Below are 71,100 nucleotides of genomic sequence, written 5' to 3'. Positions count from 1 at the left end.
CTCTGGCTGCTTGATAATAAAATAAAAAGATGTTTAGGAACAAGTAATTTCCACACTGCATTTATAGAAGAGACTACTGAGCTACTGACCAAAAATATGTTTAAGAGAAATATTAAAATGTAAAGGATATTTACTTTACATGCAGTATTAAAGATTCAAAAACCTTCAAAAGTCTTGTTACCACCAACTCCTTTTGGATCAGTATTGAGTTAATAAAGGAAATGAATCAGTGATTTTCTCTTATACCTGGACTGGCATTATCAGTGTTGATCCTTATTTGATATTCTACATTTATTCATAGATTAAAAATATACAATCAGAGATTTTAAATGCATGTGATGTGTATGGAATCACTCTTTTCAGCCTGACTGTTTGAAATAAATAAAAACCAACATAAACAAACCTTGCAGTGTTCTGAGGGACGAGCTGAGGGGGTGAGCTGGTCAGCCCAAATGTCATCTCAGTGTAGTCATTTTTCACCTCCTCCCCAAGGCCCTGAGACCCCTTCTCACTCTCCAGATGGTACACTCCATCCTCCTGTGAGCAGGGGCACATGGACAACTCTGGGAGAGCATCCAGATGCTCAACAGGAGTGTCAGCCTCCTTGAGTGAGTGTGAGCCAAGCTCCAGGTTTATGTAGTCTGTCAGAGAGGACCTCCCTGGACCCCCACTGCTGGAGGCCAAAGATGAAGACCGGCTCTCTGTAGAAACAATGGAGGGTGGGGAGAATGTGGTGCCATTGAAGTCTATATTAATGTATTCTCCAGGGCTCCGGGGCTCTCCGGGCAGGGGGTGCTCGTTCATGCTGGGCAGGGTCCTCAGGGTGTCCAGGGATAGCCTGTTCGGCCTGCCCAGCCTCCCTCTGTAGGACATGATATCCGCCCGGGTGTGCCTGACTGGAGAGGGCACAGAGGGGCTGAGTGGAGATGTCTGAGGAGTGTTGGGGTGCATCACTGAATAATAGTCTGACTCCCCCATCCTTTGCCTCAAACTTTGAGGGCTCATCAACACATACTGGCTGTTATCTTCATTGTTGGAGGTCTGGGGTTTAGCAGGTAATGTCAGGGAACCGCTCTGGTAAGAGGGCCTCACTAATGCAGGTTCAGCTATCAGGCCTATGTTGTAGTCAGGTGGGGTGTGGAGTGGAGGTGGGTTTCCAGGAGACATGTTCATATATTCACCATGCCTTTCTGGGCTCTCCATGGAGGATTTGGAGCCACACCACATTCTCATGTAGCCATTGTCTTCCAGGGAGCTGCTACAGGGAGAGTTGGTTTTGTAGGTGCTGCTGGCAGCACCCTGAGGATGCACCCTAGGGTTCACAATCTGCTTTGGTGCTGAGACACACATGGGGCTCATGGGCACATAGTTGTCTATCTTGCCAGACTGGGGAGCTACACCTGGCGTCATTGGCATGTAGCCATCATCGCCAAGATTACTGCTGGAGCTCCTGGATGAACCAATTTCTACGTCTCCATAGTCCTCTGGGTAGAAAACTTTGGGCGAGGCAGAGTGAGGATTCTGTCCATGGGCCATCCTCATGAGAGTGTGTTCATCAAGGGAAGCTGAAGACAGCGGTGCCACCACCCTCTGTTGACGTGGTGTGGTGAGGGAGTGCGTTCTCTTCCTGTAAGCCTTGTCAAACAGTACTTCACTGCCCAACCTGCTGCCACTGGCCCCCTCCATTATCATGTACCCACAAGGATCACTGTTGTCGCGGGATGGAGGTGTGCTGGACAAGGAGTCAGGGGTATCACTGCGTGTCAGGGTAAGGAATCTGGTTTCACCTGGGCTGGAGCTGTAATCATCACATAGCATGAAGCCAGTGTCACTAAGGGAGCCAGAGATGGAGGCACTGCAGCTGAAAGGGCCTCTTATTTTGTCAGGAGTGGAGATGCCAGCTCCCCCTCTGGGTGACATGCTGATGGGGCTGGAGGCAGCTGGAGGGGAGTTGGACACTGGCATTGAGCGGCTGTGATGCAGGTTGGAGGAGGACTCTAACATTCTGCAGGTGCGGCCACTGCTGAGGGTGTGAGACCTGCTGAGGTGATTACCAGAGTTGGGACTGGTGGGACTACCATTCACAGATATGGACATAGATACAGGGCGGGTCACACTTCCATCTCCCTCACTGGCCGTTCTTATCCGACAGGATGTTACCTTTCTCCCTGGAGAAGAGGCAGCCATGCTATCTGTTCTGGATCTCCTCACCAGACCCGTCTGACTTGGAGGAAGGTTGTTGAGGTTGCGTCTGGTGGGCACAGAGATGGGGTTAGTGCTGGCAGACTGGCTCTTGCTGCGTGGCCTAAACTCAGACAGCTCCTTCATGGCTTTCATAGCCTCCAAGATGGTCTCATGGATGTTCTGAGCCACAACTGAGTCCTCTACCTGCATCCAGAACTCCCCGGGCCCCGTGACCGCTGACCGGCCGACCTCGATGAAGAAGAAGTTGTCTGAGTGTCCACATCTCCGAATGTTCATGAGCTGTAAACTGACAGCAGCTGTTTCAGAGTTCAGTTTGATAAAGCTGATGTTCCGGCTGGACAAACACAGCCGGTACACTCCGATGAGGTTCTTGATCTGCCCCAAGCCTTTGGATTTCAAGTTGACCTGCCATACCTCCTTATAAGCAGCTGTGGCTGGAGAAATAAGTCCGTAGCTGGCCTCTTCAAAGCCCACTAGTGAGGAGGTGGAAGCGGGGCTGTCGTACACTTTCCCCTCAGCTATTAAATCAGTCAGGACCATGTACCAGCTCTCCTGCTCCTGCTCGTTGTCTGCAGCCACGGCGAAGTACTCGTCCTTGGTGTAGAGGGCGATGAGGTACTTGTGTTTAGCGTCGGCTCGTTTGTTTACGCACAGACAGGAGTCCAAAGTTATGACCCGTTTGGCGGCAGACTTGTTTCTCCATTTCTTCTCGCTTTCATAATACTCGAGCCGGGCAGCACAGCGCTCACTGGGCTCCCGCAGCACGAAAAAGCGCCGGTGTCCGTGTTTCTGCTTCCTCAGGTATCCGCACTTCTTCACGCCATTCGTCCCTTTAGATAACAGATGTCCTCCCGTCGCCGGAGGACTTGCCATTTCAATCAACGTCTCTTTAATTAAGTTCCAGATCAGTTAACTCCTCTATCTGTGAGAAACTCTGAGCGAAAAATAAAACAAAAACAAAACAAACAAACGCACAGACGTCAACTTTAAAGGTTACTAGTTTTGTCTAATCCATAGCAGACGACGATAGTTGTGCGCGCTGTCCGCCACGGTAGAAGACACAGCACAGTTGGATCAGACTGATCCGATCTTGGAGAAAAACAACATGTGACGCTGCTGCTCTAAAAACAGAATAAAACACAGAGTCATAGGGGGCGGGGCGTCGTCCAGGGGCTGTGCCGGTCCATCACGCGGCTACGGCGCTGCCCATTGGCTCGCTCAGCCAGTCTCTGCAGGCAGAGCCCGCCCCGGCGATTCCAGCAGCTCTGTCGTGGAGAAACAGAAATTATCAGAAGCCAAGTCGATAGCAAGAATTCCAGCATATCCCGCTGTTAAATAAAGAAGTACGCAAATACGAACGCTCACACGCACATGGGTGGTGTTGCATAGGCTAAATGTGATGCAATTACACCTCCATTCAATTATATTCGCTGTCTGTTGTTTTGTTTTTACATTTTGTTATGTGATTGACAGGCCAATTGAGCCCATTTGGATTAATGAGGATTTGAAGTGGGCAGCATAATGCTGGATTGTAACCATTCATTTATCAGGCAGCAGCACTGTAAACAAGCCTGACGTCCCACTTGTTATATAAGGAGTGTTGTGGCCTATTTTTAAACTCGTGGGTATTCCTCTCCAACTGGAACTTTGCGTTTCCAATTTCAATGTCTCACCATTTATTCTCCTCTCTGACGCCACAAAAGTAGCTAGATATGGTAATAATTGTTCTCTTTATCTCTTGGAAGTGTGTTTTTATTTTCTGTTTCCTGTGTGGGAACAATAAGCAGAGGTGACCTTTTCTTGTTTGTGATTGGATATTTTTTCATGCCTATGGTGCACATTTACAAAATGTTCCTGTTTGAATGAAAAACAAACATCACAGATACAGTAAGAGGGGGATGACTCAAGCCAATGTGTGCAATGACAAGCTGCAGAAATGCTGCCATCATCTGGGTGCTCAGGTTCACTCTCCACACAACTTCTCTCCCCAAATGATTGACGCAACAACAAAACGACAACAAAAGCATTCTTCCATCAATATAGATCTCATTCGGACACAAACAGAAGACACCATAAGGCAGTGATTGGTATGATAACAAGTGCTGGGAGCAACCGCATTAGGCTGTGAAGAGCTTGTCAGATGACAGGAGGAAGCTCCCAGGCATCTGTTCATCAGATCAGCTTGGTAATTATGTTAGTAATTCTCCCAGTGATCTTCATGATCATTAGTCATGTCCCTGCAGGGGCAGACCAGCAACCATACCCCCCACCCCTTACCCAAACACAATAATCTCCCAACAAGCAGATTACACCTCTGCCATTAAGGTGTCTGTGTGAATGGGATTGTACAGTTGACCGGTGGGGTTTCATCCTTATTAATGAGCAAATCTGCCCCTTTATACAAACACACAGATACTGCAGATTAAGGGTAATCCTTGCCCTCTCTAATCACTATTGTTCTTATTACTTTTGTTGATGTCCGGTGTGTTTGATCCCATTGACATTTGGTTGATGCCTATTTTTCTGTTTTTGCACAAGTGTTATTTCATCAGGGTGTTGTGTGTGTTTTCAGCACTGGCCACCACCTATAATCTAAGATATGAACAAAAAACATAAACACCCCTATCAGAATTTGGTAACGCACTGATATAAATACCCTGGGGCACAAACAAAGGAACAAAGAAATTATTGTTGACATTTAACTGGCAAAGATGTGGAATAACTTGGCAACAGTACTGAGAGAATCCTGTTGAATACTGTTTTGCTTATAGTCCATGTTTTGCAGGCAGCCCATGGGAGCTGAGGTACTGATATGTTCTCACAGGCTTTATTTCAACCTGTACCTGTGCAAGACTAAACCCAGGGATCACATATTAGTGCATTAACGTCCAGGTATGCTACAACTTTAAAAAGAAAAAGTCCACTACAACTCAATTACCCTAATCCTGCTTATACTATTCAGTCTTTTTTGATATTAGATTGAACATAAGTCAACACATCAAATAAACTGAGTTTATTCACTGCAAGCAGAGTTTGACAGCTGCAGAGTGGAACAGGAGTGAAGTAGGAGCTCCTCGAGCACAGCAGAATATTTTGAGATTCTTTCCACAGCTGGTTAATTTTCAACTAGACAAGGTTACACTGCCCCACAGTGTGAACAGGTCTGAGGACAGACACTTGTTCTCTTATTCCTAGAAAATCACTCCTCGTTTTGCCAGGTGATTGTCTGCAGCTTTGAGTGTCAGGTTTCTGGCTGAAAAAAGATTTACCAAAGAGAAAAGTCAGGGCCCACTCAATGGCTTTCTTCTGGATGTTTCAGTCCAAATGAGTAGATATTGTAGGTGTCCAAATTTTGTTTTTGGTTAAAGGACTTTTTCCAGGGGACCAAAATAAATGTATATGAAACAAATAGTCGTTAGTAGGCCCTTAAAGGACACCTGGATCTAGTTTGGGTGGTACATGTGAATGAAACTTCCCTCTTACTTCACTATATTTAAATATCTGTCTTCTTCTAGCTGAAAAAAATGCCTCCAATTGACATCATTTGAAGGAGCCTTCAAATGATGTCAAGATTATGTCATCTTGTCGCTCACAGTATAAAGGTTGTAACTGTCGTCAGCCTGCTTTCCAGAGCTTCTCCAGATGACATGATATGAACTCCTAATTATAAAAAACTCCTCCGGGTGATGTCATCTGGAGGAGTTTTTCAGCTAAAGGCAAAGATATATTTTATTCTAAATTAGTCAGAGGCAAGTTGAAAATTGGTTAAATAATAGTGGTAGAATTGAAATATTTATTAGTGGGAATAGAAGTAATGCTATAGTAAGTAACAGAAGTATTAATGGTAGTAGTTGTATTGTCAATAGCTGAATCGAAGTGGATTACGAAAGTAATACAAATTGTGAATGTAATATATCTAAAATGCAATTTCACTGCTACTCTGCCATGTTAGGCATGGCTAAATACTTTTTAACAAGACTGGTGGCTGGTCAGTTTATTAAAAGTAATGAAGGATACAAATTAATTTGAATTCAACTGCTTCCTCGTTTATGTCGGAAATTATCTGAATGAGTAAAATCCATCCATCCATCCATTATCTGTAAGTGTTTATTCAGTTCAGGGAAACTCACACATGCACGAAGAGAACATGCAGGAATGAGTGAACTGCCCAAAAAACTTTTTTTTTTTTTTTTTACAGTTTTTCTTAACTACTTAATTGCTTTACGACACTGGGACCCACTTGATCTTTGTATTCTCCACACCCCTTTATCTAGTGCACTTGCGAAAATTATGTTCCCAGAGGGTTTGTTCATTTTCACAGTATTTCTTTAGACAAACAGGAACAAAAGCTACAGAAAAACAACATCTTAACATGTAAGAGTGCAGTTGAATAGTGTTGAAAACAAAAGGTGGAGGAAATTCCCACTGGGATCCTCACTGGTGACCTTAACTGGTGGCACAGGCTCCCAGATCTTCTGAGGATTATGGGCTGGAGTATAAACTCCTCCGGGATTAGCTTCTAGGTTGCCAGATCCTGACACAACAAAGCTGCTTTTCGGTGTGTAAACATATACAGATAGGTGTACCGGAGGGTCACAGGAGAAGGGTCAGATTAGAGCCCAAGGTTGTTGTTTTTTTTTCTGTTAACTTTTACCATCTTATCAAGTCCTAATAGATGTCTTCACATAATTTGTTTGCAGTTCAGTTTACAGCGATTAAGATCAGTAGGTATATCCTCAAATTCTATACACTAAAACACGTTGTTTGGCATTTTTCCTTATACATCACTTAAATTGATCATTTTGAGGTTCAATGATTTTACAGCTCATAAACTAATGGATTAATCACAGCATCTCACTTTAACAAAAGATTTTCTTTTGTTATTTTAGCTTATATATTATTTTAGGGGTCAATTTTTTTTTTTATATTTGCCCTTTACTATAACGTTTACACACATTGTAGCTACATGTTTGAAATCACACCACAATCACTAAAGAACCTTAACTATTAATAATTACTAACATATCCAGGGGGCTGAGAGGTTACTGGAGTAGTTCTTAGCTAAAGCACCACTGACCTCTGATGGCTGATTGGTGAAATTGCAAGACCTGATAGCTCTGATCTTTATGTTTACATCTGTATGTTAAAGGAAAATAAAGTTATGATGATGAGATAGTAGAGTGCAGCTCTGCATTCTTTAAAAAGTTCTATCAAATAAATAAAAGAAATTGAAAGAAAGGAAATTTGAGGGTTGCCACCCAAATTTACCTACAAAATTGAAATAATAACGATGATAATAATGATGATGATACAGTGGGAAAAAAATCTGTTTTAATCACACATGGGCCTATGACAGTTTTCCCACCAAAGAGGTAGAAATGAGAAATGTGTTGACTATAAAGATGTGTATGATAGAAGCTGATTTATTAGTGAGTGATACGTTGATTAGATGATAATCAATACATATTCCAAATGATAATACATGATCAAATGATTAATACAAATTAAGGATTTTTAATAATGTGACCAATTTAGGAAGAAATTAGGAATAATAATATTAGTGCCAACCAGGGGTTAAACTGGCCTCCCCAAATGTTCTTAAACGTGTTGGCATTTTGCTTTTAAACTTAAATGTCATTATAACAAATCATAATATCAAACTTAGACGATTAACCATTACTGCATCTTTTTAAGTCAATGGGTTTGCATTGTTTTAACAGATAAATCCTGTTGCTGTTCAATTGACGATTTTTTTTTTCAAGGCAATCGGTTTGGTAAGGTTTATTGAGCAGAATTTACAGTGTACAAGCAGAAAAAGTATTTAATTAATGATGGAGGCCCACGTCCTTTAACCACAGTGAACTTTTATTAAATGTGTATCTGATACAAAGAAATAACAGTTGTATCTCGGATACACCTTATTTACGCATTATTTTAATTAGAGGCTTGGTCGGGTGTATAATTTATTAATGCAGCAATTTATTAATAACAGCAGAGACAGAGACAGATACAGCTGAAAGATGTTTCAAGACCTGCAATTAATGAGAATGACGAGCGCTCTCATCATTTTCTAACCCTGAAATACGCGTGAAAGAGGAATAAACCAGTTTATTCAGATAAAGAGGTGCAAATCGAGTTGTCAGCGTTGCTGCGTTGAAAGGATCGTTTTGTGAAGCAGCATTAAATTCAAACAGCAATGATGCTAAAACGGTAGTTTAATCAAACGCTTCCTAACGAATGATTGACTCGTGCTCAAAGGAGGAACTCGATCAAACTGAAATTAATGTAATTCTGGCACAATCAGGTGTCCTTAGCCGTTTTATGTTGGAACGGTTTCTCCTTCACTTCACCGAATCTCTGCAGCTGTGATTTCAGAAGGGCTGCACCAGAGCGCAGTACCATTACGCACAACTTTTCAACATGTTTTCCTTAATTAAATACTCTGCAGATGACATCAGGCAGATACTAAATAACCACACCTCAGTTTGAACTCGGTGCTGCCTTTAAAACCGCAGCGATAAGATGAGTGGGGCTCATTAAGCCCGTGCGCACTGATGCTTCTTTCCAAATGTTCCTTTTCTTCTTCAAGTGCCTCACGCTGTTGCATGATACGGTACAACTTTGGAGATTAGAAAAAGACCATGGATTGATGTAATCCTTACCCAGCTACCGACCAAACAATTATTTATTTGGGCCAACCTATTGTGTTCTCAAGCAACCTTAGGCCTGTTAAGACGGCTTCACTGGCCACTTTATTAGGTACACCTGTACAATTTAATGAAATCCAGCAGCACAGCTCTGCCATTAAGTTTCTTCTTTTACAAGTTTTTAAGTTGAAGCTATTAAAAAGGTGAAAATATGTTTTTATTATTGAGGTCAAAGCGGATAGTGGGGTTGTGGTGGAGTGCATTAAATTAATTAAGAGAGGTTTCTAATGCTGTTCAGGCGCTCTTCTGGAACCCGAAAACAAGTTTCCCATCTCAGGGTTATTCAACTCAGAGTCCAGGGTTAAGTTCAGAGTTTGTTAAACCTGATTTCAGGAATACCTCCCCGTGGAAGCCAATCTTATGGTAAATATAAAGCTTATTTTTCAGACTAGTCAGCACTTATGTAAAAAGATATTTGATCAAAGGCAGGAGATTGGACATTACTGTGATGGGAGGAGATCTGAGGGAAATATATTAATGTGAGATTGCGCACTGTTTTATTCTGTAGTCTGGAATCCGACTCGTTTATTGTTTGCTGGTTTTTTTAATGAAAAATGTGGGGAAGATTTTTTAAGTACTGTGCCCCAAACCTGACGACTCTTTACATCACGGCACTCCTTGTTTTAACAGTGGGCTCTGTGTGTGGACAAGATGCTGAACAGAGAAAATTAGTTTATGTGACTGTGGTGAGTAATATCAGTGTTAGCGTGACATTAATGCTGCAGTCAGACGCAAAATATAGTCAAATGTCAGGGGATTTTTCTTACCTTGTTATTTGTAAACGGGTTTTTATTTAAATTCTCTCTTTCTTCTCTTTCTTTTAGCAAATTTGTCATATTAAAAAATCACCTAGAAAGCGTTTTTAAGAGAAGCACATTTTCGTTTTTCAGCTCACTCGTAATTAACTGTGTTAAAAAATAAAATTAAGGCTGTTATGAAACCACTGAATAATTTCCTTACCCTTATTATTTAGTGCCTAACTCTTACCAAATTGCTGTGTTTGCATAGTTTAAATACCCTGATTTAAGGTAAAAAAAAAAAAAAAATCATTGTGTTCTTAAATCTCCTTTCTCCTCCAGTTGTTTCGCCATGGCGACAGGTCACCACTCAAACCCTATCCCAATGACACAAATAAGGAGGAGGACTGGCCACAGGGCTATGGACAGTTATCACGGGTATAATGGGTGTTACACAGTTTATCGCAATTAATTTTTCCGTGACTTTTTAGCTCACTTGTAAGTTTAAAAATGGTAATAAGTACAGTTATAATAACCTATGGAGGCCTGTGAAGTACATTATATCTACCACACACCATCTGTATACAATACTAACTATGCAAACTGTGCATTGTTGTAGACAAGGTAAACTGCATTCAATAATGTCACAATGTTTTTCCCTACTGATGTGTGTTCTTAGGAGGGAATGCAGCAGCACTATAAGCTGGGCCAGTTTCTGAGGAAGCGATATACGGGATTCCTGAACGAATCCTATAATAGACACGAGGTAGGAAACAGACTGTAAGATCACATGACCTCACTTTTGCACACAGATGATCATTCAACAATATTCAGAGAAGGTTCCTCTTGCTATGTCCCACTGGTGCTGGAATTCCTGCAATATGATAAGAGTTTGAGAAGTGTTTACTAGAAGGAGTCCCAAAGTTGAGGTCCCTGTGTATCTTTGATGTCGTGGACACAGACAGATTGACCAAACTAAAGACTGATATAAGCTCGTATTATATTTGGACTAATGTGTTTATTTACTGCTTGTTCCAAGGCTATGTGAAATAAATTTGAGCCCTCAGAGGAAACTCTTTTGTCCTCAGATCTTAGTTCTCAGCACAGACCGTGATCGCACCCTGATGAGTGGTCAGTCCAACCTGGCAGGTCTGAACATAGGTTATCTCCTTCTCTAACTTCTCTTCTTGGTACTCTTCCTCTTCACCTTAACTGTCTTTATTTTTGCTTTCCTCTAGGACTCTACCCCCCCAAGGATGAGCAGGTCTTTACACCAGACTTGAAGTGGCAGCCAATACCTGTACACACAGTGGCTCAAAATGAGGAAAGGGTATGTATGTATGTATTTATCTGTGCCCCTTGCTATAAAAGGATTCAGTGCATGTTGTCTGAACTTTGTCTCTTTATAGCTCCTCACTTTTCCTCAAAGAGACTGTCCTCGCTACCAACAGCTGATGAAGGAAACAGAACAAACAGACGAGTTTAAGAAAGTTGCTCTTAAATACAAGGTGCAGTTTTTTGTTTTATTACATTTCATGTATGGTGTCAGATCAGGGTACGAGTTGCCTCATCAAACCGTCAGTTTATTTTCCTAGTATTTCTAGAGGTCACAGGTAAATGGCTTTCGACTTGTCCCTTCAGGGGTCACCACAGCAGAACGTGTTCCACATATGATTTGGCATGAGTTTTTTTATGTTTGATACCCTTCCTGCCACAAGGCTCTCATTTTTATCCGGGCTCGGGACCAGATTTGAATAGGACCAGATTTGAATGGGATTTGAATAAATCTTAACCTGCTGCCTTCTGTATCCCAAACCAATACTCTACCACTGAGCCACCAGGCCCCCTCTCCCAGTATTTCTAGAGGTATTCGGGGGGGGTCATTTTCTAAATGAAATTGTATTTTCAGCACTCCCCACACAGGCACAAGTGGTTGCTCACTTTTGATCTCAACTTTGCAATATTTCATATCATAGACTTAGAAAAGTAAAAGAATAAATAGGGGCCAACTTTAGCTCAGTTGGTAAAGCAGTTGTTCACGAACCAATGGTTTGACTGTTGGTCCTCCTGACTCCAAGATGAAGTGTCCAGAACTGAACCCCAGGGTTTAGTGTCTGCTACTCACTTGTAAGTTGCTTTGAATAAAAGCATCTGCTACATGACTAATTGTACTTGTAAATATCAAATTTTGTGGAGTTTGAAAATTTTGAAAAAATTGCATTAGTCTATCCACTAGCTAAACCGGTCATCCTTTATTGCGACTCATGCACATTCACACCTATGGGCAACTTAGTGTCACCAGTTAACCTAACATGTGTTTGGACTGTGGGTTGAAACACGGAGAAGCCTGCAGTGATGCAGGTTTTTGTTTAACTTTATTGTGTTGTTCTCTTTAGGACGTCATAGAGCTGGTGAAGAATAAAACCAGGCTCAAAAATATAAATGTGGAAACAGTGTGGACTGTGTACGACACACTCTTCTGCGAGGTGAGAACACGCACAGGTGAAAACACACTTCACATCAGGTTAAAGCTAAAAATGATTATGATTTTATTACTGTGGTGCTTTTCATTTTAAACTAAGACTGTTCTGGAATTCACAAGCTTATAAACTTTAAACAGAAGTTGTAATGTGTTGAGCAGAAATGTTAGAGATGCTCACACAGTGAGAGAGTTCAGTGAAGAGGTGGAAGCAGACTGCTGACAAAGTGCCAACAAAAACAAAAGGGCAGTTTTGCAGCTTCATTACTGCCTAATTAAAGCTGTTTTGGACTTTCACATGGTTTTTACAGTTCACACTTTCGTTTGTGTTTATTCAGTCCCAACACAAGAAGCCAACTCCTGCCTGGGCGACTGTTGATGTAATGGAAAAGCTCAAAGAGCTCAACGACTTTGCATTACAGGTAACACCTGGTGGGGGGTTAAATATCTGTTTATTATAGTCAAAAGTGGTTTGGATAAAAGGTAATGATTTCATAGGAGATCTAATTTTCACAGGTAATGTTTGGGTTTTACAAACAGCAAGAAAAGAGTCGACTGCAGGGAGGTATGTGTGTGGCTCAGTAGTTTTAATGAAAAATATACAAAATATTTTATTGTTTCACTTCAGTTTCATTATAATATATACATACTGTAGTTCATTGGTGCTTTTGCTATTTTCTTTGGATTTGTTTACAATAAAACATACTGGCACCACACTGAAAAATTACCATCTGTCTTTCAGGTATTCTTCTGGGTGAAATAGTGAAGAATCTTTCCAAGATGGCTGTACCAAAGCCAAACCAGAAACTGAAACTGATGATGCTGTCAGCGGTGAGCTAGTTAAAATATTACCCCAATAAAAATACTTTTTTGAGTTACTGAGAAAATGATTTTGTTACCTTTGGACAGATTAAGGCTAGTTATTCCCACTGTTTTCAACTTGCAATATTTCACATCATAGACAGAACGTCATGGATAAACAGTACATCATACATAAAAATGTCCTGACTGGAGCTTCATATTTACCACACAGTTTTCTCTGTGTCCCTCCCACAGCATGACACCACAGTAGCTGCACTTCAGGCCAGCTTGAATGTGTTCAATGGAAGACAGCCACCATATGCCTCCTGTCAAATAATTGAGCTGTACAGGGAAGCAAATGGGTAACACACACACATACACACTCACACACACACACACACACACACACACACACACACACACACACACAGAACTTTTACTTTGAAATATAAACTTACATTACAGTCTTACAGTGTCACAATATGTTAACTGTAACATTTTGAAAGCATGGATGATATATCTGGCATCTTGTTCCTTTTTGCACTTCTAGATCTTATTCTGTGTCCTTGTTTTATCAAAAAGAATTTGAGCCGTAAGTAACCAGTAATTAAACTAATCCCAACCTTACCCTGAGTTTAAACCATGCCATAACTTTAAAATTACGTCTGGACCTGTGGCCAGTATTACGTCTCCATGGGAGCACACATGTTCCCATTAGTTAGTGTGTAAACAAAATTTAGGCACCACCAAAACATACACACACACACACACACACACACACACACACAGATTCATGTAATGTTGAGTTGTTAAAACAGGACTTTTACTTTGAAACAACACCAACAGGACAATTGTGCTAGACAATATATGATCGTGGACATGTTAAACATAACATAGTAAAAACATGGATGATAAATCTGACATCTTGTTCCTTTTTGCACTTTCAGATATTCCATGTCAATGTCTTACCAAAAGATCACCCTAAGGGACCCATACCCGCAGAAGTTACCAAACTGCTCCCTCAACTGCCCCCTAGATGAGTTTGTGGAAATTACAAAATCGTCTATTTCAACTGACTGGGACAAAGAGTGCCAACGTGTCCTTCCCAGGACCTGTAGGCCACTTCCTCAAAACTGTCTTGCTATCTGCTGGCATAAGTAGCTAATCAGCAGGTGGGGAAAACACAATTTGATCAACCAAGATTTTGGAAAAAAATAGTCAAAAAAGCCCCCCCTAATCTCCAACCAACCTAAAGCTTGATTTATATTCATTAGATCTCACAGCCCACGCTATAGGGCGGTGCAATTTATACTTGTGCATTGGAAATTACACCTCAATAGTGCATTCGGAAAGTTTTCAGTTTTTTCTTTTTTTAATCTACAATGGTAAATGGTCTGCACTTATATAGCGCTTTTCTACCTATTGGCACTCAAAGCGCTTTACACTGCTTCTTATTTACCCAATCACACACACACTCATACACCGATGGGGGAGCTGCTATGCAGCTGGCCAACACTCACCAGGAGCAACTAAGTTGGGGTTCAGTGTCTTGCTCAAGGACACTTCGACATGTGACCGGAGGAGCCGGGGATTGAACCAACAACTATGAGATTGGTGGACAACCTCTCTACCTTCCTGCGCCACAGTCGCCCTCGACAATCAGTACCCCATAATAAAAAAGTGAAAACTGGATTTTAGAACTACCTGTAAATGTATTGTGTTTTCTCCACACAATTGCTCTTTTGTTGATTGAGCATTGGTCTACTACAAGTGCCACATTTTAACCAAATAAGAGTACTAAGTAAATTATCTACATTTTACTTAAAGAAAAGAATTTTTAATTTTTTAATTGTCAATATAAATGCAAGGCAAACATTGTTTCCAAATTGTTGCCTCTTCAAGATGTCAGGTTCGAATTATTTCAAAATTAAAAACATATGGTCTCTATAAACCAAGTGTTGTTTACTGCACAACAAAATAAAGAAAAACATTTTTGTGTATCTAAAATATTTATCTCATCAAGATGTTGACAACATTTAAGTTCTGTACAGCTTGGATTTCTATGCATTTCAATCTACATTATAACCCATAACGACAAAGTGAAAACATTTGTAGAAAAATTACCATATGTAATAAAAATCCAAAACAGAAATATGTTATTTACAACAGTATTCAGAGTATTTAATGTGAAACTCCAATCTGTAGTCAGGTTCATCCTGTTTGGTTTAATATTTTTTGAATGTGTGCACAACTTGACTGGAGTCCATCTGAGGCCAAACTGTTAGAGACAGTCCCAGAAGCACACACCTGTTTACATAACCTTCAGTAATTTCCACTGCAATGAACTGAGTGTTCACAAGAGCATAGTGGCCTCAGTAAACTGAAAAATGCAAAAAAGTGTGAAACCACCAGGACTCTTTCTTTAGTATCTTTCAGGCTAAACTGAGTAATCGACTAAACTGGGGCGACTGTGGCACAGGAAAGTAGAGCGTTTGTCTTCTCAATCTCACAGTTGTTGGTTCAATCCCCGGCTCCTTTGTAATTTAAATAAGTCAGATTAAAAGCATTCTGGGGTCTGAAACAACATAATGATGCTTAAAATGTATATAACCAATTTTTATTAAATGTTTCTTAACCAATAAATACATTTGAAGTCAGCTAAAACTGTGAACGATTTATGTGTTCAAGCAAGTCAGACGATCTGTTGTCCACAGCAGTTTTATGCATGAAAGGTTTCTTCTTCAGTTCACTGAATCTCTGCAGCTCTGATTACAGAAGTGCTGTATACAATAATTCAACGTGCTCTCCTTCATTAAATCGTCTGCAAATGACAACAGGCTGCTAGTAAATAACCACAGGTCGGTTTTTAACCTCATTGATGCTCATTGATCACGTGCGCCCTGATGCGTCTTTCCAAATGTTCTTTTTTCAACTATTCAGATTTTCTTGTTCAACTGCCTCACGCTGTTGCATTGATACGTTACAAATTTAGAGATGAAAGTTTTTGGATTAATTAGAGCCTTACCCAGCCTCACACCAAACAATTATGTCCCCATGTCGAGAAAAAAGTGATGGGGGCTCATTCTTTCCTCCTACATTTTTAAGGTACTTGTACACAAAGTGATTAAAATCAGCTCCACCTTTACCTGGTCCAACACGTCTACACTTGAACGCATATAATTTTAATTCAGTAATATGATAATTCTGCATGAGTTTTTTTACTTTTGGTACTTTAAATATATTGAGGTCAGAAGACCAAAGTATTTCACTTGAGTAAAGTTTGAAATACAAAATAAAGTTCAGTTTAAAATATAGTACATTTTAAATTTTTCTTGGTGGAGTACTTTTGTTCTGAAAGTAAATTTCTGAGTATGGAAGCAGTACTTTTTACTTGTAACCTCAAGTGGAACTTTGATCTTTGGCTTGTTAAGACAACATCTTTATTAGGTAAACCTGTACAAACTAACACAATCCAACAGAGCAGCTCTGCCAAAAAGGTTTTAAATTCTGAATTTTTAAGTTGAAACTGTCAGAAAGGTGATAATAACTGTGTGTTTATTTTCGAGGTCATTTTGAGTGATGGAGTTGTGCTGGAGTGCATTAGAATAAAATTGGGTTCTAATGTTTTATTTATTTTTTTGTCCTTTCGGCTTATCCGGTGAGTTCAGGGTCGCCACAGCGGATCATTGTCCGCATCTTGATTTGGCACAGTTTTTACACCAATGCCCTTCCTCACGCAACCCTCCCCAATTTCCACCGGGCTCGGACCGGCACTGCACAGCTGCGGATGGGAAAGGGCTTCTTGCCCAAAGACACCTGGACATATAACCGGTTCTAATGTTTTTCACTAACATTTCTAGAATAAAAACTCAAAGTTTCCCATCTCAGGGTTATTCAACTCAGAGTCCAGGGTTATGTTCAGAGTTTGTTAAACCTGATTTCGGGAATACCTCCCTGTGTTTAGTTGTCTAGTTGGTAAACAGAAAGCTTATTTTTTAGACTAGTCAGCAGTTGTGTAAGAAGATATTTGATCAAAAGCAGGAGATTGGACATTAGTCTGATGGGAGGAGATCTGAGAGAAATATATTAATGTGAGATTGCGCACTGTTTTATTGTGTACTCCGGAATCCGACTCGTCTATTGTTTGCTGTTTTTTGCCAAATAAAGTAGCTTCACTCTTCATTTTTGAGTGTTTATGGCAAAAAAAAAAAATTTAAAATGTGGGGAAGATTTTTTAGGCATTGTGGCCCAAACCTGAGGACACTTTACATCACGGCGCTCCTTGTTTTAACAGTGGGCTCTGTGTGTGGACAAGCTGCTGCACAGAGAAAACTAGTTTATGTGACTGTGGTGAGTAATATCAGTGTTAGCGTGACATTAATGCTGCAGTCAGACGCAAAATATAGTCAAATGTCAGGGGATTTTTCTTACTTGTTTATTTGTAAACGGTTTTTTTAATATGCTTTTGGTCTTTTATCAATCGTTGGAGTAAATTTGTCATATTAAAAATCCAGCAAAAAAGATTTTTATAAGAAACATTTTTTTTTGGTTGATACCGCTCACTCATAATTCACTGTGTTATAAGACTGACGATCTCCAGACAAATCGTCTATTGTAAGAAATAAATCCCGAAATCATGAAATCATGGTAAAACCGGGCTATAAATTGGGGTCATTGAATGCAATCTAAACTTGACTCTGCGTGTTTCCAGAACTTAAAGTTTCGTTTCTCCTACCTCTACTTCTCTGTGCGCCAAGAGCGCAGGGCATTACGACCACCCACCGTGTTTACTTGGATCCAATCAGGATTTTACACTCATAGTTTCTCTTTCCTACTGCGCTTATTTGTTCCACTTGGATTACTGCGTATTAGGACTGAGTAAGGAGCACAGTTGTTGTCTAATGAAAGTTATCCATATGGCCAACAGAAAACACAGTAGGAAATACAATCATATAAGTGACTAGAATGATCAATAATCTTTAAAGTAGGACATTCATTTACACATATATTAAAAGGACCATAAAATCCTCGCTGATCCACAAAAAGGGACGGTGTATAGTGTGGCTACTAATATGGATTGAAACTGTAATTAAATCATTGGCGCAGGGGCGGGGCAAGAGAGGGTGGCGAAGGTGGTACTGTCCACCCCTAAAATATGATTGGTCACCTCAGGTGACACCCCCTGCCAGAATGACAAGCAGGTAGATACCTGCTGTAGAACTTTCAGCAGATGGGAGAACTGACCAAATCTGAAATAAATGACAATAGTTAAAAATAAATTAGAAGTATTACTATCTACATTTAAAGTGTATTCATATATTTTGTCCCATCACATCTTTTTGCAGAGGATTTGTTTTTTCACTTCTCCCCAACTGATTATTATTTTTAGTTTATGTCTGTTTGGACTTAAAAAAATTGTAGAATACATGTAATACATAGGTTAGGTATTTTGCATTTTTTTACACAGACACATTTTTATTAATATTAGGATTATTATATTTAAAAAGTTTTTTAAATTTTACTTTATAACTATTAAAATCATTTTCTAAGTGTGCCAACCCATTTTCAATGTGTGCCCCAGTCTGGCCACACCAAAGAAATGTGTAGATCTACTCTGCATTTGAGGTCTTCAAAACTCACATGTTAATGTTATTACTGGCATCTGGACACAACCAAGCTCAAGTCTAACAAGCCGTGTTAATTTTGAGCTTGTTTTTTTAAGTGTTTGGAATGAGCTGTAGCAGTAACGGTCTGAAACCCCAAACCTTCCTTTGCAATTGTGTGTTTCTTTTGTACCCTACTTCTGTTTGAAATGAATGCTCACCATGTAATGACTTTAACGTGACAACATTTTGTTTTTACCTTCCCTGTTTAGTTAGACTGTTTTAATCATTCTGTTCTGATGTGTTGTCAGACTCCTAAACCTTTTTGTTCTTTGTCTGAATGGCCAATGGCTGATAAATGGCTTAACAATGTTTGACAAGAGCTTCACTATGACCTGACCTGATGTTATAACCACCAATGATACTGAGACAACTAGGACAAAGGTTTTGCCTTAATTCTGTTGGTGAGGAGCTGCAAGGTTTGTGTTGCAACAGATAACAGATGTGTACTATTAGTGTCATTTGTAAAGTAATATAGGGTGACCTAAGAGCAGAGGTAGAAGCACTCCGGTGGGCTACATCTTGTGTAAAATGACCCTGGTCATGAGGAAGATGAAGAAGACTAAGGCAGAGCAGAGGACCAAGTGGTGGAAGTTGAAAAATGAAGAATGTGTAGCTTCCAGGGAGGAGGGTACTCAGTCTTTCATTGGGAAAAAGGAAAGTGGACAAGGACACTTGGTGGTGGAACGAGTAAGTTCAGGAGTGTAATCAGGTAAAGAGGTTTGCCAAGAAGAGAGTACAGGGAGATGCAGTGTATTGTGAAGGTAAAGGTGGCAAAGGCCAAACAAATAACATATGAGGACTTGTATGCTAGGTTGGAAAGTAAGGAGGGAGACGTGGATTTGTACAGGGTGGCAAGGCAGAGAGATAAAGATGGGAAAGATGTGCAGCAGCTTAGGGTGATTAAAGATAAGGATGGAAATGTATTAACAGGTGCAAGGGATGTGATGGGAAGATGGAAGGAGAACTTTGAAGAGTTGATGAATGAGGAAATGAAAGGTAGTAGAAAGAGGTGACTGGTGTGGAGCAGGAAGTAAAACACATGACTTTCACACAGGAGACTAGAGTTTGAGTCCAGTGTAAAACAGCTGTTGTTGTTACTGCTGCAACCAGTCACAGTAGGAAGGAAATACAGTACAGATTTTTAAGACAGAATGCGGCTTTTTCAGTAACTCTAACCATTTAATTTTGTGCTGAACCCCTAACATTACCCTGTGTTTGCAAAATTTAAGTTTCATGATTTAGATTGTTTAAGGTAAACAAAATAAAAAAACAGTTTGAAATTGGACGCTATTTTGGCTCCATTGTTTATAGTTACTATTTTTTTGCCTGGTCCGTAAAAGGGTGCAATTTCAACAAATGCCTGCATTCCTATGGCAGCGTACTTTTAACAAACATTTTGCTGTACTGGAGGGTATGTACGAACAACAACTGTGGATATTAAAGTTGGAGGTCTTGTGGGTTTTGTACCTTACATCTCTTGTATCTCCTCCAGTTGTTTCGCCATGGTGATAGGTCACCCGTCTTTGCCTATCCCACTGACCCGTATAAGGAGGAGGACTGGCCACAGGGCTTTGGACAGTTATCACAGGTATATTGGATGTTTAATTAGAGTAACTGCAGTTTTGTAGCATTTATGATTTCTGGCATACTTTTAATTTTTACCTGACTGTTTTGCTCACAGGTAGTTTGAAAATGGTAACAAGTACAGTATCAGTAACCTATGGAGACCTGTTCAGTCTCCATAGGTACAACACATCTTTTGTATACAATACTATCTATGCAAAGTGTGTATTGTTGTAGACAAGTCGTAAATGGTAAACTACATTCAGTGGGGTAATGTCACAAGGGTTTTACTTCTTATGTGTGTTCTTAGGAGGGAATGAGGCAGCATTATGAGCTGGGCCAGTTTCTGAGGAAGCGATATACGGGATTTCTGAACAAATTCTATGACAGAAACGAGGTAGGAAACCTAAGAAAGTGATATATTGTATTTCTGAATGAATCCTATAACAGACATGAGGTAATAGACGGACTGTCAGATCACATGACCTCACCTTTGCACACAGAAGGTCATATATCAATATTCAGAGAAGGAGCCTCTTGCTATGTCCCACTGGTGCTAGAATTCCTTGAATATTATGGAAGATTGAGACGTCCTTATTAGGCGGAGTCCCTAAGTCGGGGTCCCGGTGTATTTTTGATATTAAATATCCAGTGCTTAGACACAGACAGATTGACCATAGCAACTACTGACTTTAGTTCCTAGTACATTTGGACTAAAATTGTTTAATAGTGTTTGTTAAAGCTGTGTGAAATAAGCCCTCACAGGAAACTCTTTTGTCCTTAGGTCTTAGTTCTCAGTACGGACTACGATCGCACCCTGATGAGTGCTCAGTCAACGCTGGCAGGTCTGAACATATGTTACCTCCTAACTTCTGTTCTTGATACTCTTCCTCTTCATCTTAACTATCTTTATTTTCGCTTTCATCTAGGTCTCTACCCCCCCAGTGGTCGGCAGATCTTCATGAAGGGCTTGAAGTGGCAGCCAATACCTGTACATGCTGTACCAAAAAGTCAAGAGAAGGTATGTATGTATCTACCTGTGCCCCTTGCTATAAAAGGGTTCAGTGCACGGTGTCTGAACTTTCTGTCTCTTTTTAGCTCCTCTTATTTCCTTTAGGAAACTGTCCTCGCTACCAACAACTGATGAATGAAACACACCAAACACAGGAGTTTCTGACTTTTACCGCTACATACAAGGTGCGGTCTTAATTGCATTTCATGTATAGTGTCAAGATCAGGGTTGTAGATACCTTTGAGGTCACCAAGGTCGTTTCATCACTATATTTTCCCAGTATTTCTGGGGGTTACTGGGGATTATTCCAAAGGTGCTAAATAAACTGGTGTAAAGACAACTTTAAGTGATTCAGGTTTATGATTGACTTTATTTTGTTCTTCTCTTCAGAACCTTATGGATCTGGTGGAGAAAAAAGCCGGTTTCAATAAGACAGAGGTTAATTATGTGTGGGGCGTGCAGGACACACTATTCTGTCAGGTGAGTATGCATGTACCTCAGTACTTCAGTTTCCTCCCACAGTCCAAAGACATGTACATTAGGTTAGTTAGTGACTTTAAATTGCTAGTAGGTGTGAAGGTGAGTGTGTGTGTCTCTATTTCTTGGCCCTTAAATTGACAATTAATTTAATTTTAATTTCAACAGTTCATTTTCATTTCAAAACAACAGTGTTCTGGAGTGTAGCCACAGAATAATTAAGCAATGATGCAAGAGATTAAAGCTAGTTTTCGACTTTAACATGGCTTTTACAGTTCTAACTGTCATTTGTGTGTATTCAGTCCCTTCACAACATGTCACTTCCTGCCTGGGTGACTCCTGATGTGATGGATAAGCTCAACGCATTCAAAGACTTTGCATTAGAGGTAATATCTGTGGTTTGACATAGACGTTTTGCTTCTTCATGCAGGTTAAAATGTGGGTTAAGAGTGGTTTAAATAGAAGCCAATGATTTCATGGGATGTCTAATTTTCTTAGATCTTGTTTGGGGTCTACAAACAGCAAGAGAAGAGTCGGCTGCAGGGAGGTAAGTGTGTAGCTCAGTAAAATTAAAACCAAGACCAGCACTGAAGGAAGCATTTTATTAAATAAATTTACAAAATATTTAATAGGTTCACTTAAATTTTAAAATATGATAAATAGATGGTTCATTGTTGCTTTTGGCATATTCTTGTGAATGGTTGATAATAAAACTGTCTGATAAAATATGCAAAGTAACAGTTACAATCTGTCTTTCAGGTATCCTCCTGGGTGAAATAGTGAAAAACCTTTCCAAGATGGCTGTCCCCAAGCCTAACCAGAAACTGATGATGCTGTCATCTGTGAGCTAGTTTAAAACATTAACCCATTAAAAATTTTTAGTTACTGGAAGGCAGATTTTATTACTTTTGGACAGAGGCAGGATAGTTTTTGCCCCTGCTTTCAGCTCAGCTAAATATCCTGACTGTAGCTTCATATTTACCACACAGACATAAGACTGGCATTAATCTTTTCAGAAAATGTCTATTGCTTTAATGTGTGTCCATGTCCCTCCCACAGCATGACACCACAGTAGCTGCCATTCAGGCCAGTTTGAATGTGTTCAATGGACAACAGCCACCATATGCCTCCTGTCAAATATTTGAGCTGTACAGGGAAGCAGATGGGTAACTGACACACACAACCATAAACATACACAAACACACACACACACAAACACACATTCTTTTGTTACTTTGTGGGTATTTTCCATTAACTTACATTAATTTAGATAGTCTTACCCTAACCTCAAACCATGCAATAACTTTAAAATTCAGTCTGGACTTGTGGGGCCAGCATTACATCCCCATGCGAGCACAGATGTTCCCATACGTGAGTGTGTAAAACATTTTTAGACACCACCAAAACACACAGGGGCGATTGTGGTGCAAAGTAGAGTGGTCGTCCACCAATCTCGCAGTTGGTGGTTCAATCCCCAATCACATGCCGAAGTGTCTTTGAGCAAGACACTGAACCCCAACTTAGTTGCTCCCGTTGAGTTTTGGCCAGGCATAGCAGCTCCCCCATCAGTGTGGGAGTGTGTGTGTGATTGTGACTGCGAATGGGTGAATGAGTAGCAGTGTAAAGAGCTTTGAGTGCCAATAAGTAGAAAAGCACTATATAAGTGCAGACCGTTTACCATTTACACACACTCAGTACTTTACTGTAGACTCTCACTCAAGCACACTGTTGAGACACACAGAATTATGTAATGTTGAGTTGTTAAAACAGGACTTTAACTTTGAAACAACACCAACAGGACAATTGTGTTAGACAATATATGATCATGAACATGTTAGATTTAACATTTTGTAAACATGGATGATCCTTTTTGCACTTCCAGATCTTATTCCGTGTCCCTGTTTTACCGGAACGACAGTGCAGTGGAGCCGTACCCGCAGCAGTTACCAGGATGCTCCCTCAACTGCCCCCTAGATGAGTTTGTGAGAATTACAAAACCATTCATTTCAGATGACAGGGACAAAGAGTGCCAAGTGCCCTCAGAAGGCACAGATAGCAATGGGCCATTAACCCAGAAACCTGAATGTTACACCTCTCGTGTTCATGCTAATCTTGATCCTTCTTGTCGTGTTATCTGCTTGCAGAAGGAGAAAACCGGCAGCCGTCAAAAACGCCATTTGTCAAAACAATAAGTTAGAAAGAAATAGTCAAAAAGGCACAAACTCCTCCCTTTAGGGATCTACAAGCACTGCATCTTAGGATGCAGTGATGACAATGAACTGTAAGCTCCCAGCTTCAACCTGGTAATGATTTAATTTAGGATTTAAGAGAATGCCAGATTTTAAGAATTATTTTATTATCACTGTAAAGTAGCACAATTAGTGATAGGAGACGCTGCTGCAGGGACTAAGGAAACATAGCATCAAAAGTTGCTTTAATGAAACCTCCATGCTCCCACCTAGTCTGATATCCGACCACCCTAAAGCTTGATTTATACTTATTCATTGAATCTAAGAGTCCACGATGAAGGACCGATAGAACCAATCACACTTGTTGCTGTATGTGTAACTGTGGCACATGATTACATTTCTGGACCTACATGAGATTTATACCATATATTTGTTGCACAAGAATAAATCCAACTTCAAAACTCAAACTTGTTTTACAAATGTGAGCTTTATAACTTGAATGATGTGACAAATCTTTAAGTTGATGTGTTAATTTGTTTTGTGCACTTGCATCAGCCACAACATAATTACCGGTATTCTTAAAGAATAATTTCACTCATTTTCTAAATTACGCCTTTCAATGACAACAAGCTATAACCATAAATACACTGAAACACAATACAATTTCTCTATTTACCATATATATTTTTCAGCCAGGATTAGCTATTTGGTAGGTGCCATCACCTATTAAAATGATTAACCCTAGTGCTTTTTAAATGCGGCACCAGGCACTTCAACTCACCATCCATTTTTACAGCAGTCAACCATGTGTTCATTGCATCCAGGAGATCTCCACACTGTGTTGATACTTAAAAACAGGTTTCATTTAGAATATGAGCAAACTTATCCTTTAATAACAATATAGATGACAAGGGTCAGTATACCCACTATCTGTAGCTACACAGCCCCATACACTGCAACATGTGATACACTGTGTGTAGAGGTGGTAGAAGTACACAAACTCAATACTTAAAATAAGTAAAAGTGCAAGTACCACATCAAATACTTGACTCCAGTGACCCCAATTCCAAAAACATTATGGAAATGTTGTTCCAAAACAGAATACAATGATTTGCAAATCTGATTAACCCATATTTCCCATTTTCCAATTATTCACAATAGAACATAAACACCATATCAGATGTTGAAACAAAAGCTTTTTACAATTTCATGGAAAATATTAGCTCATTTTTAATTCAATGGCATCAACACATCTCAAAAAAGTTAGAAAAAGGGCAACAAAAACCTGGAAAATCAATTGTCTGAAAGGAAAAAACAAACAGAAGAGCATTAGACAATTAATTAAGTTAACTGGCAACAGGTCAGTAACATGGCTGCGTATAAAAGGAGCATTTCAGACAAATCTAAAGTTGAATGTGAAGATGGGTAGAGGTTCATCAATCTGCCTCTATAAATTAAGGAAAATGTGAGATAAATGCTCATCAACATAAAATTGCAAAGACTGAAGATCCCACCATCTACAATATATGATATAATCAAAGGATTCAAAGAATCCGGAGGAATGTCTGTGTGCAAGGATTAAGTCCAAAGGTCAAAACTGGATGCGTGTGATCTTCAGGTCCTCAGGATGCACTATATTAAAAACTTGCAAGATTCTCTACTGGACATCACTGCATGAGCTCAGGAACACTTCCTGAAACCACTGTCTGTGAACACTGTTTACCGTGCATTCTATAAATGTAACGTAAAGCTGTATTAGGTAAAGAAGAAGCCATATGTGAACATGATTCAGAAACACTGCTGTGTTCTCTGGGCCAAAGTTCATGTAAAGTGGTCTGAGGCAAAATGGAAAACTGTTCTGTAGTTAGATGAATCAAAAAACAAAATTCCTTTGGAAACCATGGACACCGTGTCCTGTGGACTAAAGAGGAGAGGGACCATCCAGCTCAGTTTAAACATTTGATATGTTATATGGGTTGATGAGGTTTGCAAATCATTGCATTTTGTTTTTATTTACATTTTACACTTCCCAACTTTTTGATGTTGTAGATTATCTAGATTTTATTTAAAGTACAGATGTAAAATTACTTCCAAAAGAACAAAAAGAAAAAAAGCAACCGCAAGGGAACACAAGCCAGTGTCTTCTTGTGCCAGTCCCAAGTCTGGATAAATGCAGAGCTTTGTGTCAGGAAGGGCATCTGATGTAAAACATGTGCCATTTTAAAAATGCAAATCATGACTTTTAAACCGAAAATGACTCCTCTACCGGATCGGTCGGGGCCCGGGTTAACAACGACCGCCACTGGTGCTGTTGACCTACAGGGTCCCGGTGGAAATTGGATTACTGTTGATCGAAGAAGGAGAAGAGGAAGATGTGTTCGTAGGCAGAGAGAGAAGAGGAAAGCTAAGAATGTAGGAATGACAGTAGGGACTTTGAATGTTGGGACTATGACAGCGAAGGCTAGAGAGCTAGAGAAGGAAGGTGGATATACTTTGTGTCCAGGAGACCAGGTGGAAAGGTAGCAAGGCTAGAAGCTTAGGAGCAGGGTTCAAGTTGTTCTACCATGGGTCACATAGGAAGAGAAATGGAGTAGGAGTTATACTGAAAGAGGAATTTGTGAGGAACATTCTAGAGGTGAAAAGAGTATCAGACAGGTTGATGAGTCTGAAGCTGGAAGTTGAAGGGGTGATGTTCAATGTTGTGAGTGGTTATTCCCCACAGGTAGGATGTGAGTTAGAAGAGAAGGAGAAATTCTGAAGTGAGTTAGATAAAGTGATTCAGAGCATCCCCAGAGGTGATGATTGGTGCAGATTTCAATGGACATGTTGGTGAAGGGAACAGAGGTGATGAGAATGTGATGGGCAGGTTTGCTCTTCAGGACAGGAACGCAGAAGACAGATGGTGGTAGACATTGCAAAGAGTATGGAAATGGCTTTAGGGAACACTTTCTTCCAGAAGAGGCAGGAACATACGGTAACGCATAAGAGCGGCGGTAGAAGAACTCTTGTGTAGACGTTATCTGAAAGGATCAGTGACTGTAAAGCATTGGTAGGGGAGAGTGTAGCCAGACAACACAGGATGGTGGTGTGTAAAATGAAGCTGGTGGTGAGGAAGATGAAGAGGACAAAGGCAGAGCAGAGGACGAAATGGTGGAAGTTGAAAAAGGAAGAATTTTGTGTAGTTTTCAGGGAGGAGCTGAGACAGGCTCTGGGTGGTCAGGAAGTGCTTTCAGATGACTGGACCACTACAGCTAATTTGATCAGGGAGACAGGTAGGAGGGTACTCGGTGTGTCATCTGGAAAGAGGAAAGCGGACAAGGAGACTTGGTGGTGGAACGAGGAAGTTCCCGTTTCCTGGCTAGGAAACATTGGTGGCTGGTACCCTAGGGAGCACAATAAGGGTGAGAGACCTGTGGCAGAGGAGGTGAGAGAGTTATGAGCATATTCTATCCAAGGCAGGAAAGAAATCCAGGTGGAGGGGTTAGAAGAGGTGACACCTGAGGGCGGTTTCCAGGCTCTGATTAGCATGCTCAGTTTGACCATTGGACTGGGCGTAGAATCCTGAGGACAAACTGACTGGTGCCCCCAGAGCGTTACAGAAAGCTTTCCAGACTTATTGATGATTACCAGAAACTAACAGGTGCAGCGTCTGTCTTATGTGTAATTTCTGTGACCACCAATCTGTCTAGGGTTCTGACTTTTAAGGGCTGATCCAGGGGAATAAGGGTGAGTGGCCTCTGTTTAGCTAATGAGGCTTAGAGCAAGTTATGTTCTGCACCAGAATCAACCAGGGCCTGTAGGGGGAGGGAGACTGACCGGTGAGAAAGAGTTGTGGTAACTAGCAGCCGGGTCTGGGGATTGTTGGGGGAAGTTGCTCTCCTCATCAGGACCCCCAGTTTCACTGACGAGCCCTTTTGGCCGTAAGGGGCACGGAGCAATAAAGTGTCTGGTGGAACCACAAAAGATGTACTCACCAGCTTGGAACCGGCGTTGTCGCTGGGTGGGGGACAGGTGTGCACGAGCCAGCTCCATAGGCTCCGCGGGAGGCTCAGGAGGTGCTGAAGAGCTGAACCCAGGCGAAACGGGGCTTTTGGGAAGAGGAGGGGGAGTGCGTAGGTCCGGGGGAGGGGGCGCTGGTTTCTGACCTCTCTCTCTCTCCGCCGCTCACAGATGCGGTTGTCCAGATGGATGGATAGATTAATTAGATTAATTAGCTCGTCCAGGGAATCGGGGGGATCCCTACATGCCAGCTCATCCTTCACTGTGTCGGACAGACTGTGGCAAAAAAACACCTGCAGAGCAGCGTTGTCCCTCCGTAGCGAGCACTCGGAACTCCACCGAGAGATCCGCCACCCTTCGAAACCCCTGGAGGAGAGAGAGAAGCCTGTGGGCTGCATTCTCCGCACACGCCGGGTGATCAAAAACATTCCTTATCATTAATGAATGTGTGGAAGGGAATCAGAGGGGAGTTACCTCATTTTGCCTCCGCTGAGCAGCCTGATAACAAAGGCGACCTTCGCTGCGTCTGAGGCATAGGTGTGGGGTTGCTGGGCGAAGACCACACTGACTGGAGGAGGAAGCCCCGACACTTGTCCAAGTCGCCAGAGCAGGCCTTGGGGGGAGGCACACACGATTCCCGGAACGCGGGAGCAGCAGGCAGCTGCGGCTGTGGAGGAGGCTCGGGGGAGGAAGCAGAGATGGTAACATTAGAGCACAGAGCACTAAGTGTTTCAGTCACCTGGGAGACAGAGGAGTGGGTCTGCATCAAGGATCAGCTCTGAGCCCCTTCTTGTTTGCTCTGGTGATGGACAAGCTGACAGATGAGGTTAGACAGGAATCTCCATGGACTATAATGTTTGCAGATGACATTGTGATCTGTAGTGAGAGCAGGGAGCAGGTGGAGGAAAATCTAGAGAGATGGAGGTCTGCTCTGAAAAACAGAGGAATGAAGGTTAGCTGCAGCAAGACATAATACATGTGTGTGAATGAGAGGGACCCAGGTGGAACAGTGAGGAACCAAGTATCTTTTACTGCAGAACAGAATAAAGGAAAAAAATAACTGCACATCTAAAATGGTTATCTCATACAGATGTTGACAGTGTTTAAGTTCTTTACATGGAGAGGTTTCTTCACATGGGATGGTTGAGAAGAAAACAGAAAAAACTGTTAACTGTTAAAAAACTGTTAAATTTAACTTGAAATTGATTAATTTCATTCACCTTTAATGACAAGGTAAAAAAGAATTGTAGAAAAATTTGGTTCATCCTGTTTGATTTAATATTTTTTGAATGTGTGCACAACTTGACTGGAGTCTGTCTGAGGCCAAACTACTATATTAGACACAGTTTACAGAAGCACACACCTGTTTATATAACGTTTAACAATTCCCACTGCACTGAACTGCGTTTTTGCAAAAGTGCAGTGGCCCCAAACCACCAGGACTCTTTCTTTAGTATTTGTGAGTCCAAACTGATTGAGGAGACACGAAGGAGGTCAGGGAGGTGACCGAGAATCCAACAGTTACTGCTGGAGGGAGTGGTTACAGACACAGCTCACTAGGATTTTGCCAAATATAAGAATATGTCAGAATATTTGAAAGCGAAGCCACCTATCATCAGTCACAAAGCTAAAAATGAAAAGGCAGTGGCTACTTCAACAACACAACGATTCGAACAACACAGCAAAGTCAATAAGGTGAACGTTTTACCATCTGCCTTCCCAGTCTACAGACTGAAATATTGAAAACCTGTGTACAGATTTGAAGATGGCTTTAAATAGCATACAACCATGTAATCTGGTAGTTGGACCAATTGTGACATGAAGAATGGGCTACAGGTTTGACTGCTACGACTAGAGATCCTTGACTATAAATAATTACTAACATATCCAGGTCTGTGAAAGTTTACTGGATGGTAGATTGTAACCAAAGCACCACTGACCTCTGGTGGATGAATAGAGAAACGGCATGTCCTAATAACTGATCTGTATATTTAGAATGATGTTAAAGCAAAATAAAGTTATGATGATGAGATAGGGGTGTCAAGAAGCTATGCATTTTGTTTTTAGAATTTTTTTATTATAAATAAGTAAAAGAAAAGAAACTGATAGTTTGAGGGCTGACACTTTAATTTACCTACAAAACCAAGAAATGATAATGATGATGATGACACAGTGGGAAAAATCTGTTACAGTCACAGATGGGCTTATGACAGTTTTCCCACCAAAATATATCTGTCTGATTCTGAAAACCCTGGACCCATGGATCGACCACGTTGTTTCAGTGGTGAGCTTGATTCAGATCTGTTGACAAACACGGACACGGATGACCTGTTCCGTCACTTCCTGGTTGCGTCAAGTCTTCCAACAACATGCAGGCTTTAAATTTCAAAATAAAACGCTTGCAAAAAAGGACGTTTGCCACCTTCCATTAATAAAAGGGGCGAACGTGGGTGAAAATCAGATACATTCCTTATAAACATTATCGAGTAGCTTATGCACATCTTGAACGCTTCAGGGCCTTAAAGTATTGCGGATGCTTTGCTAAAGTTTGAGGCTGCGTTTAATCTTTCAAATTCCCACTTGGTTTCCGCCATTTAGCGTTAACTGCGATTGACGATATCTTACATCCAGGAGATTGAAAAGAAACAGTCGGCTATCTGTAGTAAATTTAGGTTAGCGGCCCGGGAACACAGACGCCAACATGATGTCCACTGTGGTGCTGCTTTTTTTAACAGTGGCCTCTGTCTGTGGTCAAGTTGCTGCACAGAGAAAACTAGTTTATGTGACTGTGGTGAGTAACGCTAATGTCAGTATTTAGCTGCTGTAGCAGCTGTGTTGAGTTAGCATCTCTTCTGCTCTGACCTGGTGTGGACGGAACTAAATTAAAAATTTGAGTGGATTTGGGGTTTTACTTTTTTATATGTGAACACGTTTATGTATCGGAAAACACATTTGGTCGGCCATAAATCATTGGAGTCTTTTAGTTGATTCGGGATAATAAAAAGGCACCTAGAAAGATTTCTTTCTTTAAAGAAGGAGATTTGGGTTTAGGTAGTTTGGTAGATGTGTGTAGCTAATTCACTGGTTGCTAGTAGATAATTAATTTCGTTATAAAACTGACAAGCTATTAAAAGTAAACATTTTGAATTGAAAATGTGTACAAGGTAAGGCAGGTTTGATTTCATACATGACCAAAAATAGGAGGCCTGTGTTTACAAGTTTAGCCGGTACTAATGTAATAATTGGAGATCTTCTACAGTCATAGGTAAAGGTAATTCCTGGTTAGGGAAAGCACCTGTGCATTGCAAACCTAACCAGTGTGACTTGTCGGCTTGTTGTTTTTTTGGTTTTTTTAAGTGTTTGAAATGACCTGGAGCAGTAATTGTCAGACAAGACAACTGGTTTCACAGTACAGGCACCAAACCTGCCGTTGCCATTATCAGCCTTATTTCTAATATGTACAGTATGTGCTCTTTGACAGTTAAATAGGGTCATATGAAAACCTTTATTTAGCTTTGATGAGTGTAATCTAAGATAAGAAACAAATATTAAAGATGATCAATTTGCTGTATTCTTTTTACATTTATTTTTTGCCACATTTTAAATTAGTTTTTCACATTCTAGTGGATTTAATGGTCGTCTCTTCCTGTGAGGGTTTCTGTGCAAAGAAATTCTGACCAAATTAAAAATGTGAAATGGCAATAATGGGAGAGATGGAGCAATGATCACACAGTGTGACAAGTTGTGAAAACAAACATGCTTCAACACATGACAACGTTGAAATGCTGGTAAAGGAAAAGTAACATTCAGTTGTTTCCCATTAACTGTTGTGTAAAGCTAAGCTGATTCATTCTGTTTCCTTGTTTTAGCATAACTTGGGCGTGAGATTACAAATACTATTGTACACGAGTCTTGACATTAACAATCTTGCATGTTTTTAGTGTTAGCATATTTTACTTGAGGGTCAGGTCAGAAGGCCACTATAGATTTTCTCATTTAGGCTATTTTGTTGTTTCAGGCAATCTAATCTTAGCCATTCTTCTTAACTCATTATTTAAATCCATTGCCTGCTGGATAGCCATTAATGGACTGTGGAGCAGCTAAGACTAGGAGTTTTAAAGGGATAATCCACCCTTCAAGTACAATTTATACCATTAAATTCACTCATGCGTATATAAACTGGGTGAATACCAGAAAACGTGAAACTTAAATGTCACTTTAGTGGCTTGAAAAGTGGAAGTTGAAACTGTTGTACTACAATAGGAAACAAATGTGGTGGTATGTACAGTGCCATACTGAGTTGAGTAGATGCAGATATTAGTTGCAGTCTAAATCCAACATTAGGTTTTACATTAGTTTTCCATAATGAAGTAATTTATGTAAAGTTTTGTTGTTTAGGTATTTTTTATTATGTGTGTTTGCTTTGTGTGTTCCTTTTAATACCCTACTTTAGTTTTAAATCTCTTCTTAATCCTGACTTCATAAATACTTTACCATCCTTTTTGTTGTTTTAGTTCCTTTTGTACTTTCAGGAAATGCTTATACTGATGTTGTAATCATTCTGTTGTGTTGTTAAACTCTTAAATGCTATTTCTTTATCTAGATTTATCTGATGGCTGATAAAGGCATCACTATCTGAAAAGTTCTTCACTGTAATCTGCCCTGATTTCTTTAACCACCAATGACAAAGGATTTGACTTGATTGTGTTTTCAGAGGCGGTTTATAGTGTTTGCAGATGTTACACTTAAAAAAAAAAAAACAAGCATTTCCATTTGAGAAGTAATATCAAATACAGGTCTACTCTCAAACAGTTTTAAATAGGCAAAGTCCGAAGCAAAAACAAAGGTTGCATGATAAACTTAAAGATATATTGGCAGACAGCCGATACACTGTGAGCCTGTCTATGCCAATAAACCGCACAGCTGTACTATTCAGCTGACCTGTTGCAATGTTAGCATGAAAAATACTGATAGATACGTAGGCCATATATATACTTTTGCCACAGCAGTTTTCTTGTTACATTAGTGCAGCAAATACATTGTATTTTGTGTTACCTACTTTGCATCTCTATCTCCTCCAGTTGTTTCGCCATGGTGACAGATCACCGATTAAAGCCTATCCCACTGACCCATATCAGGAGAAGGACTGGCCACAGGGCTTTGGACAGTTATCACAGGTATATTGTATATTTCATTAGAGTAACTCCAGTTTCGTAGCATTTATGTATTATGGCATACTTTTGATTGTTCCCTGACTTTTTAGCTCACTTCCATTATAGTTTGAAAATGGTTAATAAGTACAGTTACGTAAAATATGGAGCCCTGTTCAGTCCATTATATTTACAACACACCACCTATATACAGTACTATCTATGCAAACTGTGCAATGTTTATCAATCAATCTTGTACAAATTTTATGTTCTGCATTGTTGTAGACAAGTCGTAAAGGTAAACTACATTCAATGGTATAATGTCACAATGTTTTTCCTGTGTATGTTTTTAGGAGGGAATGAGGCAGCACTATGAGCTTGGCCAGTTTCTGAGAAAGCGATATATTGGATTCCTGAATGAATCCTATAACAGACATGAGGTAGGAGACGTACTGTCAGATCACATGACTTCAGTTTTGCACAAAGATGATGATTTAACAATTTTCAGAAAAGGGGCTCTTGCTATGTCCCACTGATGCTGGAATTCCTGGAATATGGGGTCCCTAAGTCCCTGTGTATCTTTGATTTTAAATATCGAGTGTTCAGATACAGACAGTTTGACCAAACCAAAGACTGATATTGGCTACTAGTATATTACGACTAAATGCGTTTATTTCCTGTTTGTTCCGAGGCTGTGTGAAATAAATTTGAGCCCTCACAGAACACTGTTTGGTCCTCAGGTCTTAGTTCGCAGCACGGACTACGACCGCACCCTAATGAGCGCTGAGTCCAACCTGGCAGGTCTGAACATAGGTTATCTCCTTCTCTAACTTCTCTTCTTGGTACTCTTCCTCTTCACCTTAACTGTCTTTATTTTTGCTTTCATCTAGGACTCTACCCCCCCAAGGATCAGCAGGTCTTTACACCAGACTTGAAGTGGCAGCCAATACCTGTACACACAGTGCCTCAAAATGAGGAAAGGGTATGTATGTATGTATTTATCTGTGCCCCTTGCTATAAAAGGATTCAGTACACGTTGTCTGATCTTTCTCTCTTTTTAGCTCCTCTCTTTTCCTCTAGGAGACTGTCCTCGCTACCAACAGCTGATGAATGAAACAGAACAAACAGAGGAGTTTCTGAATGTTACTGCTACATACAAGGTGCAGTTTTTATTCTTTATTACATTGCATGTATGGTGTCAAGATCAAGCTTGTAGATACCTTTGCGGTCACCAAGGTCATATCTTCTGTATACTTTCCCAGTATTTCTGTAGGTATTGGGGGTTACAGTATTTCTCACATATAGAATATACTTGGGCTGGCCATCCCATGTGTATCTGGCCAGCCAACAATATCCACGATCATTTGACTACAGGACATCGTGTATATCGTGTCAATAAATCATTTTGTAGTTCGGAAATAGGAACTTTATAGTAGATAGCTGTTGGATAATAATGTATGCCACAGTCAATAGACTGTTAATATGGAAATAAACAAAAATAGCATGCAATAAGTAATTTTACTATAAGGGAATCCGTACATCCACTACCTAACTGGGGTACATCAGTCTGTCTGAGGGCTGACATACAGAGACAGAGACAACCATGCACGTGACTGTCTATATTGGAAATTTAGTGTCACCAGTTAACCTAACATGTCTTTGGACTGTGAAACACAGAAGCCTGAGGAGAAAAACATTAAGGCTTTTTCTAAGTTGGAAATAATTTATTGTTGATAAATAAAGTCAAACAGTCATCTTTTTCACAGTGTGTAGGATTGTTTAAGGATTTTGGATTTTTGAAATCCTATGGCCAGGAATTTTAGTCATTGATAAACAAGCAATAATTTTAATAACTAATACACACCAAATAAACAGGTGTATAGAAAGCAGTGAGTGATACAAGTGTTTGTATGACTGATTGTGTTCTTTTCATCAGGACACCATCGAGCTAGTGAGGAATAAAACCGGACTCAATAAGACAAATGTGGAATCGGTGTGGAGTGTATACGACACACTCTTTTGCGAGGTGAGAGCACACACAGGTTGAAACACACTTTACATCAGGTTAAAGCTAAAAGGTTTATGATTGTCACACTGTGTTGCTTTCCAAATCCACAAGCTGATCAACTGCGAACAGAAGTATCAGTGTGCTGACCAGAAATGACCAGATCACACTTGTTTCTTTTGGTCTCGTGATTCAGCCTGCCTCACCAGTTCAGTGAGGAAGTTTGCTTGGGGAAGCAAACTGTGCGACCAGCAGCAGTTTCAAATGTTTGTCTTATTGAGCTCTCAAAGGCCACAGCTTGCATTTTCATCACGAGTGTATGCTCATGGTAAACCTATTACTAAACACTGCTGGCTATGATTTGACATTTTTTTTAAAAATTCCCAATCAATGTCTGTAATACTATTGTAAACCAAACTCACTGAAAGTAGTTTAGAAAGTGTGAGCTAATGTTAAATCAGTGACAGCAGGGTCAGCGAGTACAGCCACAGAATAATTAAGCAACAACGTGGGAGATGCTCGCAGAGTGAGAGAGTTCAGTGAAGAGGTGGAAGCAGACTGCTGACAAAGTGCTAACAAGAACAAAAGGGCAGTGTGGCAGCTTCATTACTGCCTAATTAAAGCTGTTTTGGACTTTCACATGGTTTTTACAGTTCACACTTTCGTTTGTGTGTATTCAGTCCCGTCACAACAAGTCAGCTCCTGCCTGGGTGACTCCTGATGTAATGGAAAAGCTCCGAGCACTGAAGGACTTTGGATTTCAGGTAAAAGTAGCATCTGCAGTTTCACATGGGAGTTTCTCTTCCTCGTGCAGGTTTAACTGTGGGTTTATTATAAAGTTAAGTGGTTTGAACAGAATTTAATAATTTCATAACATTTCTAATATTCACAGGTCATGTTTGGGGTCTACAAACAGCTAGAGAAGAGTCGGCTGCAGGGAGGTAAGTGTGTAGCTCAGGAAAATTTAAAGCACAACTAGCATTACAGGGGATGTTTGATTTGTTGAAAATAAAACATATGGAATGGCACCAGACACATACAATTAAATGTAAAAACTATCAATTACTATCTGTCTTTCAGGTATCCTTCTAGATGAAATAGTGAAGAATATTTCCAAAATGGCTGTCCCAGAGTCAAACCAGAGACTGAAACTGATGATGCTGTCAGCGGTGAGCTAGTTTAAAATATTACCTCAGATTCTGTTATCTTTGGACAGAGTCAAGCTACTTGTTCCCCCTGCTTTTAGCTAAGCTAAACATGCCCTAATTGTAGCTTCATATTTACCAGATAGACCTAATAGTGGTGTCAGTCTTCTTGGAAAATGTCAGACCTATTCCTTTATGCATGTCCCTCCCACAGCATGACACCACAGTAGCTGCTCTTCAGGCCAGCTTGAATGTGTTCAATGGAAAACAGCCACCATATGCCTCCTGTCAAATAATTGAGCTGTACAGGGAAGCAAATGGGTAACACATACACACACACACACACACACACACAGTATACTTTACTGTACACTCTCACTCAAGCACACTGCACAGAGACATCATGTGATATTGAGTAAACTTTTAATTTAAAATATAAACAAAAAAATTCTTAACAAATATATAAGAGGCTCCAAGAAATCTCGGTAATCCAGCAAACTCATCTGTTTTACGCTGACATTCTCTAACACCACTATTGTGGGTAAAACTGCTGACATTGAACACGTTATCACACTTTGAAAACATGGATGATAAATCTGACATCTTGTGCCTCTTTGCACTTCCAGATCTTATTCTGTTTCCATGTTTTACCGGAACGACAGCACAGTGGAGCCGTACCCACAGTTGTTACAGGGCTGCTCCCTTGACTGCCCCTTAGACATGTTCGTGAGAATTACAAAAGAGTCTATTTCAGACCACAGGGACAAAGAGTGCCAATTGCCTTCCAAAGGGACTGATAGAGGTAAGATGTTACGACACAAACTCATTTAAAAATCTTATGATTACTAAAATTAAAGAAACATGATTGATTGCATTGTTTTCTCCTTCCTCGCTGTATCTCTCTTCAACTTTAGAAGTAATCATCAGTCTGGCTGTGTCAGGCTCTCTGCTCTTCCTCCTCGTCTCCATCCTCCTTGGAATTATGTGCTGGCAAAAAGAGCCAAGCAGCAGTCAGGGATATCGCCATGTGATCAACCAAGAAATTGGAGAGGAATCCTGACAAAAGCACAAACTCCTTGTTCGGAGATCTACAAGCGATCCATCCTGGGACAGCAGTGATGATGATGAACTCTAAACGTCCCAATTTCAAACTGTTGGATGGCTTCATCAACTCTGGTTCAGGAGCCATGGTTATTCTTCTTTTTTTTTCTTTTTTCTTTTTTTTTTTTAAAACAGGGAATTTCTGTCCAAAATGCCCTGTTTGTGTTGGATCAAAGGGAAGAGTTTAAGAAACATAAAGATTTAAGATTTTAGATTGACTGTAAACTGTCACAGATAGTGATGCTGCAGGGAATAAGGAATCACAGAATCACAAAATAATTTTGGTGTTTTTATGAACCACTTTGTTCCCACCTGGTCTTTTCTCTAATCCTGCCCATTAAGGCTGATTTCACAAAATACCACCTGTAATAATAACACAATAATTGTTGTTCAATCTGGGTGTGTAAAATGTGAGGTTTGGGACTTAAATGGCATGACTGACTTACTTACATTAATAAATGTTGCCCAAATAAGACTTGATTACAAAAGACCTACGATGGTCAATTATGAATCTCAATTAAGAAATATCTTAGAACTAGGCTGATTCCATTCATTCTTCAGGTGACCCAGTATTTTTTGGAGTAAGCAGATTTTTAATGGGGAAGATGACATTTGTGTTGCGTGTGTGTGTGTGTGCGTGTGCTGGGTCTTAATGACCAAAATGCCTTAAATACTTGTAATTATCAGTGGTCCTTTATTCCTTTTTGTTTGTATTTTTTTGGTAAACTCAAACATCCTTTAAAGTGAATATAAAATGTTTCTCATTGAGAGGTTGACAATGTTTGTTCTGTACACAGTTTTATTCCCATGGGATCATTGGGCACAAAATGGAAACTAATTTACTTTTTGCCCATTTTACTGTGTGCTAACTTGAAATTGATACATTTCTACATTATAACCCATAATGACAAAGTGAAAACATTTTTAGAAAAATTGCCATATGTCTTAATCAAAAATTAAAATGTGCTTTACAACAGAATTCAGAGTATTTGCTTTGATACTTCAATCTGCAGTCAGGTTCATCCCGTTTGCGTTAATATTTCTTGAATGTCGGCACAACTTGACTGGAGTCTATCTGAGGCCAAACTACCATAATGTACACATTTTACACAGGCACACACCTGTTTATATAATGTTCAACAATTTCCACTGTGCTAAAATGAGTGTTCACAAGAGCACGTTGGCACCAAACCACCAGGAATCTAGCATCTGTCAGGTCAAACTGAGTGACCAGACAAGAAGGGAGGTGACCGAGAATCAAACATTCTCAGTAGAGATGCGAGAACCTGCTGCTGCCTTGGACTAAGTTTTATGTCAAAGGCCAGAATACTTGTATCTTGATGGACAAAATTTTGTGTATGTAATGTAAATATTTTCTTGTGAGAACAGCAACACAACTTGGTCATGATTTGTCTGGCCAGATTAATGTGGGTGTTCATCATAAACCTGTTGACTAGTACATTCAACCTTGATGCCAACTGTGTGTATTGGTGGGAAAAGACATGACCAGGAAGACTCATGGTATCAAAAACAATAATAATATTAATTCCTGTGTGTAACATAGTTCTGATACAACTGGTTACACTTTGATATATTGTGCTCCACATCTGTTTCATTTGTGTTTGGTGGAAAACCCTTAGATAAATCATAGGGTAGTTGACTTTTGTCTTAGAAACAGTGCAGTAGGCCTTTATTTTAAACATGGTAGTGCTTTTCTTGCATACATCATTAGTGATCTGTTGCACAACAGGTTACATTCAATATGGCCTTGGATAAAACAATCCATAACATAAAACAGTTCATAAAACAGCTATCACTCCCTCTTCATAACAGAGCAAACAACACATCTACACAAATAATATCACTGTTGAAAGAAAATATGACACGGAGTTCTCTCTGATACAGAAGCATGCAGATGTTAACTATTTTCTGAAAGAGGTGAACAGCTGGACCCAAGAGTGAGTTTTGATCCAAGTGATGGAAAGCACAAGCAGATATGCTACAACTAAATGGCTTTACCACTCACTTCTTGCTGCACATAATAAACTCAGCTGCAATGCTTTTTCTTTTAAGCTTGGTTGCATGAAGTCAAAGTTTACATGGTCATTTACAGATTTTCAGTTTAATTACAGCTCAGGGCGTTTCATGATAGAATGAGATCGTGGGGAAAAAAACATCTGTTCAACAGCAATGATCAATGTAACATAGAAAATAATGTATAAAGACATAATAAAATTTAAAAATAAAACATCTAAGATCACACACACTCCAAATGTCACTTATCACACATGAGTCAGTAATCAATTCTCTTGGAAACACACAATTAAAAGACGAGAAAAAAAACACCATCCGACCAGTTCTTGTGCAAAAATATTTTTCCTTAAGGAATGAAACTATTCGATATGACAACACATGAGGGCACATTGATATTTCCTTTTTCAAAGGATACAAAGTAACATCTATAATGAAGACAGACGATTGTTGAAGAATATACACAAAATAAAAGTAGGAGATGAAATCCTACATTCAGGCCCCAGAGCCTTTTTTCCTCTACAGATAAACTCCTAAGTGCAAATTGTCGCCTCACAGCTCACAAGGTATCAGATTACAAGAAGATTTTTTTGGTTTAAAAAATGTCCCACAGAGACCATTCCCCCACAGTAACAAACATTAGAGCTTTCTTCTATTCCAAAAGTGAATTTAATGCAAGTTTCATATTGACAATGCTGCCACCATGTAAAAAACTATAACATCTATCAATTCAGCATTTCGTTGTAGTTGTTATGTGACAGAGTTTGGCCCCTTGGATACATAGTTTTCATTGTGTAATCATGGGTAATAAAGCATGGATTTGACTGCTGTTAGGCAACTTTGTGCATTTCCAATTGATTTTAACTTCCTGTTGCTGCCATTTCATTTACAAAAGTATTGAGAGGCTGTAAGCAGTTTAAATCGATGACAATTGAGTAAACAGAAGGTTAATTTACAAGCCAAACTATTAAATCAAAAGTTTAAGCATATGAATAGTGTTTGTTCAAATTTGAATTACTGTAACCTTAATTAACAACCAGTGTTTGAGGAAAAAAGCCAACAGGCAATGGCAAATTAGCAAGAGCTAATTCCTGTCGTATTCGTAACGTATTCAGACCAAAAAGTGAGATACACTGTGAAATGCCCTTTGTCAATGCATATTATTTGGATTTCATCATTTAAAAAAAACTTTTTGAGGATCAAGGATCAAACTAGTGGTGGCAGCATTCTTTACTGTTCTTTTCCAGACTAAATGCGAATAACTGTTTCACATGCATGCCCATTTAAAACAGTCACACATCCCATTAGTGTTGGCTTGAAAAATGTATTCTGGTTCAGCGTTAGTCCTTTTAGTTCCTCCCGAGTTCCTCCCTCTGCAGAAATAAACCTTCCATACAAACACAACTGGATAACATTTTCATGGATACGGAAATAGGATGATGAGAATGATGATTGTCTGGTCCCTGGTGAGTCCAGTCTCAAAAACAAGAAAAATGAACAGAAACAGTTTGGTCTTTACAATTGTGAATTAGCATATCACCTCTAGAATCCTTATTAATGGCATACACACTCAAAAAGCCGTTAGTCATGACAAGGTAGCTTCCAGGTTGCTGATTCCATCACATCTCTCCATTATTAATTGGCAAACCAGTTTTCATACACACCCTTGTCCTTAGCAATCTTTCAGATTATTTTTTTAAAGTAACTGTTTTGATGCCTTTGGGGAGCAACATGGGGACACAAATAAAGGCAATCACTAGTCTTTTTTAATCTGGGCAGTGTAGAATCAATTTTGTGGGGTGCAGAAATAGGTTTGTGACCCGCAGTAATAATTCTGTGATGTGGAATAGTAGTTACTGTGATGATGGTGGTAGTAGTTGTTCTGCGGGGTGGAGTAGTAGTTGTGGTGATGGTGGTTGTGACTCTGGATGTTTGCGTAGGCAAAGAGGAGGGGGGCCGTGGAAGATTGCATCTGCTGGGTGGATGCAACGCCGGCTGTCAAATTTCCATTGCATTGCATGGACCCATACCAACTAGATGTGCCCAGCTGGGGTGTGGTAGAGAGAAGACTGAGTGACGAGAACAATGGATAACGGACGCAGAGGATAAGGAGGAAAAAAAGAGATGAATTAGTCCATCGATTCCTCAGTTCAAAGCTTACAGCAGAAAATAAGGGTAAACTGATTTCCTCTTGATATTTTAACTGAAATACAGATATTGACTGACTGTGTGTGTGTACCTGGTCCGATCAGCCCTTGCAGGGACACTTCTGGAAAGGTCATCATCACTGTCATATCGTCGAGGGTTGTCAAAGAAATAAGCTCTGGAGCTGAAGCTGTGGCTGTTGATCATCCCTCCTGGAGCCTGAGACATGTAGAGAGTTTCAAGGTTCATTGTGGTTTACAACATTTGAGAACGAGTTAAATTACAACAGACTATTGAATGATATTTTACCAGATTTTGGTTGGGTCTCTGGACTCTGAAGAAAACCACCACTAAGCTGGTAGGCAGCAGCTCCCAGAAGAACAGAATGATGCCAAACACAACGTAGGCTTCACCGCTGATCTCCTGCACATCCGCCTGTCACGCACAAACACATCATATATCAATTCACAGAGACAAGCACAAAATAACAGACATCCTCTCACATTAAATGTATGCACACATTGGGAAAAAGAAGTAGTCTTATGCACATGACCACTTTAAGTAAGGAGTTTAAAATTATGGGAGGTGACTGATACCACTGTGTCTCTGTTCCAGCCAGATCTGGATGGAAGAATGGGCCAAAATACCAGCTACAGTGTGTGCAAACCTGGTGACAGGAAAGGTTTGACCTCTGTCATTGTCAACAAATGGTATATTACAAAGTATTGAGTTGAACTTTTGTTATTTACAAAATAATTATTTTACGCAGGAATTTATAAATAAATTCTTTAAAAATCCTACAATGTGATTTTTTTTCCCACATTCTGTCTCTCACAGTTGAAGTGTGCCTATGATGAAAATTACAGACCTCGGTCATCATTTTAAGCGCGAGAACTTGCACAATCGGTGACTGACTAAATACTTTTTTGCCCCATTACATACAGATTGGATATGTGTCAGTCTGTATCATGTTCAACACACACGAAACCCTTTTAAATTGACTGTCCATCTCAAAGCCTCAGCCCCGATGTAGGTCAGGATACAAACACACCCCCACACACATGGTTATTTATAGCCAAACAAAGCCCCTTACCCTACTGAGCACTGCTTCCCCAAATCTCCTAAGATGGTACACACACACACACACACACACACACACACACACACACACACACACACACACACACACACACACACACACACACACACACACACACACACACACACACACACACACACACACACACACACACACACACACACACACACACACACACACACATTATTGGTCCATTTACCTGATCAGAAACACTGTACCAGCCATAATTGAAGGGACTGATTTGGTCTTGTGGCGACAGGGCCACCACCACCAGGTTATAACAGGCTCTGGATGTGTACAGGAGAATCACCACAGCTCCTATGGCTGTAGCTTGGCAAACTGATGTCCCCTGGAAGAAGAGTTACTGTGGTACTTAATGCAGTATTGGCCACAAACACTATAGGCAAGAAAATGAGGTTTAAAGGACAAAAAACTAAGCATCTGTACATGTTTTGAAGTAAAGTTAGGAAGAGTAAAGAGAGAGTGAATAGTGTGTTTAACTAAAAATCTATAAATGTACAAAGTTTGAGTAAAGTTTAATAAATGTGAGGATAAGAGCTTCATACAAATGCCACATTTTATGGATTGTCACTGTTTTCTATACAATTTTGTGTCAACACAAAATAACACAACTAATAATTTGCTAATTTGTGTTTGTGTTTCTACCTTGGACTCAAGGTAAACATTGGCCGAGGACATCTTAGCAATCTTGAAGATGCAGACGGCCAGAGAGATGGCACATAGAACAAAGAGACTATCGTTGATTAGGACCCGAGCCAGAACTGCATGTCTGATACTCTCTTCACTGGAGACGTAAGACAATCAAGGATGGAAACCATTAAGCACCGTTTTGTGGGTGTTGATGTTCTATTTGTAGCATTTGTTGTTTACCTTGGTGATTCCGAACGCTCCAGAGCTCCCTGCACCAACAACGCACAGGTTAAATTCACCACCAAGAAAAATATACCGAGACACAGGAAGAACAAGCGCAGAGGAACCCTGGAGAGAGAAAGGGAGAGGAGAAGACAGTAAGAGGATGACCAAAAACATGTCTTTTTTCATTATCAACAACACATTTAGAATTTATTTTATCTGCTCAAGCTGCAAAACAACTGTGTATGGAGGGGGGCAAGAAAAAAATATAACTGTGGAGAGGAAGGAGGATGATGGTCTAAATCTACATCTGTCTAAAATCTAAATGTCTGAAATCTGGCAAAAACATGAAGAATATTACATTATTATAAGTAGATTTTTTTATTACAAGACAAAAAGTGATGCAAAATGGACAAACTCAATCTATATATTGACCAGCAAGGTTAAAACAAGATTAAGCCAAACTCACTTGTATTTGGTGAGCTCTGGGGAATACTTGGCTTTAGCCTTAAACATCACCTAAACAAAGAGAAGAATAATAGAATTACAGTCACTAGATGTGCAAATTTTCATACTAAATGCAACAATTTCAATATGTTATGTTTTATTTTACACTTGACTGTTGTCGCCTGATCTCCAGAAAATTATCAGCCATTGAAACCTTTTTTTTTACAGTTTGCTGTCCAGCCTGGAAACTTTTAATCCACTTATTTCTTCACCTTTCATGCTTCTACAGCTTCGACCTTTGCACAGCAGAAAAAAGAAGAGTATATGATAGAAAGAAAGGCAGCAAAGGGGGTGGGGGGGGCGGATTTCTGTTAGAAGAGTGTGAATTTAACACGGTCTGAGGAGATTCCTGTGTGTCAATGACATACAGACACATATTTACACAGCCTACATTCAAACAAAGGAAAACAAGTAGGAATCGACAAAATAAAATATCTGTTTTGGCTAATGCCGTAAATAAAACGCCTGACAAAGAAAGGTAAAAGAGTTTAAATTGCTTCCGGTAGTTTAAGGTCAATAACAACTATATGAAGTTAATTGCATATTTTGTTGGTTGTTTAAATAGCATTTTATTTGGCTGGTTACCAGCTGTGGATTTGACAGTGGCTTGTGGTAAATCTGAAGGTTGTGGAGTTAGTTATTATCTAACTGTTTGCATGTCCTCCCTGTACCTTCCCAGGTCCAACTGTAGATAAAAAAGCCAGGAGCTGATGTGTACTATACTCAGAGATAATTTGTGTTAGTGATACAGCAGCAATAGTCAGTAGTTAACTTAAATATTTTTGAAATTAAATGGCAAAGGCACAGAAATTGCAGACAGCTGCATGCAAGGACACACAGTGCTAAATCTTTACCTTTAGAATAGCATATCAGCATAAAGAAGAAAAAGTAGTTAAAAAAAAAAGTACTGATCACTATGGAAAAATATGCAACATTAAACAACTGATGTAACACAACTGTAACTCAAACTATATCCTGTGAATCTGCTGCTCTCGAGATGCAATTTAAGCTGGAGCCAGTATGAGACTTGGGGATCAACCTGCTCTGCTTCACCCATCTGTCCCCTGCATGTTCTGAGCATGCTCCATCAAGCTCTGCCAAGCACTTGAGATAAAATGACAATAAACGAGAATGTTTTAAAACTTCCTGACCGGGCAGAAATAACTAAATGATCGGTTATAAGTCTCATTCAATATGTATGTGGCTCCGGTAGAGTATGGTTTACCGGAGGCACAGACAGCACCTCTCAATGCTGAGATACAGTATGGTTTGGAAGATAATTTGATATAAAACACATTTTTTAAAGTTTCAAACTGTGTCTTTATGTTAAAAACATCTTTATTGTTTTGTTCTGAGTAGAGCAGAGAGGAGTCATTATTATTTATGTTGTATTTTTTTGTTACCTCTGTAGGAACAAAGTCAAAAACGAAAAAGTGGCCTTCATTGATTCGCCAAATGTATTATAGTTATTATATTATAGTTAATTATTATAGTATTATAGTTAAATTAGTTGTTTGGTCTAAGCAGCATTATCAAACTCAAACTTTACTAATTTATATATTTGGCATACAAATTATCACATAAATAGCAAACCTTGACTAATAGCGCCCTTAAATAAGTGTACAAGTGATGTAGTTTAAAACACTTCCAGTTGTGTCATTAACAATGATAAAAATTAATGAATTAATTTAAAATAAAAAATGTATAGATGCTGAGAATTGCACAACATGGTAAAGATTTGCTTTAAACACACATACATAAACAGCCTCACATACATAAACAGCCTGCTGTGTGAGAATGTAGGCCAGGAAGAGGTAATCTGTAACCTAGAAATGAAGCAATCAGCCAGCAGAACCCTGTCAGATTACACACTTTATGTACACAATCTGTGTCTACCAAAAAACATCTATGGAAAATGTAGCCAAATCAATGTATTTCATACAGTATTTTTTATAAGGAATAATTTGTTAGATTTAATGCTGTAGTTTTTATGGACAATTTCCAGTCTTTGCCTGTAGTAAAAAGGGGTTAAAATCTTAGTATCATGGGTCAGGACACAAGCCTGACGCATCAGCACACAAGTATCTCCACAGATGCATATGTGTAGCAGCAAATCATGTCACAGTTGCATATTATATCAGCTCCCATGTTCTTATTACATTCAGTGAGTTGCACATTAAACAGTGGTGTTTAGCATTGAAGAACTAATGCAGGAATGGTGTTGTGACACTGGCTAAACAAATTATTAATCATGCTGGACTATAACGTGCTAAAGCTCTGATGTTCTCTGTCTGTCTGTCTGCGGCCAGTCTGGTCTTCTCCTGACCTGCTCATTGCTGATTTTGACGCTCCCACTTTTGCATCTCTAAATCTCAATTGGTCGATGCTTCTTTAAAGTAATGTTAAGGTGATAAAATATTGATAATAGCAACTTTGATTTAAAATTTAAAGAAGGGGGTGTTTTATTTGAATTGGGATCATATTCAGGACCATAGTTTCTACTGTGGAAGAAAACGTGATATTACTCAGGTCTGACGAGGCCAGACTGAAAAACCACAAGCAGGAAAAGTGTGTTCACAGAGCTGGCCAGTCACATGGCAGTCCCAGCGTGGCTAGAAATACAAATTTTAAACCTATGATGACAGGTTTAGCAGCTGCAAAAGAACATAATTTTAATGGTAATGGTCAAAAGGGGAAAAGGCCGCTGTTGCCAAATACATGTGAAGTAAGTCTGTTTTGCTGCTTTGAAGCAAATTAACAAAATCATCAAAAAGGAAGCCATTTGTCATTCAAACTGAGAGTAGTGTGTACGTTTTAACTGGTCACAGATCAGCTGATGGGCTACAGAGTTTACTCAGCACTCATATGACATTATTGGTTTCATTACCTAATATCCACTCATCCAGTTGGACAAGGTTCCCTCGCTCAACTATCACCCTATTCATGATCCACAGAGTGTTTTCCTTTGAGGCAGTTAATGGAGTGGTGTTAGGTACTAACTAAGGCTCAACGTGGGGAAGTGTTTCTGAGGAAGAAACAAACACATGGAGCTGGGCAAGTGTTAAACAACTGTGACAGACCAACTGTGTCCACACACACACACACACACACACACACACACACACATACACACAGTCTGCGACAAGTCACTGACAGCTATCTTTGCTTTAGTCTTGTCCACTTAGGGAGAAAGAAACATCAGTGGAGCCTGGGACTTAATGCAACACAGGCTTTTAGTGGGTGATCTTAAAATGTCTCACCCCAGGACATGAACTGAGTCGATATGCAGAGCTTTTCAGATTAAAAGCTGCTTCAGTAAAGCCAATCTACTCTGCTATGGAAAATTTAGGCAAACAGTGACCACAATGAACATTTTTACAAACTGGAATAAGAGGAAACATTTATGCAAATAAATTTTTGCAGAGGACTGTTGGTTTAAGAAAATCTGCACAAGCAAAAACAGCAGTTTGAAGTTGCATCCAGAGAACTCTGACCATGATGATTCAGAACAGTGAGGCAGTTAGTTCAGCTTTGCATAAAGATAACAAAATGGGGCCTCTCTAAAGACTATTAAGTAACATTATATGTTGCTTGTTTTGTACAATATCATAGCTAGTAATATGTGGGACTTTTTTATTGGTTGGGTGCAGTATTTTTTCTTTAATGTTCAGCCCAAATTTAACTATACATTATTTTCATTGTCTATTAATCTGCTCTGCAATTATGTTCTCAATTAATCAATTAATTGTTTAGTGTCAGACTATGAAGGAAATCTATAAACACCATCAAGAACAATTTTAGGCATTTCTGCTCACAAATGTACAAATAATCAATTATCAGACTACTAGCTGGTTAATTTTTTGTCTGTTTGGACTAATAAATAGAACTTGTATCTGATCCGAGTGTGTCAAATGCTCATGGGAGCTGTAGTTTTTGAACAGCTTGTCTTTCATATGTGTTAAAAGGACAATTAATGTTGGTTAACTACAAATTTCAAAATGTCAAAATCAATGTAATAGTGATGGCACCAGGAATTGAGGAGCATGAATAATAGGAATCCTCAACATGGGTCAACACAAATCAAAAGCACTGAATAAAAACCCATCACCTTTTTCTGTCTCACACATTGGACTCACTAACCCCTTAGCCTTAACCATCACAACTAAATACCTAACCCAAACTCAAAATCTCAAAATACTTAAAGGGCAACTTCACCAATTTTCAACTTGCTCCCCATAGCTTTGGTTTAGTGTGTAACTATACAATAATTCTTTAAAATTTCTCTCTGACTTCCCTGTATTAAAAATATCTCTTTTCTTCTTGCTGAAAAATGCCTCCAGATGACATCACTTGGAGCAACCTTCAGTTCAGATTATGTTAATTTGTTGCTCACATTATGGAGTTTGTAATCATGGGCAACCTGCTTTTCCAGAGCTCCCCCAGATTATATTATCTGAACTCCTAATGATGTAAAACTCCTCCAGGTGATGTCGTCTGGAGGCATTTTTCAGACAGAATAAGAGAAATATTTTCAAATAGGGAAGTCAGAGAGAAGTGTAATAGCATTATTGTATATTTACACCCCAAACTAAAGCTATGGAGAGAGAGTTGAAAATGGGTGAAGTTGCCCTTTAAGTTAGTCCTTACAAAAACAGCCTCACAAGCACACACACACACACACAAACAAGGTTACAAGTCCTACCTGTGTGAAGTAAAGGTTGAGCAGGCAAAGTGTGAAAAACTGCAGGCAGACCGGGGAGCAGTAGAGCAGCCAGTAGGCCAGAGGCTGCAGCTGGTTGGCCTGCACCACATTTTTAAAGTAGAACGAGAAAAGGGTCGTCCTCAGTGCTGCCCACAGCAAGCACAGAAACAAAAACACGCTTTGGTAGCTGAAGCGCTTGTGTCCGTAGTGCAGAATGAGCCAGAGCTGCAGGTACACGAAAACAAACAGCAAAGAGTAGAGGACGGTGTAGATGGTAGTTAGACTGAGCTCCAGTGCTGGGGAGACTGCAGCTCCTGGGGACACCTTCAGTGAGGTAAACAAATGGGGATTAACCTCCTCTCCTGCCGAAAACATCTCCACTGGCGGTGAGCCCTAACACATGAGATGCTGTGGAGCCAAAAGCACTAAAAGTGGGTCAAACATGGACTAAATTCACCGTGGATGACAAAAAGACGATGAAATTCGAGTGAAAATTTGCGGTAAAAGCAGTTTATTCTGAAAAGAAGTGGCATAATGAGACTGTGCTTTGGTTTAAATCCGTTATTTGTTTTAAGAAAAAAATAGAATCTAGTTTTTAAAATCGCTCGGCTAAAAAAATAACAAGAAAGAGATGAGGAAAGCAAGAAAGAGGTCTCCCTGTGACTCTCTGCAAAGCTGCTCACTGCAAAAAACAACTTGAGGGGGGGGGACCTCCAGATCAGCTGTGATGCAGTTTAAAGCCTGCCCCCTAGTTCTCAATTACAACGGCAACTACCGCCTCTTAAGCTGCCATCTTGGCTCAACACTAGGCTAACCTGCATTGGGAGACAGCTGATTGTGGATCCACTGATTTCAGACAGTTTCCAAGCTAAATTTGACAAGAAAATACGTCCTCGCACCCACTTTCTTAGGGTTCCACTTTATTGGCTAATCCTGCCACCCAACCTCCACGGCGTCTTTACTTCATAGGTTAATGATGATGTCAGCTGTGAATTATCCCCACCCCCTGCAAGCTTGTGATTGGGCAATTGATCAAGTCCAAACTGTTATCTCATGGGATTGGCTAAAAGAACCACGTGGGCAGTTTATACAATACGAAAAGCATCACAGCTTGTAAAAAGTTGCCTCAAGTTAGTAAGAGACAACAACATTTGTGGAGAAGTGGAGTTGCCTTCACAATAAAAGTATAAAATATTTGCGTTCATGTAACAATGGTCTTTAAAATAAAAAATAAATAAATTAAGTAACCGTTTCTTTATCTTTATCAATTTTAGACGGACATTTATTTGTGTTCGACGTATTAGCTAGTGTGGAAAACTAGCGAGTAGTTTGCAGCAGTAGGTGGCAGCTAAACTGTCAATTGAGGTTTATTTTAAAACTATAACAGGAAGTGCTATTACAACGCAAGTACCTTGACAGTTCCTTAAAAAATGGAGCATCATTGTTTTGAAATATTTTTTTCTAATGTCATTGTGCAGCTTGGCGAAAAATAACATTGCAGATTAATTTTGTCTGTGGTCTACAACTCTCACAGTCGACATGCATATACTATAATTACTGCTTTAACGCTAACAAGCTTTGGACAAATGTCCCTAAATAGACAGTAGAAGAAAGCATAACGTTAGCTAATCAAGTAGCATCTCTTGTAGGAAATCCCAAAGCGCCATTTTTGAACTTTTTTCGGGATTTTACAGGCGCAAGACAAGGTTCTGCTTACAGTTAGTGTAATAATGTCTTAGTCTTCGTTTACCACGGTTGTAACTGTGGTTGCTAAAGTTTTTTGCCTCTTGGAAAAACTAAAAATTGAATTTTAAGTCTTCCTCGACTTTCTCAGGTAACGTTTTGTTGATAAGCATGTTTGTAGTTATTGTTTAGCGTTAATATTATTTGCTAACAGCTATTGTGTCCCTATCCTGTAATTTCTAACGTTAGAAGCCAACAAGAATGTCCCAGTGGTGGAATTGTAAAATAATGTGAATGTTAGAGCTACCACTTTGGATCCTTTGGGATGCATTTTTGAAATAGGCATAGAACTTCTTTAATAACCCTGACACTTTTAGAAACAACAGCGAGGATAATTACAATGTGGGCTTTGGAAATACAGCTTATGGGACACAGCTGCTATATCTGTAGAAATATAACTGTGTGACTAGTAAGCATGCAGATAAACCTATTTCAACACAGAAATTAAACAAATATTAGCCAACAGTTCCCATTCCTTTGTCATCCTGAATGTTTTAATTTTCATCATATTTGCCTACTTTATGAACAGAAAACATAGGCCTCATGTGGTTTGCTATTTATGTCTTTTGGCTGATAACACGTTCCCCCCACAGAGTACACAGCACTGTCTGCTCTCCATCATGTGGATGTGTATCACGGTTTTCCTGCTGTGGATGAGGTCAGGAGGATGCACAGAGAAGGCCAACACTTCAGACCTGATTGATTACACAGGGGCAGACTTCTATGAAAACTTACATTCTGGGAAGACAATGTTTATCTATTTTGAGTATAAAGGTAGGTTGTGTAAAGTGATGGATTCTTATGTCCTATGTATTCAGGTGACTGCATAGTTGCTTTTATTGAGTATATTTCCATAATAAAACTTGTGCAGATATGTAAGAGTGGAGTGGTTGCTTAAGTCTTTTACGGTGCAGTTTCAATTGTTACCAAATTGTTAAGTACTGACATTTAATGAAATGTAGAGTCTTAGCAGCAGTTGTTGCATGGATTTCTTGAGCTGAGAAAAGCAAATTTGAGTTTGAAGGTTTTGGGTTGTGGTTTGCATCTCTGAGTTTTGAATGGGTCAAGTTGAAGATTGTCTGCTTGTGATGTGAATGCTCTAGTAACCAGTTTTCGAGCGGAGATGTTGTGGGATGTGGGTTGTTTTTCCCACAGGAGAACAGACACTAGTTTGAAAGGGGATAATAATGATTGATTGGTACAAACTTTTATTCCCAGGATTAAAGCTTCTTATCTCACTTAAGAAGGATGCTGTAACAGTATTTGTCTCCTTCTCCAGTCTCTCCAACCATCTCTCTATTTTTGGTGGAGTTGGCGAAGTCTGCTGAAGTTCTGAAGGATTATGGGATACTTGTTGGCAAGGTAACTAGAGTCACTTCTGTGCTCCACTTGTGAAAGAATATTAATATTAAAGCTAAAATGTTGTTAAAATTTATTTGGACACATGTTTGGCACATCAGTACCTCATTATGTACTTTCTGTTTAGGTCAACTGCAATGAAGAGCACGTTCACACATATTGCACTGATGAAAGGCTACTGCATACAGTTTTTTTGTTCAGGTACGTTGTGTAGATGTGAGGTCATCAGTATTACAATGTAACAATAACTGTGGATGTGAAGTATATATTGCCATGGTGTCATTTATCTTCAGTCCTGTTTTTTTAACCTATATTTGTTTTACATTTTAGCAAATTGGCACTATTACCGGTGTGTCAAATAAGCTTGTCAGACCATCCAGTTTCATAATGGGAAAATCTCTAGTTTATACCAGCGACCTCTGATTTTGTTTAGACTTTGGTTATCAGATTAATGAAAAAGCCGGAGATACCTAAACAGAAGTTTGATAGAGTTTTCCTAATTATGAGCCATAGCTGATTCAACAGTAGAAATGCAACCGCAAGGGGGCACAAGCCAGTGTCTTCTTGTGCCAGTCCCAAGTCTGGATAAATGCAGAGGGTTGTGGCAGGAAGGGCATCCGACATAAAACACATGCCAAATCAAACATGCGAATCGTGACAAAGGCTTCCATACCGGATCGGTCGGGGCCCGGGTTAACAACGACCGCCACCGGTGATGTTGACCTACAGGGTACCGGTGGAAATTGGACTACTGTTGGTCGAAGACGAAGAAGAAGAGGAGGAAGGTGTGTTCGTAGGCAAAGAGAGAAGAGGAAAGCTAAGAATGTAGGACTGACAGTAGGGACTTTGAATGTTGGTACTATGACAGGGAAGGCTAGAGAGTTGATTGACATGATGCAGAGAAGGAAGGTGGATATACTGTGTGTCCAGGAGACCAGGTGGAACTGTAGCAAGGCTAGAAGCTTAGGAGCAGGGTTCAAGTTGTCCTACCATGGGTCAGATAGGAAGAGAAATGGAGTAGGAGTTATACTGAAAGAGGATTTTTTGAGGAATGTTCTAGAGGTGAAAAGAGTATCAGACAGGTTGATGAGTCTGAAGCTGGAAGTTGAAGGGGTGATGTTCACTGTTGTGAGTGGTTATGCCCCACAGGTAGGATGTGAGTTAGAAGAGAAGGAGAGATTCTGGAGTGAGTTAGATGAAGTGATGCAGAGCATCCCCAGAGGTGAGAGAGTGGTCATTGGTGGAGATTTCAATGGGCATGTAGTTGAAGGGAACAGAGGTGATGAGACTGTTATGGGCAGTTTTGGTGTTCAGGACAGGAATGCAGAAGGTCAGATGGTGGTTGACTTGGCAAAGAGGATTGAAATGGCTGTAGTAAACACTTTCTTTCAGAAGAGGCAGGAACATAGGGTGACGTACAAGAGCGGAGGTAGTAGCACTCAGGTGGACTACATCTTGTGTGGACGCTGTAATCTGAAATAGATCAGTGACTGTAGAGCATTGGTAGGGTAGAGTGTAACCAGACAACACAGGATGGTGGTGTGTAAAATGATGTTGGTGGTGAGGAAGATGAAGAGGACTAAGGCAGAGCAGAGGATGAAGTGGTGGAAGTTGAAAAAGGAAGAATGTTGTGTAGTTTTCAGGGAGGAGCTGAGACAGACTGGGTGGTTTGGAGGTGCTTCCAGATGACTGGACTACTACAGCTAATTTGATCAGGGAGACAGGTAGGAGGGTACTCGGTGTGTCATCTGGAAACAGGAAAGCGGACAAGGAGTCTTGGTGGTGGAATGAGGAAGTTCAGGAGTGTATACAGAGAAAGAGGTTAGCTAAGAAGAAGTGGGACACTGAGAGGACTGAAGAGAGTAGACAGGAGTACAGGGAGATACAGCGTAAGGTGAAGGTAGAGGTGGCAAAGGCCAAACAAAGAGCATATGAGGTCTTGTATGCTAGGTTGGACACTAAAGAGGGAGAGGTGGATTTGTACAGGTTGGCCAGACAAAGAGATAGAGATGGGAAGGATGTGCAGCAGGTTAGGGTGATTAAAGATAAGGATGGAAATGTATTGACAGGTGCCAGGAGTGTGATGGGAAGATGGAAGGAGAACTTTGAAGAGTTGATGAACGAGGAAAATGAAAGGGAACGAAGACTAGAAGAGGTGACTGGTGTGGAGCAGGAAGTATCAAAGATTAGTAAGAGTGAAGTGAGGAGGACGTTGAAGATGATGAAGAGTGGAAAGGCAGTTGGTCCTAATGACATACCTGTGGAGGTATGGAAGTGTCTAGGAGAGTTGGCAGTAGAGTTTCTGACAAGTTTGTTTAACAAGATCTTGGAGAGTGAGAGGATGCCAGAGGACTGGAGGAGAAGTGTACTGGTAACAATTTTTAAAAACAAGGGAGATGTGCAGAGCTGTGGCAGCTACAGAGGAATAAAGCTGATGATCCACACGATGAAGTTGTGGGAAAGAGTAGTTGAAGCTCGGCTAAGGGCAGAGGTGAACATTTGTGAGCAGCAATATGGTTTCATGCCTAGAAAGAGAACAACAGATACAGTATTTGCTTTGAGGATGCTGATGGAGAAGTACAGAGGGGGTCAGAGGGAGTTGCATTGTGTCTTCGTAGATTTAGAAAAAGCGTATGACAGGGTGCCGAGAGAGGAGCTGTGGTATTGTATGAGGACGTCTGGAGCGGCAGAGAAGTATGTTAGAGTGGTGCAGGACATGTATGAGAGCTGTAAGACAGTGGTGAGGTGTGCTGTAGGTGTGACAGAGGAGTTCAAAGTGGAGGTGGGTCTGCATCAAGGATCGGCTCTGAGCCCCTTCTTGTTTGCTCTGGTGATGGACAGACTGACAGATGAGGTTAGACAAGAATCTCCATGGACTATGATGTTTGCAGATGACATTGTAATTTGTAGTGAGAGCAGGGAGCAGGTGGAGGAAAATCTAGAGAGGTGGAGGTCTGCTCTGGAAAACAGAGGAATGAAGCTTAGCCGCAGCAAGACAGAATACATGTGTGTCAATGAGAGGGACCCAGGTGGAACGGTGAGGTTACAGGGAGCAGAGGTGAAGAAGGTGCAGGACTTTAAGTACTTAGGGTCAACGGTTCAGAGCAACGGTGAGTGTGGAAAAGAGGTGAAGAGGCGAGTGCAGGCAGGTTGGAACGGGTGGAGAAAAGTGTCAGGTGTGTTGTGTGATAAAAGAGTATCAGCAAAAATGAAAGGAAAGTTGTTCAAGACGGTGGTGAGACCAGCGATGTTGTTCGGCTTAGAGACAGTGGCACCGAAGAAAAGACAGGAGGCAGAGCTGGAGGTAGCAGAGCTTAAGATGTTGAGGTTCTCTTTGGGAGTGACGAGGATGGACAGGATCAGGAATGAGGACATCAGAGGGACAGCTCATGTTAGATGTTTAGGAGATAAAGTCAGAGAGGCCAGATTGAGGTGGTTTGGACATGTTTAGAGAAGACATTGTGAATATATCGGTAGAAGGATGCTGAGGTTTGAGTTGCCAGGCAGGAGGTCTAGAGGAAGACCAAAGAGGAGATTTATGGATGTAGTGAGAGAGGACATGAAGTTAGTTGGTGTGAGTGAAGAGGATGCAGAGGATAGAGTTAGATGGAGGCACATGATTCGCTGTGGAGACCCCTGAAAGGGAACAGCCGAAAGGAAAAGAAGAGAAGAAGCTGATTCAACAGTAGAAAATCATGCAGAATGATCAGTCTCACTTCAACGGCTTTTGGCTTGTCCCTTCAGAGGTCACCACAGCGAAACTTGTTCTGCACGTTGATTTGGCAGGAGTTCTTACACAGGATTCCCTTCCTGCAGCCACCCTTCCATTTTTTTTATCCAGGCCCGGGACTGGCGCCAAGCGGGCCCTTGGTGGTTGGGTGGACCACACCTGGTGGGGTGGAAATAAATCCCTTTAAACAAACAGCTTAACAAACACTGGTCTTTACCACCTTCGTGAATTAGGATTTTGCATACCCTTATTTTAGGTTGCATTAGTTTGATAAACTATTTAGAATATTGTGATGCCATTTCTTTGCCAAAACCCCCTAAATCTACTCATGTCTTTGTGTCAGGGGTGGTAAGGAGCTCTTGGGCTTGGATTTGGACACTGTGTTTGACGTCAACTCCATAGTATCTGAAGTCCTGTTGTGAGTAAGCAACACTCCCTGAGTTATAACCCAGCAAAGGTGTTTGATCTTTAATTTTTATAACTTATTTTTTGTCACCTCAGGCTGACTCCATGTGAATACTGACACCAGTGTAATTCTTTTTAATGTACTTGACAGTTGGGTAAAAAAAAAGAGCATTTGTCTCTTCCAGTGCCATTTTGCGTGACGAGGTCAAGTATGTCCACACGGACACTGACCTCTTGGCCATGGAAAAGGCAGCCAGAGGGAAGAAGGATATTGTTCTCGGTTATGTCCCCAGTCTGGGGACAGAAGGTATGATTAGGGGGGAGAGTGGATGTATAGTAAAGAGGCAGCAAATGATAAAAAAAACTCTTGTAACATGTCATAGTTGGAGAAAATGTCAGTAATTGAGATTATGGCTGATTTCTATCTTTTTTGGCTCAAGGATTTGATCGTATTGATGGAGACACAGGTTGTCTGTCTTACTCCCTGAACTGAACCATTTCTCCTGATTCTATTACTAAAGAGCACAGATCGATGATGGAGACAGCGTATGTGTATGGATCCAAATACCAGTTCATCCTCATAACAGGAGGACCAGTCCTTAAACAATTAGGGTAGGTTCTTTTCCTGTTTCTTTCTCTGATGTGAGTCATAAGCCCTAACTTCAGCACATATTTACTGCACCTATATGCTGCCCTTCCATTTTGTATAACTTTAAGGCCATGTGGGTCATTGTTGACCCTCCTTTAAACTGTCTCAAATATCTGTCTCAAATGTATCTTAAATGAGGTGAGGATATTTTGGTTAATCTGCAAGTCTGGGTGCTCTCCCTGCTTATCCTCCAATTCCTCATTAAACAGCCATGAACTAAATTGTGCATGAACATGACTTTTTGTTTACAACAAATGTTTTTGAATTTGAATAATGCCCCATGTGAAAAATCTGCAGAAGCACATTAATACTCTGGTTACAGCGTTTTATTATTTTTTTAGTTCAGTCCAACTAGGCAAAGGTATCTTAAAGAAGGACTAGCTGAAAACCAAGATGTTGGGGTTTGTGTATAAAAATGGAACAGATAAAACAAATTTCATATATTAACTGTTGCCATTTTTTCTTGCAGAGTGAATGAATCATCTTACTCATCTGGAGTGTGGTTCCTCCACTGCAGAGTTCACAGTGCGCTCATGACTCTGATGACCTCTGAGCGCTGCCCTTTGACCCCCATGAGGAAACCCCTGTCCACCCTCAGCCTCCACACCTTCTTGAAGCTCATGGAGGCTCCACTAGTGGTAAATAGGAAAACTGACTTGTCTAAATGAAGCTAAAATGAAGCAGTATCTACTTGATCCCTTATCAATGGTTTCATTTCTCTAATGTTTTTTTTTTCTTTTTTATCCTTTGGCTAATCCTGTAAGCCTGTGGTCACTACAACAGATTATGGTCAGCACATTGATTTGCCACGTTTTTACATCGGATTCACTTCCTAATACAACCCTCCCATATTTTACCTTGAGACCAACGGTCACATATGAGCTGTCTTGCACAACCTCAGTGGCTGGGGTTAGGCAATTTGGTGGTTCAGGGGCAGTTGGCACGCTAACTGCCAACCTTACAGTTGGTAGCAACTACTCTACCATTTGAGCCACTGCTGCCCCCATTGGTTGCATATGTCTGTAATAATTATTATTTTAGCTTGTTCATACTTTATTATAATAATCTTAACAGTCTTTACAGTATTGTCATTAGAAAAAAATCCAAAAAACAAAAGGTTATACAACCAGTTTATTTGTAAATTAATTGTTTGTGACTCTAAACTTTCAGTCTGAGGTATATGATGACCCATCCATGGTCCAACCTCCCCAATTCCCCTACCAGCAGACCCCCCAGGTCTTCTTGTTTTCTCATCCCGCAACTGAGCACCTGGACCTGGACACGGCCACAACTCTTGCCTGGAGGCTCCGTGGCCTGGCACTGCTGCTGCTCGTGCACAGGTGTGTTAGAGGTACAGATATCTGTGTGTATGAGCATGGAGCTGGAGACATTCTAATTTGCATAATGTTTCTCTGCAGTTTTGAGTTTGTTTTTGTTTGAAGAATCATTAGCGCAAACACATACTGTACATTTACAGTAAATCCACCTCGTGTTTTATATTGTGATAGCTTTCAGTAGTTTATTTCTGCAGGTGCTTTACCTGTCGTGTCTGTTTTTGTGTTATCAGGCAGAGTCCTACGGTGAAAACCCCCAATGAATATAATGTTGCATACAGGCTGCCTGAGAAGGTATGATGCTCCCAAACTATGAAATCAAACTAAATTCATGCTGCTTTTATCCATGTGTGCTTTACTTCTATGTGTACTGTTTGTGTACTCAAAGAGTTTAGAGGTGAAATATTTGACCTTGAACAACCTTGATGAGGTGTTGGAGCTTTTTACAAATCACCAGAAAGAGGAGGAGGTGGACGACAAAGGGGAGGACTATGAAGATGGATTAGAAGATGAGGAGGACGATTCTCTTTTCGGTAAAGTGAGGATAAAATTGATTGAATAACAGTAAAACAGATTAATCTGTATGTATTTATGTTTCAATTTCTGTCTCCAGGCAAGCTGGATGATGAAATTGCAGCATCCGTTTATGAAAATCGAGGCAACACAATTGACTTGGACTCAATTATCCAACTAACCTCTGATAACTTCCACACTGCAATATCACAAAGCAGACTGACAGTGGTGCTCTTTTATCTCAAATGTAAGACATTCGCCCTACTGGGTAACTTGATAGTATCGTCTGTATTGGAAATGTACTTTTTGTTTATTTTTTAACTCATTTCACTTTAGGTATAAAGTGTCCATGTCCTTCTAAAAATGGAGGTAAATTATTAATTAAAGCTAATATTTTTGTGAGGGATTCATTGTAGCTTCTGCTTTCACCAACAGGGGATGCTGTTTCCATGGCTTTTCTCAGCTCCTTTATTGAAGTTGCACAGAGGCTTGAAGGTAAACAAAACAACACAGCATGAACTGTATTGTTATGGGATTGTTAGGGAGTATAAGTCTCACTGAATCAAAAATATGTATGAGTGAGTATGAATTTTGACACAAATTTTCCTTGTAATAAAGTTTTTATGGAACTCTTTGCTCATATTTAAGATGGTAAAACATGTGATTGGAAAAACTTACATTAAAAAACTTACACTTACATTAATGTTTTACTGATGAATAAATCTCTCAAGACTCCGAGATTGGTGACGTCCAGATGGGTGCGGTTGACTGTGGAGAGTGGACCGACTTCTGTGCCGCTCAGGCAGGCACAACTCTCCCAATCCCATTTCAGCCAGTCACAGTCTTCCCCACTGTCTTGGTGCTCTGCCCTGGGGAGTCCACCCAGCACTACAGAGGCATGCTGGGTAGCGAGGCACTGCATCGCTTCATCGTGCTGTGAGAAGTTTTCTTAGAATTCACAAAGACATGAGTGCATTTAATCAGGAGTTAAATGCCCAGTCCTGTGAGCGGGAGATAACCCTGATGATGTCATAGTGTTTTCAGCTGCATTATTTCTGATTGGCCCTGGACACTACAAAGAGAAAGCTACAAAAACTAGGTTGTTTATTAGATAGGGAGGGTCTAATGAAACAAGATATCAAGTTGAATCATAGAAACTGAAGAATTCTAGGATTTTAGAGGTCGATCATCACCATAAATGCAAAAAAAAAAAAAACCGAAGTCTGAAAGATCTACATATAATAAAGAAAATCAAGCACAAACAAGCTAAACTTTTACAACTTAGAAATTTGGCTTGGGCACCAGTACAACTGCACCAAAAACTTAAAACTCTTTGTGAGAATAGAAAAAAAAAGGTAAACATAAACACATAAAGTGGATCAAGTGACAGTCAGAGGACATTTCTATTGAATTCATCTGCCTAACCTCATCGTAACCCCAGAGAAACCATTATATATTTTTCTGTAGCTACGTAAACCATTGCAAGTCCTGTGTCTATAATCCTGGAGAAGCAATCAAGCAAATATTTTCCCCATCATTATAGATAGACTTGGATCCATGCTTTTATTTCATCATGTTGTAATTGAGGAGGATCAGACCAGAATGAGACCAGCCAGGCCAAGATGCTGTAACCATACTTTTGGACTAGTCATATTAGCTTTTAATGTCCATCAACTCCAAAAACCTAAGACTGACAGAGGCTTTTTAGGCTATGGAAAGAACCACCATTGTAGTGTTTTCACTACTTCACTGTAGTGTTTTCATTTATTTTAAATTTATGCTTAGTTTGAATTTAAGTCTTGTTGACTCACTAATACTTATTTATCACTCAGTATGTACTTAAAGTAAAGCTTATCAGCCTTCTATAGTGTATAAGATGACTGTATGGGCTGTATGATTATGATGTTTTAATGCTTGTTTTTTATCTAACCAGATGTCTATATGTTTCTTTGGTGTTCTTTACCAGGTGCCTCTCAGCTTCTCCTGTGCTACTTTTCACCCAGGAGGAAGTGACATCTTTTCTTCAGGACATGTCTCACCCTAAGTTAGCAGGCTATAAGCCTGACAGAGTACTGGGCCTGTTTGAAACACAATCGGACCCAGGTAGGGGGCTGTCATTGTGTGTGTGTTGGCACAGATGCCATACCAAGATCAGAACTAACAATGTATTAATTTGTGTGTGTTAGCTTTCTATAGTTTTGTTACCAGTCCATGATATACAGCCCTAAGCCCAGTTTGTGCCTTCTGATGATGTAAATGGCTCCCAAGCATGTGGTTTAATTTATATAAAACCATCCGTAATTTCCCAAAACAACTGTGAATTCAAGGATTCAAAGAACTTCATTGATCCCATAGGGAAATTGTGTTGCCTTATTACAGCTGCTCTCTGCAGGAAAAGTAGAAAAGAAAAGGATAAGCACCTCAACCAAATCATGGAGAAACCACACAAACAAACAAACACAAACTTTTAAGATTCTAAATAATAGTATTTAGATTCTGTCCCACTTTTTTACAGAAGTAAAAGGGAATATTTTAGGAGCATTGAAGTATTGGAGTATAAACAAAATGTGCCAAACATAAAGTGTTCAGAATAGTTTCAGCAGTGCAATGCTGAGGTTTTATTGCTTCCCTTTCTCACTAGGATTGTCAGTGTTTACTAAAGCAGCAAAGTCACTCAAAGGAGAAGTGCTGACTGGACTGCTGACAGATGAACTGGCAGAAGAATGGTAACGGCTCTAAATTCAGTCTACTCATTCTTTTTAAAGGTACTCTGATTGACTTTAAAGCTGGAATTTTCTCAGGTTTCTCCCAAGTGTTTTTAGCTGGAAATGACAGAACATAATGTTTCCAAAAATATGGGGGGGAGGAAGACACCAGATATAGGAAAGACACCTGCTTACACAAGGTTAAGTTACTAGAAAGTCTTTAACTAAGTTATGAACCTAATGTCCTACATACATTTTTAAATGGATACTTTCACCCCTATTTTTGATATTTATGACATTTACATTTAACATGCTTGATAAGTATATGTATACTGTGTCATGGTTGTTAGTTTTTATGTTTGTGTGTGCTTGTCAAGGGCTGCAGACCGCACAGTTGACCTCCCTGTAGTGTTGGTGTTTCCGTCTTGGAGGACACACACTCATCCCACCACACTGCCTGTGTCCTCTTCTCCTGAAGAGCTACTAACACACATTAACACTGCTCTGCACCGTTTAGTGGTAAACCCAACTGTGTGTGCATTTGTCATGCTGTGTTGTACATTTGTTTATGCCTGAAGGAACTGTTTGTCGGATTAAGTGTAATGACTAAATGAACACTGTCCGACTCATTATGTCACAGATAAAAAGCACCATAGTGTAGATGGAGTTTTCTCGATATATCCAGCATTTAAATTTGTATGTCAAAAAGTTGAGCTCATCATTTAAGTGTTATACTGCTTTGCTTGGGAAAATTTGTCTCACAGTTTCTGGTGCAATGAAGGTGAAAAGTTAAAGGGCAAAAGCCTCAGTTAGAGGTTGGATTCTTACAATAGTAATATAATAACCCAAAAGCATCTTTGATTTAGCTTCAGAAAGAGAGTGAGTTGGAAACTAGGTGGAAACATTTTGCTGCCTTAGATTAATAATTGCAGTTATCATTAGCACCTGGCATGATGCCACCACAGGTAAATGTAGCAGCTGAAGAAAATTTCAAAAAAATACCTCCCAGGTATTTACCGTAGCAAAACTGGAACTTGTTCTAATCTTGTAAAGGCCAACAGCAAATATTCTACAAACCTTCTGTTCTATTTTGGTTGTTGTTTGAATAAAACTCCATACTTATTTTGTTCCTTATAACTGATTCCTGCTGTGTTTAATTGTACACTAACCATTTTATATTTAAAATCAAAGAAATAATGTCAACGTCTTTTTCTCCCACTTGTATCTCCAGCCTGAGCTGACGGTGGAAAACCTACCGTCCTTTCTCTCTCTAAGTAAACCTCTACTGCTCCTCTTTGTGGGAGAGGAGGAGGATGAGATTGGCCAGAGGCAGAACCAGGCACTAGTGGAGGAGATGAGACAAGTTGTAGAGATGGGAGGGTTTAACATGGAGCAATACCTGGCCTGCTGGATCCACCTGTATGTACAGACCAAACACCACTCTTGATTATCTGCTTATATTGTTTCTTTTTTTATATTCTCCCGATATTTAGAAATAGTTTTTAACTTCACAATTTAATACTAAATATATTTTGTTGCTCTGTGTTCCAGGGGGCGTACTCCAGCTGGCATGTCTGTCTTGGGGTCATACCTGGGCTCTATGCCTCCACTTCCTGCTCTGGTTCTCACACATTTGCCTTCTGGTGATGAAATCTATCAGTACCCTCCCAACACCCCTATAGTGACCACATCTGTCCTGCAGTGGCTGCAGAAAATTGAGGATGGGGATGAGCCACCAGCAGGTATGGAGGAAGTGGTGCTAGATTATGCTAAATGCTAAATTAAATTATGCTGAATTAGGAAATGTCGAGTGTAATTATGAAAATTAAAGAATGAATTTTATAGAAAACTTTGAATATTGTAAGACAATGCACTAGACTATAGGACATTTCAAACTGAAAAATAAAACAATGTGTCATATAAGTACTGTTGACTTTCACTGCTGTCACAACAGCATATAACAAATATTATTTCATCCAACTATTTCTTTTTAATACAAAAGACATTGGGCAAATGGCTGGATCAAGATGTGAATGACAATATATTAAACATTTTTTCAAATGCAGCACTAAGATCTAATAGAACAAGTATAGAAACTAGTCCATTATCTGATGCCATGAGAAGATCGTTGGTGACTTTTACTAGTGCTGTTTCTGTACTATGATGAACTCTAAATCCTGACTGAAAGTCTTCATACAAATTATTCCTGTAAAGGTGGTCACATATTTGTTTGCAACTACTTTTTCAATTATTTTAGAAATAAAGGGGAGATTAGATATTGGTCTGTAATTGGCTAAAACACCTGGGTCAAGACAGGGCTTTTTAAATAGTGGTTTAATTACAGCTATCTCATAGGCCTGTGGTACATAGTCTGTTTCTAAAGATAGATTAATGGTTTTTATTACGAACGTATCTATTAAGGGTAAAGCTTCCTAGAGCAGTTTAGTTGGAATAGGGTCTAGCAGACAGGTTGTTGGTTTAGATGAGGTAATAATTGAAGTTAGCTCAGAGAGATCTTGGGGTAAAAAGCAGTCTAAGAGGGATTTGGGCCTCTCTGATGATTCTAGCATGAAGATCTATCTGTAATATTTGGGGGGAGGATCTGGTGAATTATTTCTATAATAGCTACAGTTTTATTCATACAGAAGGTCATGAAGTCATTGCTGCTCAGAGTAAAGGGAAACTAGGCTCAGTGCTAAACAGAAACCGGGGGTTGTTCTTGTTTACTTCTAATGCTAATGTCTAAGTGCTTTAGGGTTAAATATGTACAGTACTGTTTTAAAAGTTTTATCTATTACCACATTTGTGTTCTACAGAAACGTCTGGGGGTCACAAATCATCAAAGCATTTCCTTTATTTTTTTCTTTATTTTAGGTTTTAAAATAATATCTTCCCTATTTGATTACCCCTTTTTAATTTTACTTGTTTGTACTGTTTAAAGTAGAAAAATAGATAAATGCTTGTGATGGACATGGTTTTATTAACTTGGACAAGACAAAATATGCATTGATGAGGCAAGATTTGTGTCCCCTTGATATAAATGAAAAATAGTAGTCAAGTAGGGCATGTGTCACTTCCTGAATTAGAAGGCTTTGAATAAAGGTCACTGCATGTTTTTTTGCTCCTGCAAACACTTGTCATTGTGAGTATTGTACCTCTTGTGTGCCTTAGTTTGCTTTATCTGTTTTTTACTTCTGCTTTTGCTGTTTATTGAAAATTGGTTCATTAGTGTGTGGTCACTTTCCATTCTGAATCCTTTTAAACGCTAATTTCTTTTTCTCTTTTTCTGTTGTGCTGATGATTATTAAATGCAACTGCCAACCATTCACCAGAAGGTCAGAAAACTCCTAAGTACTTCTCCTAACTCCTCAGAAAAGCTTCGCTACAAAAATCTTCTTACTTTCTTCCCTGTCTTTAAATTATGTAATTTATATCATTCAATGATTCATAGGTAATGACATGTATTTAGTATTTTTATGTGTATTTATTTATAGTGTTTTTAGTATAGGCAGATTTCATTGACAATTTAAAGGAGTATTGTACATATGAAAAAAGTTATATTTAGAATTTTCACACGTTAAACACATGTAAGATTTCAGCTTTGTAAAACTTATAATTTCAGTTCTGCTTAGTGTCTAAATTCTAACTACTAAATACTAATGTAAAATGTACAAGTATCAAAAATAAAAGCATGTTACCTCTGCAGAAAGCATTTGGCCCTTAAAACAGCTACACATGTAATGACGGTTAGGATAACATCAGCCTTTCAACCACAACTCTCTGGAGCCGTTAACCCTGAACCTTTGAACTCTCTAGTTTCTTTAGGTGAGCGTCAAGATAAGAGGCTGATATCGCTATGACTTTTCTCAGTCTATTTGAACAGAAGGGATTGTCATCTGTTATTGTCATCCATCACATTCCTTTAATTTTCTGGAGACACCACAAGGACCTGCAAACCTTTGTGAGATGGAAAGTGGCTTCAAGCCTCCAGTTTTTTTTCCAGAGAGTATATTTCCATGACAGTTTTTTTTCTTTTCATTTAGTAACAGTAGCCTGTAAGATTCTTTTTATTTTTATTTTGTCCACTTGCTTGATATGTTTCCAGTCATAGGGATTTCTACAAAGTACTAAATTACAGGTCTTAAAAATTAAAATTATGATTTTATTTAAATTTTTCTTTAAATTTGCAGTAATTTCTAAAAGCATTTTTTATAATTATGTGTGTTTGAGTCTGGCCTCTAACACAATAGCATCTGCAAGAACTGAACTTACTGTATATTGTGTTGGTCTTTTTCTGTAGGGATGTTGGGCAAAGACAGCTGGCCTCCTGCTGTTGACTTCTATGACTTCCTTGAAATCATAGACCTGCAGGAACTGGGTTCTGCAAAGCAACAAACTCCTGCAGAAGAAGAAATGAATGAGGAGGATGCGATTGTGGAGGATGGTGTGGTGGTTGAAGAAACATCAGAATCTTCGTCTAGCTCTCCTCCTCCTCCTGACACTAATCTAAATACTCACTCTGAACTGTAACACAATGATGATAGGAGGGAAAATGTTATGAAACTACTGATTAAACCTGATAATGTATTGATCTTCAGATTTTATACACCTTCAGTAAGTGGGTATGTGTTCTCTCAGAAGTGTTTACAGATAACATGAGATGGTTCGTGCAAATAGGCACTAAAGTAACATCACCAAAAGCACATAAGTTGTAGATGCAACTATGTTCACAAATACTCTACTCTCCTACAGTGTTTTATTTGAGCATAGTACTTCATTCATCTGCTTCACTACATTTTGGAGATAAATGTTCTTGCATTTAACTTTTAAATACAGTATTTTACACGTAAAGGATATTAACACCATCACTCACACTTTAAGTGATTTGAAAACAACTTGCTAGCTTGTACTTCTTGCAGTTTCTTATGCTCACAACCATGGCCAGTGGCTACTCCTAGTTGAACTTCTTCTGCATGATTTCTTCTGCATTATGCAAGTGGGACTATTTCAGCCTCTGTGTCCTAGAAGTCTATTTTTTTCCTCAGTAAAGTCAAAGGCCTCTTGTGGAAGTATGCCTTGCCAACATTTCAGTCTGTGAAATGATCACAACTGCTCTTATGCAGCAGGAACCTTATAAACGATAGCATTCTCAAGTTTTAACTGTTGCCATCTGTCTACACTCTTTTGAAATCACGGGTCTTGTGGAAATTACTGTGACTTTAGGTGAAGGGTATCCATGGATATCCTGAAAATGTTTTGGAGATGATTGTAATGTTATTTTTCCCATCATTCCTGTCAAATAATGGCAGTATCATGGGATGCCTGTGTAAGCTTTCCCAGCAGTTGAAATGTGGAACAAAGGCTGCCGAGTTGGAATTGTTTGTTGTTATTAGGACTTAAGATGTGGTTTGTGGGACCTCGTTTGAATTGTTAAATGGGAACATCCATCCTTTGCAATGTTCCGAAGGGACTTTGATACTGGATTGGGCTGTTTTTCTTTTAGTCCAATTACTGGCATTGTCTGTGTTGTAATTGAATTGACAGACAGTGCTTTTCACCTAAGGACTGCCAGTTTTAAGACGGTGGTTTTTTTTTTTTTTTTTATATTGTATGAATGTGGGTTAATACAGGAGCAGAAATTCATAAATTGTTAAGATACATACACATACTGGAAGTAAATTACAGTTACTGTATATTCCTATCTAGTCCATATTTACAATTCTAAGCATAATGCTAAATACACTTAAATATGATTAGTTTGTATGATTAGTTGAGATTAAAACTGCTAAGCTATAAAGGCCAAAAATCTTTTAAAAACAATTAGATTTATATTTACACCATGTATATTATATTTTTTCCAGCAGCAGCAGAAAATTGCATCCGTACTTTTTTTATCCAAGAAGACAATACTGACAGTTGTCAGGAAAGCTAATAGCAAATGGTTGTAGGTTGATTTAAAATGGCCATTAGCGACTTCTCTTGATTACTGTGTTAAATTATTTACAACAACCTTCTACCCTTCCTTGAAATCTCTGGTGAATCTTTGGCTTTGGTTTGTTATAAATGGTCTTGGACACATTCTACCAAAATATTAATAGAAATCCATGTTTACGCTCTCACTTTCCTGGTCAGCATCCCCTAAGGTGCTTTAAACTGGTGAATATATGCAACCTTTTGACCTCTGCATGCTTTCATCAAGAATAGTCTTTGACCACAGTCTTACTGATTGCCACCATTTGTTGTTGCCAATTTACCAATCAAAATCCAATGAGCAATGGCTTTTGGCTTGTCCTTTCAGAGGTCACCACAGTGGAATATGTTCTGCACGTTGATTTGGCATGAGTCTTTATCATACGATGTCTTGGTCATTATGAATTGGCATAAGTCAGACTACCAAACTAGTTACGAAATAAGAGTTCAGAAGGATGTTAATCATGAAAACAGAGGAAACAGTAGTTAAATGTTATTTTTGCATACTGTATGTTAACAGCAACGTAAAACATAACAAGAAATGTGTTAAGTAAAAATGTCAACATGGTATTTAACCAATGAATTTTCACTAGTTTACTAATTCTTACCATCAAAGATATTTAATTGTACTAATATTGAACTGTATAATTGGCCATCTTTTACCAAGAAAAACATTCTGTTCCTTTTTCAGCCTTTTTCTTTTCTGGCTGTTGGTCTTGCATGAAATCCACAAATATGGTGTTGACTTTTTCTACACCACAAACCTTTTTTTTTTTTTTTTCCATGTCCCTGCCAGGCCCCCTTAAAGTAAAACAGGTCTTCTTAGAAGATGCATTAGGAAAGAAATGACCTTATGACATGCCACATTGTGAAGTTTTCAGTCAAAGACATAAACTAGTCTATTAATGAATTAATGATTCTAATTACACATGATTCAAATATGTTTTCAAACAGTACTTTAACTCTAAAGCTTGAATTGTTTTCAGCTCTTTTATAGGATGATGATGCAGTTATTGTTAAATGTCTATTCAGATTAATTATTTTATTCACATACCGTATAGGCTTTTTATACATAGTGATATATTATTATATCTTATCACATTAGAAGAAACTACCACAAAAATTTGTGCAGACTATAAAGAAAATTTGTTGTCAGCTAATTTAAGTCATGCTCGACACATTCATGAGAAACTCCAGTGTGTTTTCTTCTAGCAAGAATTATTTTTTGCATTACTGTGGAGCTGTAGTCATTTCAGCTTGTATGAGAGTAGTTTTATGGATATTTGACTGAAAATATTGCAAAGCCTGTGGAGAGCATCTCATATCTTAATGATTTATGAAATGTGACCCACATGATCTCAGCTGAAACCTGCTGAAACATTTCCTATAGGATGATGTGATTGTTTTAGTTAAAGGTGTGAAATTCTTGGAGCTTTAGAGACTTATTGAATTGGATGAGGACGACACTTCCCCAAAAACCTTTATTTGGCAGAAATAATATTAGAAACCTCAGGAAGAGCAACAGAAGATGTTTTTATGATATTATCTGTATTGTTTTCTTATTCATTTATTTATTTTTTGTCTGTGAAGGCTTTAGACTATGATTCCTATTAAAGTGTAGATTGTCATTTGTTTTGTTTTGTCTTAACTGGTAAATGTTTTGTCATGTTTGAATTTTGTTTAAAAGTTTGGGAGGGTCCATGTGGTTACTTGGGCTCTCCATTCAAAATGGCTTTGTGTTTTTCTTCCGCTTTTTTCGTCCAAATTAATAAACTAAACTAAAAATATTATATTTAATGTATGACAGCACAGACTAAATCACTAAAGAGTACCAAAGAGTTTGTCTTTTGAGAGATTAAAAAAGAAAACAGGAAATTTCATGGAAATGTTGCACAGGGAGACTTGATAACTGATGAGTTTTTTTTTGTTTTTTTTGTCCTTTCGGCTTATCCCATAAGTTCAGGGTCGCCACAGAGGATCATTGTCCACATGTTGATTTGGCAGTTTTTAGGCCGGATGCCCTTCCTGACGCAACCCTCCCCAATTTCTACCGGGCTTGGACCGATGACTGATGAGTAATGAGCTTTAAATATTAGAAAATACTCTTGGGAAAGGCAAGTATGTTAAAAAACATATTAATTTATATTATAATGTTTGGATTGATAAGAATTTTTGTTAAATGTTTTCTGAAAACAATTTTCTAGAACTTTTTTAGAAATTGGTACTTGTGTTAGCATCAGCATGAAAGCAGCCCTAAAATAGTAAATCATTTCTGAATTGCGATAGATTTCTCTTTCATGAAGTCAGTGTTGAGTTTACTATGTGCTGTTCAGTTCCAATCAGTGTCAAAGGTGTTATGAGCAAAGTAGAAAACACGGTTAAAAGCCAAGGTAAAGCAATTCTCCATGTTCCTACATTGTTGATGGCTGGATTTCATTATAGAAAAGCTGTTTGGGTTTTTCCAGAGTAGCTGTTAATTAGAAAAGGATTAAAACCTGAGATGCTGCATCAGATATCTTATGTAAAACGGTAAAATGGATTTGATATGACATTTTGGGCTTAAAGGCTTTTCAGATCTCAACTCGTGTGTCAACTATGTAATGAATGGCAGTGCCAGTGTTGGCTCGAGAAAGTAAAATAACTGCTGTCGCTTTGCTTTTGCGCGTCTGGCAGATATTTGTGGCAAACTGCCTCCAGCCAGAGGAGCTGAGAGAAGAAAAACACACGAGATAATGGTGTTTGGTCATGGCGCTACAGTTACCCAGAGAACTGTGGCAATGATCTGTGTAGCTTCAGAGAGTTGATTAATGATGACAAATTAAACCTGAACGAGCCAATTTCACAATCTTCCCCGGATGGCAACAGGAGGTAAGGTTTCATTATCCATAAAACTACTAAGGTGCTTATACAACTACTAAGGTGTAAAATCTTACAGCAAAGTTCCCTTCGGTGATATCTCAACTACTTGTACGAGTAGTTTGATGTTTCTAACACAAACACCAGTTTTCAAAATATTAGTAAGGTTATTAATGTTTTTTTGTAATTACTCACATTCATCAGTAACCAAAAGATTTTACCTTATTTCTAAACATTATGTATATGTTTTATACTCCATCATCATTGTCATAAAAAATGTCCATGTCATGTACCAAACATCATGCCGAGTAAAAGCAGATTAGGGCAGTTTTTTTAACCAACCACTCTTGGTTCCTCAAAGTAGTTTCACATTGCATAACACCAACTACAATGGCCGGTTTCTATGATGCAGCATTTATCCGTGAGTTAGAATCAAACCCAAGAACGAGTCACAACATATGCAGACATGTGGGGAAGGAATCTGGCTTGATCACTAGGCTCGCATATATGCAGTCAGAGAGGCTTGGTGGCATAATAACAGGATTTGACGATGGTAGGTAGGCAGCAACCTGACAGAGCCACGAGGATTCACTCTGTCTGAAAATACTATTATTTAAAAGTCAGTGTGTCAGTGTATAACATATACAAATGATCAGAGCCATTCAGTAGCCAAGTTACAGAAATATGGAGTTGTTTTGGGAGTTAGGAAGTGACTGTGTGTGCTGTCAGTTTCCATTCTGAATGAGGGAGAGAGATCAGAGCAAAAATGCATACATATGTGTTACTTTTATTGTTAGAATAATGAGCATGGATTTGTATTTTAGGGGCAGAAAACTCTTGGAATGACTAAAAGAGGACTTAAAGTGGTCATGTGGGATAATAAGGCTACATCAGAGCTGTGTGGTCAACTGTATATAATACTCTGGACCCTGTGATTACAATGTTTTCGACTTGTGGTGGGAAGCAAGAGTGTTAAAATGCCTTGGTATATATCAAAATATAGTAAATTTTTGATGTTTTAGGCTATAAACCAAAAATGTGCAGGAACTGAGAGGAATTAAAGCACTATATGTTTTATTATGCTTCATAAAAAAAAAAATCTTTAAACTACATTAAATCTTTTACTTTCTTTAGTCTAATAACTGCTGACGCCATAGGCTGTACTGTACTGTGTGTTGTGTACTGGCAGTAGTGAAAAATAGAACTTACCTTATAAAAACAAAAATATTTTTAAGAAATATGC

At 39.4% G+C, this 71,100-nt stretch overlaps 5 protein-coding genes and 1 pseudogene across 11 annotated transcripts in view; 3 read left to right on the top strand and 3 right to left on the bottom strand.

Moving 5' to 3' along the window:
- LOC137108817 (insulin receptor substrate 2-like) overlaps positions 1-3,326 on the bottom strand; it is a 12,166-nt gene extending 8,840 nt beyond the window's left edge. The window contains exons 1-2 of one of the 2 annotated variants that reach the window (XM_067493880.1): positions 404-3,326; positions 1-9 (exon numbers count right to left, since the gene is read on the bottom strand). The exon at positions 1-9 is cut by the window's left edge and continues 491 nt beyond it. In XM_067493880.1, coding sequence (XP_067349981.1) covers positions 1-9; positions 404-3,078 — 2,684 coding nt within the window. In that variant the 5' untranslated portion in view covers positions 3,079-3,326. The remainder of the gene's footprint in view (positions 10-403) is intronic. The other variant, XM_067493882.1, reaches the window with a different exon arrangement.
- A 6,101-nt stretch (positions 3,327-9,427) lies between these two features.
- Positions 9,428-24,303, top strand: LOC137108859 (uncharacterized; annotated as a pseudogene).
- A 38-nt stretch (positions 24,304-24,341) lies between these two features.
- LOC137108818 (uncharacterized) lies at positions 24,342-28,538 on the bottom strand. Its single transcript, XM_067493883.1, has 2 exons — positions 28,310-28,538; positions 24,342-28,201 (listed from the first exon to the last, which is right to left on the bottom strand). The coding sequence occupies exons 1-2, from the start codon at positions 28,312-28,314 to the stop codon at positions 27,592-27,594; spliced, it is 615 nt and encodes a 204-aa protein (XP_067349984.1). The 5' UTR covers positions 28,315-28,538; the 3' UTR covers positions 24,342-27,591.
- Positions 28,539-30,421: 1,883 nt separating this feature from the next.
- LOC137108816 (lysosomal acid phosphatase-like) lies at positions 30,422-38,215 on the top strand. Its single transcript, XM_067493879.1, has 13 exons — positions 30,422-30,626; positions 32,917-33,012; positions 33,339-33,425; positions 33,726-33,786; positions 33,876-33,967; positions 34,047-34,145; positions 34,922-35,011; positions 35,671-35,754; positions 35,883-35,931; positions 36,071-36,159; positions 36,350-36,456; positions 36,762-36,937; positions 37,050-38,215. Exons 1-13 carry the CDS (start codon positions 30,537-30,539, stop codon positions 37,193-37,195), a joined length of 1,266 nt encoding a protein of 421 aa, XP_067349980.1. The 5' UTR covers positions 30,422-30,536; the 3' UTR covers positions 37,196-38,215.
- A 253-nt stretch (positions 38,216-38,468) lies between these two features.
- On the bottom strand, positions 38,469-49,520 carry gpr137c (G protein-coupled receptor 137c). 2 transcript variants are annotated; one of them, XM_067493877.1, is made up of 8 exons: positions 48,594-49,504; positions 43,854-43,903; positions 43,403-43,510; positions 43,178-43,316; positions 42,711-42,860; positions 41,722-41,847; positions 41,507-41,631; positions 38,469-41,336 (listed from the first exon to the last, which is right to left on the bottom strand). In XM_067493877.1, the coding sequence occupies exons 1-8, from the start codon at positions 48,966-48,968 to the stop codon at positions 41,054-41,056; spliced, it is 1,356 nt and encodes a 451-aa protein (XP_067349978.1). In that variant the 5' UTR covers positions 48,969-49,504; the 3' UTR covers positions 38,469-41,053. The 2 variants fall into 2 exon arrangements, with proteins under 2 accessions (XP_067349978.1, XP_067349979.1); XM_067493878.1 differs by having other exon boundaries at positions 41,154-41,336; positions 41,494-41,631; positions 48,594-49,520.
- Positions 49,521-50,004: 484 nt separating this feature from the next.
- On the top strand, positions 50,005-68,754 carry txndc16 (thioredoxin domain containing 16). Of its 5 annotated transcripts, none has more exons than XR_010912235.1 (20): positions 50,005-50,427; positions 50,930-51,110; positions 51,616-51,698; positions 51,823-51,896; positions 55,769-55,843; positions 56,016-56,137; positions 56,352-56,442; positions 56,949-57,117; positions 57,650-57,819; positions 58,047-58,107; positions 58,202-58,346; positions 58,427-58,573; positions 58,762-58,821; positions 59,058-59,262; positions 60,293-60,429; positions 60,968-61,052; positions 61,409-61,550; positions 62,263-62,450; positions 62,583-64,992; positions 65,332-65,471. XR_010912235.1 is itself a non-coding variant. In XM_067493621.1 (20 exons), exons 2-20 carry the CDS (start codon positions 50,957-50,959, stop codon positions 65,559-65,561), a joined length of 2,529 nt encoding a protein of 842 aa, XP_067349722.1. In that variant the 5' UTR covers positions 50,005-50,427; positions 50,930-50,956; the 3' UTR covers positions 65,562-68,754. The 5 variants fall into 5 exon arrangements, 4 of the variants coding, with proteins under 4 accessions (XP_067349722.1, XP_067349723.1, XP_067349724.1 ...); XM_067493621.1 differs by having other exon boundaries at positions 62,583-62,773; positions 65,332-68,754; XM_067493622.1 differs by having other exon boundaries at positions 62,583-62,773; positions 64,364-65,474.
- Positions 68,755-71,100: the final 2,346 nt, after the last annotated feature.

This window comes from Channa argus, chromosome 23 (genome assembly GCF_033026475.1).
Source record: "Channa argus isolate prfri chromosome 23, Channa argus male v1.0, whole genome shotgun sequence".
NCBI classification, from domain to species: domain Eukaryota; kingdom Metazoa; phylum Chordata; class Actinopteri; order Anabantiformes; family Channidae; genus Channa; species Channa argus.
This window is presented reverse-complemented; position numbering and strand designations above follow the sequence as displayed.

Bases quoted from the DNA above. Each gene is read 5' to 3' on its own strand.
- LOC137108816 (XM_067493879.1), top strand. From the start codon at position 30,537: ATGATGTCCACTGTGGTGCTGCTTTTTTTAACAGTGGCCTCTGTCTGT. The intron at 33,013-33,338 runs GTATATTGTATA...GTATGTTTTTAG, and splicing joins GCTTTGGACAGTTATCACAG to GAGGGAATGAGGCAGCACTA. The intron at 36,457-36,761 runs GTAACACATACA...TTGCACTTCCAG, and splicing joins CTGTACAGGGAAGCAAATGG to ATCTTATTCTGTTTCCATGT.
- gpr137c (XM_067493877.1), bottom strand. From the start codon at position 48,968: ATGTTTTCGGCAGGAGAGGAGGTTAATCCCCATTTGTTTACCTCACTG. The intron at 41,632-41,721 runs GTAAAATATCAT...TACATGTCTCAG, and splicing joins AGAGACCCAACCAAAATCTG to GCTCCAGGAGGGATGATCAA. The intron at 41,337-41,506 runs GTACACACACAC...CTCGTCACTCAG, and splicing joins GCAAGGGCTGATCGGACCAG to TCTTCTCTCTACCACACCCC.
- txndc16 (XM_067493621.1), top strand. From the start codon at position 50,957: ATGTGGATGTGTATCACGGTTTTCCTGCTGTGGATGAGGTCAGGAGGA. The intron at 57,820-58,046 runs GTGTGTTAGAGG...TTGTGTTATCAG, and splicing joins CTGCTGCTGCTCGTGCACAG to GCAGAGTCCTACGGTGAAAA. The intron at 61,053-61,408 runs GTAACGGCTCTA...GTGCTTGTCAAG, and splicing joins GATGAACTGGCAGAAGAATG to GGCTGCAGACCGCACAGTTG.